This window comes from Chenopodium album, chromosome 2 (assembly GCF_948465745.1).
Source record: "Chenopodium album chromosome 2, dcCheAlbu1.1, whole genome shotgun sequence".
Classification (NCBI taxonomy): Eukaryota; Viridiplantae; Streptophyta; class Magnoliopsida; order Caryophyllales; family Amaranthaceae; genus Chenopodium; species Chenopodium album.
In genome coordinates this window covers 75,793,896-75,865,984 of record NC_137835.1, presented here as the reverse complement: position 1 = coordinate 75,865,984, position 72,089 = coordinate 75,793,896, and the positions used below count along the sequence as shown (strand labels likewise).

General features: G+C 34.9%; 5 protein-coding genes, 1 long non-coding RNA gene and 1 other non-coding gene across 10 annotated transcripts; 2 read left to right on the top strand and 5 right to left on the bottom strand.

Annotated features, from left to right (window-relative positions):
* Positions 1-5,999: 5,999 nt before the first annotated feature.
* Positions 6,000-8,183, top strand: LOC145575798 (uncharacterized). Its single transcript, XM_081633599.1, has 5 exons — positions 6,000-6,127; positions 6,191-7,099; positions 7,283-7,583; positions 7,677-7,860; positions 7,909-8,183. Exons 1-5 carry the CDS (start codon positions 6,000-6,002, stop codon positions 8,181-8,183), a joined length of 1,797 nt encoding a protein of 598 aa, XP_081489725.1.
* On the bottom strand, positions 6,384-6,490 carry LOC145607001 (small nucleolar RNA R71). The gene has a single exon (XR_014105477.1). It is a non-coding gene; the product is annotated as a small nucleolar RNA R71 (small nucleolar RNA).
* Positions 8,184-29,795: 21,612 nt separating the features above from the next.
* Positions 29,796-39,406, bottom strand: LOC145587943 (transcription factor LHW-like). 3 transcript variants are annotated; one of them, XM_081644597.1, is made up of 11 exons: positions 39,160-39,406; positions 36,186-36,588; positions 35,545-35,763; positions 33,906-33,999; positions 33,784-33,825; positions 33,264-33,323; positions 31,282-32,616; positions 31,101-31,202; positions 30,634-30,723; positions 30,401-30,523; positions 29,796-30,312 (listed from the first exon to the last, which is right to left on the bottom strand). In XM_081644597.1, exons 2-11 carry the CDS (start codon positions 36,284-36,286, stop codon positions 30,217-30,219), a joined length of 2,262 nt encoding a protein of 753 aa, XP_081500723.1. In that variant the 5' UTR covers positions 36,287-36,588; positions 39,160-39,406; the 3' UTR covers positions 29,796-30,216. The 3 variants fall into 3 exon arrangements, 1 of the variants encoding a protein (XP_081500723.1); XR_014101502.1 differs by lacking the exons at positions 29,796-30,312; positions 30,401-30,523; positions 30,634-30,723 and adding an exon at positions 30,752-30,989 and having other exon boundaries at positions 31,101-32,616; XR_014101503.1 differs by lacking the exons at positions 29,796-30,312; positions 30,401-30,523; positions 30,634-30,723 and adding an exon at positions 30,752-30,989 and having other exon boundaries at positions 31,101-32,616; positions 35,545-35,724.
* A 16,721-nt stretch (positions 39,407-56,127) lies between these two features.
* On the bottom strand, positions 56,128-57,063 carry LOC145575788 (putative serine/threonine-protein kinase WNK6). Its single transcript, XM_081633591.1, has one exon. It carries the CDS (start codon positions 57,061-57,063, stop codon positions 56,128-56,130), a length of 936 nt encoding a protein of 311 aa, XP_081489717.1.
* A 1,263-nt stretch (positions 57,064-58,326) lies between these two features.
* Positions 58,327-59,910, bottom strand: LOC145575778 (putative serine/threonine-protein kinase WNK4). Its single transcript, XM_081633589.1, has 2 exons — positions 58,719-59,910; positions 58,327-58,592 (listed from the first exon to the last, which is right to left on the bottom strand). Exons 1-2 carry the CDS (start codon positions 59,908-59,910, stop codon positions 58,327-58,329), a joined length of 1,458 nt encoding a protein of 485 aa, XP_081489715.1.
* A 1,263-nt stretch (positions 59,911-61,173) lies between these two features.
* Positions 61,174-62,097, bottom strand: LOC145575770 (serine/threonine-protein kinase WNK8-like). Its single transcript, XM_081633579.1, has one exon. It carries the CDS (start codon positions 62,095-62,097, stop codon positions 61,174-61,176), a length of 924 nt encoding a protein of 307 aa, XP_081489705.1.
* Positions 62,098-67,453: 5,356 nt separating this feature from the next.
* On the top strand, positions 67,454-71,033 carry LOC145587934 (uncharacterized). Of its 2 annotated transcripts, XR_014101501.1 has the most exons (6): positions 67,454-67,777; positions 67,994-68,049; positions 68,950-69,089; positions 69,178-69,373; positions 69,841-69,929; positions 70,729-71,033. It is a non-coding gene; the product is annotated as an uncharacterized LOC145587934 (long non-coding RNA). The 2 variants fall into 2 exon arrangements; XR_014101500.1 differs by lacking the exon at positions 69,178-69,373.
* Positions 71,034-72,089: the final 1,056 nt, after the last annotated feature.

Below are 72,089 nucleotides of genomic sequence, written 5' to 3'. Positions count from 1 at the left end.
GGGTCCCGAAACCTTTGAAATTGGCCAAAAAGCGTGTATTATAGCCTTTAATTTTGCCAATTTTTTACTTTTTTTTTTACCCGGAAACAAAAATTGCCGAGAAGCTACCTATAGACCCTAATACCCTTCGGGAGTTCAATTGGGTGGGTGAAATCATCCAATTTGCCTTTAAGCATCTAATTTACCAGTTTCTGTACACGCCACTTGTATTGCTATTACCCTTCCACAGGGCCTTTATGTAACCAAATTATGGTTGTATTATAGGAGTTTATAGGTACGAAAGCGGAAAACATGAATCATATTCATATAGCACCTAATCCCAAGATCATGCATAACACATAAAGAATTAGAATTAATACCTTTGAAGCGTGATTCCACGTGTGATCGAACAAGAACAAGGGAGACAAAGAACCTCGAACGTGATTTCTCTACTTGGTCCACAGGCACGGATTAAGACCTCCACTAATGCTAGTTAGCTGCAATTGAACCCTTCAATTGACCTTCTAAGGAGAAGAACAAGCAACGAACCACCACACGCGCCACTAGGGGTGGCCGCCATGAGTCCAAGGGGGGAGGAGAGAGAGCCGTGGGATATAGAGAGAGTGTGTGAGGGTTTTTTTTGGGATTTCTAATTGCTTGATGCATAATCAACTGTTAATTGTGTTGTACCATACAACCCTAGGCATGGACCTTATTTATAGATCTTATCTCTAAATAAGAGTCCATGACAAAGACCAAAACCTAACTCTAATCTAACTATGCTAGCCGCCCAATCCAATTCATAATTAGTTACTTGTTCATGAGCAGGCCCGTTCCTAGCCTTTTGGTGGCCTATGGGCGAAATGAAAAATTGGGGCCCTTATTATCGAGTGAAGTAAAAATATTAAAAATAAATCTTGTTTTTTAAATGATAAAAAAAAAAAAAAATTGCAAACTTACAGTAAAGAAACAAAAAACAATAAACTTAAAATTTATTATTCAAATCATCATACAAAACATTGTATACGAGCATTTCTAGATACAAAATCACTAATAATAGTGTCGACATCAATATGCTCTAACATATTTTTCTCAATACATAAAATGTCTAAAGCGTTAAGTCTTTCTTGTGACATTAATGACCTCAAAAACGTTTTCAGTAATTTTCGTCCACCGTAATACCCATTACAAGTGTTTAAATCAAAACAAAGAGTAAGAAAATAAATTAGAAAATAGAATTGAGATGTAGAATAATTGGATGGGGGATTATTTATAGGTTAATAATGTGAGGCGAGATCCATTGAAAATCAAAGAAGAACACCGTTTGATTATTGAATTAGAGCTGTTTTAGGAGATTAATGTAGTTGAAATTTACAAAAAAAAAAAAAAAAAAAAAAAAAAAAAAAAAAAAAAAAAAACTAAGGAAGAAGATATCAATTGATTTTGACTGAGAAGAGATTATTTAGGAAGGGAAGTTGAATAATCGTAATTGATAAATCTTTGGCAATTAAAATATTTTTGGGAAATTAATTAGGAATGAATATAGGAATTGGAATTGAAAACTTGAGATTTGGGAATTGGGAATATGAACTGATGGCAAACCGGAGAAAAAGCATGCGTAGGTAGTACTATCATTCCCGTTAAAAAAAAAAAGGTAGTAGTATCATTAATTAAGATATTTTCTTTTTCTTTTTTTTTAATAAATCTGGCTTTATTGTAAATTTGGGCCTCCTTCAGTTAGGCCCCGGGCGATGGCACCTATTGCCCTACCTTAGGGATGGGCCTGTTCATGAGGCCCATAAATGGGCCTCTAACTTGCTTAACACAATACCTTTGTGTGTGACCTTATAGGATCCATTCTAGTGGGCTTTGGACTATTTGACTAGCCTAAAGATCATTGATCATAGTCTAGCAACAGATAATGACGACCCAAAAGAATGAACTTTTTATCTCCATAATATTGATCCTTGATATATTTAGTAATTGCACTTATCGAAGACAGAACTCCTTCATGTATATGGGTCCAAACAACATCATCTGACCTCGGGATGCATCCCGTAAAATTTCGTGAATTTCTGACACCGGGTCCGGACACCTACTAAATTGCTCCCATTTCGTGTATTATAGCCTTCAAATTTGGCTTCCGTACATCATTTTTTCACCCGGCAAGATTATGCATCTAAGTACTTCCATGGATTCCCAAAGGGCCTTGGGAGTCATTGCATGGATGATGCCCAGAACCATCTCATTCATCCTTAAACTCCATGTCTTAAGGAAACGATGGCATATCCTTAAAATGACAAAACTAGTTGTTTGTATGCCTTATCCTTGGGTGCACATGTCTTGTGCACATGCCACACGCCCCCTTGCACCATCCCACACCCAACACTTTGGCTTTATCACTTGTCTCAATCCACTACTTAGCATTTTTTAGCATATAAGAAGCAACACTAACCTCGTTTTTCAAAATATAAGTGTTTTTAGGGAATAAGATGGGGGGGGGGGGGACGAATCGAAGCGACATAGGGCTGAATCTCAGTGAATCGTGGCAGCAAGGCCAATCTGCCACTTATAATACCCTGTCGCGTATTTAAGTCGTCTACAAAGGATTCAACCCACATCTCGGTAGGAATTGTACTTCAAGGCGGCTCTCACAGCGCATCCACCGCACGAGCTTAGTCTACGACACGTGCCCTAGGGGGCCAAAGCCTTGTTATACACCTCTCAAGTCATTTCACAAAGTCGGACTAGAGTCAAGCTCAATAGGGTCTTCTTTCCCCGCTGATTCTGCCAATTCAAGCTCGTTGTAATCCCCCATATTTTCAACTTAATTATAATTTATTTATATATTATTCTTACAAATATTTTTATGTCAATTTCATTGAATAAATCATTTTTATGAAAAGATTTAAGTAAACTAATATGTTTTTGACTAATTTACAAACAATTTTAACTTAATAGCCCAAAACCTCAAATTTTACTCCTAATCTAATTAGGAAACCCAAGGCCCAAATAAAACCCTCAAAAGCCCTCACCTATTTCTACGTACATAACAAAGAAAAAAAAAATCCTTGCTTTCCTCTACATTCACGAACAGCCCAGGAAAAAAAAAGAGGAGAAAACCCTCACTCTTTCTCTTCCCGTTTCACGTACACAGAGCAAATAAAAAAAAATTCAAACCCTGCTGCCGCACAACCACCGCCGCCAGCCGCACCTCCAGCCACCACCGTCGGACCAGCCGCGCCTCCCCCCTGCAGTTCGCCCCTTCTTCTTCCCTTTTCTTTACTTCTTTTTATTTTATTAAATTGATTTAAACTTGTTATCTTTGTTTAAATTTTATTCTAAATGATTGTTATTATGGTTTGATATTATACTTGGGTTGTAAAAGATTATGAATTTATGAGTTTTGACATGTTTAAATTATTATAGAAAATTTCAGATTTGTTTAATTAAGAAAATAAGGGTTTAAACATTGATTTTTCATGTTTTAGGGCTTGAAAACGTGCTAATCAAGTTATCTAATTATACTATGCTTAAATTTTGTTAAAGTATAATTATTTTGATCATATATATATTTTCAGATTATTAAAGTTTCAATTTTTATGAGCAAGTTATGTTAGTTTCATGTTTTTATGCTTCTAAACCTATAAAATAATTATTGTGAGTATTTTGTGATTGAAAAAGCTTTGAACTTTAAATTCTAATTTTAAAAATAATTTTCAGATTTCATACTTTTTGTTTTGAAGCCTCTAATTGCATTGAATTGATATATTCTTGGGTTTTTAACACACTAACTTGCTACATAATGATTATTTCAAGTAATCATGCCTAGGGGGTTATTTTATATACTTAAAACAAATTTTCAGATTTATTTACTTACTTTAATGTTGCTGTAATTTGATATAAAACACTATATTTTCATAATTCAAACATATAAACTTATAGTTGGGATGTTATATTATTAACTTTGACTATTGGGGACAATTTAAAGGCTTTATTTTGATGATTTAAGAGGTTTTAAAGTAGTTTAGTATTGCTGTAAATTTAATTGTTTTGGTATTGATTTATTTCTAATCGTTTGGTTTAGGAGAGGACTTTGTAGAAGGCGACTTCTAGTTTTAAAGTGGCCAACCGGATTGTTTACACAAGGTGCATACAAGTTACGAAACCTTGCTTGTAGGTGCATGTTTGAGGACGGAACGATAACTTAGTATCATGTATAGGATTGACTGGGTTAAATTGTTTGGTTATACATTGTGAATTTCAAATAATGTGCACTAGTTTAATGCAAGTATTATTTGTGCTCTAATTATGCAAGGTGCGCTTAAAGGCAAAAGTATGTGATTGGAGTAAGGATTAAATTATTACTCATTCATGATTATGCAAACAGGATGAGTAAAGGAGAAATTCAAGTCTTGTAAGACGAGGTTAAGGTTTTGGGGTGCCTTATGCACTCAAGGTGTTTATACACCGAGGTAGTAAAGGAATAACTAATAAATGTTGTTTGTCACTTATAGATCAAGAATTTAAATTGAGAATTTGCCATGTTTGATTGAATTATGTTTGGAATGTTTGTATTGTAATGTATATGAGTCATCACCAAGTCTAAACCTGTAAACCACGTAAAGTGCAAGATGGATGAGCAATAAAACTCTGGATTGGTGCACTTCTGGAGTAATGACAATCAGGGGTTGGGGTACACGGGGTATTAGCCGTGTACTTTTATCGAGGCCGTCTAATCTACGAGTCTCCTATTTCAAATATTACTTTTCTAAAACTAGGAGTTAGATGAGATCTCATACTAACTACAGTCACGGAGTCGCGCCCGTGGTCGTTGGATGTTTATTGATGTTTCCGAAAGGAGGCATGGGGTTTTTCTTTTATTGATGTTCCAAATGGGACATGGGTTGGACAACCTTGTCTATTGGTAAATCCAATGAAATAAATAAATGAGTCAGTTAATATCAATTAGTGAGATCTTAATAAATTTGATAATTGAGTCATGAATTGAGTCTGTATTTAATGATGCTTATGCTTGATTATTAGTAGCATATTAGGTATTTTCTTAATTTATTTCGCAGCTTGTATGTACTCAGCTTTGCTGATTGCGTGCTTTTGTGTGTGTCTTTCTTTGGTCATGGCCTTCGCCTTTCAATGACCCTGTGACGATCCAATTTTTACACTTGTAATATTGGGGAGCATAATAACCACAGGTTCTTACACATGCAGCATTCATCAGGGTTGCGGGATCTTGAGTAGAGAGTTGGTTGTTTGCATTTTATTTCTTTTGCGAGTTTGAATTTATTTAATTCAATTTTATTTGGCACTATTTCTTTTGGTTTGAATTTATTTGAACACGGGATTTAATCACTTACTACTTTTATTGGGTTTTGAATAAGGGCCTTAATGGTTCCAACTTGTAACACTAATTTTGATTTAATCCTTTTGTTTTGAAGTTTAATTATAACTGTTTTAATTTTTCGCTGCTAATTTCTGAGATAGCCTTAACGTTTGAACACGTGGCGGTAGCACGCCAGTAATTCTCTCGAAATTGTTCAGGTTATATACAGGTTTCTCACAGGTTTTTAAGAGAGAATTATTGGGGTGTTACACTCGTTCCCTTGGCTGTGGTTTCGCTGGATAGTAGACAGGGACAGTGGGAATCTCGTTAATCCATTCATGCGCGTCACTAATTAGATGACGAGGCATTTGGCTACCTTAAGAGAGTCATAGTTACTCCCGCCGTTTACCCGCGCTTGGTTGAATTTCTTCACTTTGATATTGGCGCTGTTGCCGGGGACTAACGATTTTATTCTAGTTATTTGTGATTTGTTTTACTAAGCATATATTTTGTTGCTTCGGCTATTGTTCTTTGTGTCTTTGATCCCCCGTTTTAGTTTCTTTGTTGCATGCAAACTCGAAGTTTAGGTTCAGATGATTTAACACCTTTTGATTCTGAGATCGAAGCTACTGCGAGAAGACGAAGTGGAAGAAGAAGGAGAAATCGAAAAAAAATAAACATGGTCGACCCAAGAACAAAATCTCTTTTGGAGTATGGTATTCCGGATACAACAACCGGATTTCTTTCGAGTATTGTTAGACCACCTGTCACCGCTCAGAGTTTTGAGTTGAAGCCCCAATTCATATAGTTCATCTCCAATGATTCTTTTGCGGTCTCATCAAATGACTTCCCTGTGACTCACATTGATAGTTTCTTGGAGAAGTGTGACACTATGAAGCTCAACGGTGTCACTGATGATGCTATTAGACTACGCCTTTTCCCTTTTTCACTAAGGGATAAGGCAAGGGAGTGGCTACGAGATGAAGGTATTGGTTCCTTTGATACGTGGGACAAGCTTGCCAAGGTCTTCTTAGTCAAATTCTTGGGGCAAGAGAAAACCGCAAAATTAAGAAACGAGCTATCCACCTTCCATCAATCCGATGATGAGTCTTTATATGAGGCATGGAGAAGGTTTAAGCGATTGCAAAGACAATTCCCTCACCATGGTATTCCAGAGTGGATGTTAATCCAAACGTTCTATAATGGTTTGACCCATGAGTTTTGCATCTACATTGATGCTGCGACTGGAGGTTCTATCATGACGAAGAACCCAACCGATGCGAAGGATTTGATTGAGAAGATGGCGGCTAATGATAATTACCATCCAAGGGGACGACATGCTATCAACCCAGGTAATAAACATGATGTTGATGCTCTAACCATGTTGACTAGTTCTGTGCAGGCACTAACTCATAAAGTCAATCAACTCCAAGCTGAGTCCCCTCGACCCTCGATGGAAACTTGTCAGATGTGTGGATTTCAAGGCTATACTGCGCGGGAGTGTCAACCCAATTATGATGGAATGACGATTGAGCAAGATAATGCTTTATATACCATGACCTCCACAAGGCCATTTGATGAAGGGTGGAGAAATCATCAAGGGTTCTCATACAAGAACACTCAAGCTATAGCAAATCCTCCACCACCACTAGCTTTTCAAGCAAGGGCACCTTTCAATCATCATCTCATGCACCAATCACCACCTCAATCTTCAAATCTTGAATCCATTATGGAGACTTTTGCTACCTCCCAACTTCAACAACAAGAGCTTATATCAAAGCAATTTGATTTACAAGCAAAGCAAAATGAATATTTTGAAAACTCGATCCAATTGCTTGTTGCTCAAAATAAGAGGATAGAAACTCATCTTTCTCAACTATCACAATAAGTGAGTCATCTATCAACTCTTCAAGATCAAGCAAAAGTCCAAACGAAACAATGCAATGCAATTTTCGTGGAAAGAGATGGATTGACTACGGGGGGATTAGAGGAGAAAGTGTGCAATCTGGAGTCGAAAACTGAAATGAGCAAGAATGAAGGTCCCAAATATGTCGCTCCACAAGCCTATGAGGATCCGATGCCTTTCCCACAAAGGTTATCAAAAGCCGTGCTCATCGATAAGCATTTTGGGAAGTATTCGGAGACTCTTAAAAAGGTATATGCTAAAATCCCTTTTTCTGATCTTGTAATTCAAATGCCTCAATTTGCAAATTTTGTGAAAGGAATTCTAGATCATAATCATAATGATAAGGAATTAGAAAATGTAGTAGTAAAGGAGAAAAGCTCTAATATATAATTTACATAAGAGCTTACCACTAAGTTGCATGACCCTGGTAGTTTTACTATTCCTTGCAAGATAAACGAAACATCTTTTGATAGGGTCTTGTGTGATTTAGGTGCTAGTGTTAATTTAATGCCTTCTTCTTCGTATGAAAAATTAGGTTTGAAAAAACCTAAACCCTCCCTCATATCTCTTCAAATGGCTGATAGAACTGTTAGACTCCCTAAAGGTGTAGTTGAAGATGTATTAGTTGGGATTGGTGAACTTGTTTTTCCTGTCGACTTTGTTGTATTGGATATGAAATAAGACCTAAAGATCCCACTTATCTTTGGTCGTCCTTTTCTTGCTACAAGTCAAGCTTTAATAGATGTTCCTAAAGGACGAGTGACCATAAGAGCTCAGGATAAACAAGTTGTGTTTAAGCTTTTTAATGACCACAATTTTACTCTTGATGGTGGTACTTGTTTGAGAATTGATGCTACTAAACCTTTGGTTGATAAGTGTGTCTCTAATAGAAATCCTATGAGAAAAAAGGACAATATTCCACCACATGATGGATTTAGTTACATGAAGGTCAATTAAGATACAAGGCTCATCAACTCTAATTTGAAAGAGTCATTTGGAGGTGTATATATTAATGAACAGTACCATGGAGTATCTTCCGTGTGTGGTGACCCAGGTTGAGCCACTAAAGAGGGGTCGAGCTAAAGACCTTAAACAAGCGCTAAATGGGAGGCAACCCATTCCGTTTTTTTTAAAAAAAAATTATTTTCCCTTTATTTATTTATTTTTAAATTTTTTTTAGTGTCTTGGGGTTATGATGCGACATTATTTTGAGGGCGGTCCCAGCTCCGCCCTTAGGTATGATCCCTCCTCTACCAGTACGGCCTAGTTTTGTTTTTCCCTTGCTTGTTGTTATTCGATATATGTTCACATTGAGGACAATGTGAAGTTTAGCTTGGGGGAGGGATTACTTTTGGCTTTGGGCAGTTACTTTGTGAATCATGATGATGAATAGCTAGTAAACTACTTCTCTGTGCCCCTATATTTGATGATTTAAAGGTTTTTGGCTTGATTTTGATTGAAAGACTTGCAATGCGGATTAAATGATCATGATCTGATTTTTTATTGTCTTGGCCTAATGGAAATCAACTTTGTGCAACTGTGTATGAATTTGGAGCTTGACTGTGTTAACTGTGAGGCTTGGGCCTTTATTATTTATTCATGTGTGTTAGTTCCTGGTGTGACATTGATCTTAGTTTTGTCTTGAGACTTTTAGTAGTGTGTCATGGTACATTGCACATGCACGATGAGGAGGACAAAGGCCATGTTCATTAGGTAGCCTCCAGATGAATTTAGAAATGTCTGTCCCCTTCTTGCTTACCCATGTTGTAGCCTTGTCCATGTTTTTCATCTAAGTCACAAAATTAACCTATCGGCCCTAATTAGTAACTTATCCCAAGTCTAGCTTGGGGGAGCCATCTATCTTGGTGTTCTCTATGGTTTGTGATGATGTTTTGGAGAAGATTAATTTAAAGCTTGAAGGTTCTTAAATTTTTTTCTATATGATCTATTTTTTTAGCTCTTATAGTTTGTTATAAAAAAAATAAAATAAAAAAAAAAAGAAAAAAGGAAAAAAAGAAAAGAAAAGAAAAAATTTCAGCTTCTTGAATGATAAATAAAAGAGCTTCAAAAATAAGAATAGTGTGATGAATTGATTATATAGGGTGAATAAAGTGGTAGTTGCTCTTAATTCAAGTTATGTTTGGAGTGTGTATTATTGTGAATTAGTTCGATGGGATTTTGATGTGTATTGTTCATTTTTTATGGCTTCTCTGAGGGACTATATTTACCTACATTTTCCAAATTTTTCCTACCCATTTTCACCCGGCCTACATTACAAACTTGAAAAAAGACCTTCTGACCTTCGTGCATAGTATTGTGTTCATGTAAAACAGTCTTTTGTCAAAATGATGGAGTATTTGTCACATTTCGAGTCGACTTTTGACTAGGTTGAGCGGCATTATCATTCTTTAAACACGCAAGTGTTGTGAGATAAGGGGGGTTATCATCATTAGTGGGGATGGAGAGAGATCGAGCTCATTTTTAGCTCGCCACATAAAATTGTGCGGAGTGACCACTAAGTGAGATATTCTAGTCATCGATTCCTTATGTGTACATGGTTGACTCTGTTTGATGGCCATTCAGGTTGATTGATAGTTTGAATGAGGTGATTGGTTGGCTAAGATGCTTGTGTGTCTGATTTCGATTTTAAGTATGATATTTTCAAATGTATTATGGGGTGAAGTATGTATATTTGGTTGTTGATAGTCATTGATTGTCTTGATTGAGGGAAAGCAAGAATTTAGCTTGGGGGAATTTGATGTACACGTTCTATACTATATTTTACCCTCATTTTATAGCTATTTTCGTATGGTTTTTGAGCTCTACGGAGCTGCTTCTCACTAATATTCTCTTCTCTAGTGTGGCTTGGTCTATTTAATTGATTTTGTAAGCACATGAAGATTTTCGGATGATTTGGACTTGTTTTGGATAGCCATGAGAGCTTATTAAGACGGAGAGAATTTTACCAGTGTCCGCCCTGGAGGGCAACATTGCCCTGGCAGCCAGGGCGAAGAAGGAAAGATGAGAAGTCACAAGAGAGGAAGTATGAAGAGTGTAGCTCTTGCCCGCCTGGACCGGGCAGCATTGCCCTGGCAGACCGGGAAGACAAAGGACTGCACAAGAGCGGCCACATGAAGAAGTGCACAAATATTAGCTGCTTCTCGCGCCCGACCGGGCAAGTTTTCGGGAACCTCATTTTCCTATTTTTTCGGGCTTTCTTATATTAGGGGTTATAAATACCCGTTGTAAACGCCGATTAAACAAACTTAGTTATTATCTTTGCAGTTTTTAAACACTATTAGAACCCTAATATTCTCTCTAGATCTAGAGTACATTTCACTTTCAAGTTTTAATCCTTGTTCATCAACAATTGGTACTTTTCTTCATTCAAGCAATAGGTATTCATCTTTATTTCTTCTTTTACTTTTAATTACTTATTAATCATGTTTTCTTCATTGATTATTGTTTTTGTTTTCGTTAATATGTGTGAGTAGTTTTCTTATTCCAAGATCTAGCGGAACCCGAATATAATTGATACATGATTTAATTCTTTAAATTCTCTAATAATAATTGTAATTGATATGCTTAATTGATTATGCTTATGCCAATACTAGATTAGGGATAATTGGTATTGTTATTAATCCTTTGTTTTAATCGCAACGGGAGTTGGGTTTTGATGGATTTGAATAAATCAATTAAGGGTTTGAAGTTCATTACGGGAGTAGTTGAATGGATGATTAGGAAGTTAGAGTAATGTGCTTAAGGTCTTTAATTTACATGATTCCACGAAAGTAGGCTTGATTGTGATTAGAAAAGCCATTGATAACTCGGGAGAGACCATTGGTATTATTCATGGATTACTTTTCCTCATTAATCAATTGAATTATGTGTTAGGGGTAGAACAACTATTGCATTAATTGTATTCGTGGTGAAGCTTGATCTTGGATGTTTTTAGCATTGATTTGTCATATTGTTTAGATTTAATCGGTTTAATTAGTTCTTTAGATATTGATTCTCACTTATTTAATTTGGTTACTTGCTTAGTAATTGCTTGAGTCTATTTAACTAGTTGAACCACAGTCTCTTGGGATCCGACCCTTGCTTGCCCGTCTACATAGTAGTGGTCTAGTTAGGTTTATTTTAATTAGGTACGCGACACGCCTATCAGACATTCAAAGCACTTGACAGAAATTACATTGCGTTAACATCCGCAGGGACCATCGCAATGCTTTGTTTTAATTAAACAGTCGGATTCCAGGTACAAGGTTACTTATACTCACATGAGGGGGACTGTCACCACAGCAGGCACCTTGTATACGGGGGTGGATTGTTTCATCTTTGAGTCTGGAAGTGGACTTATTGAGTAGTGCAATAACCCTGCATGGATTCGGTGTAGCCCTTCCAAATGTCACCTCATTTCTGTGCAACCATATTGCCCATAGCGCTGTCATGAATACGCACCTCTGATAACTACTCTGCATGAGCAAATATCTTAGCAAGTTATGTGTCCAAGTTTGTAAAGAAGGAGTTGTCTCCTCTACTTGGATTCCTAATGGGCCACAAGCCCAAACTCTTTGGATGATAGGGAAGTCCCTAAATAGGTGTTCATCTGTTTCTTCAGCTGAATTGCACACTGCACATATATAATCTACATTGATGCCTCTTTTCCTCAGATTATCTTTGAGCTGGTACATCGGTGGAGGATTTTCCACAATAGCATATTCCATCTTTCAGGGGCTTTTCTCTTCCATAGCATTGTCCATATGCTGCTTCGACAAGGAACATGCTTCTCACTCTACTTCATCAACCAATCATACCCAGATTTGGTGGAGTATTCTCCTGTGTTTCCCCCAGCCTAGATCACCTCAGCATCCCCCTAATCTTGTTGGATGGGGGTACTCATAATGTCCTTGGCTACATCAAACTCGAATAGCCTCTAGATGAGCCTACAGTTCCATTGCCCAGCAGAGTCTATGAGCTGAGCTACCTTCCTGTGCCAGAGCTTGTCTTCCTCTGTCACTGTGCCTGTGAAGCGGATTCTGCCTTTCTTCAGCCACCAGTCTTCGAGGATGTCAGTGTCTTTTCCATATGTAATACATTTCCCAAGTCACAGTCTCATTTTTGCAGCTGCCTTTGTCATGCTCCTGAAAGCCCACAAAGCAGCCCTCAGGGTCTTATTATGGTGGGCATATGAGACAGGAGAGGAGTGGTATTTACTAGTCAGCACTTCACTGACTAGAGAAACGTTGTTTCTATGGATTCTCCATGCCTGTTTGAATAAAAGAGAGTGATTTAGCATAGGAATGTTTCCGAGTGCTAAACCTCCTTGATCTTTTCCCAGCTCTAAAGTCTCCTTTTTCCTCCAATAAATAGGTTTTTTCCCTAGACCTTCCCCAAAGAATTTCAAATATGTTGATGTCAGTTTCTCTAGAATCTTGTTAGGCAGAAGGTACATAGAAATGACATGGGGTAAGATGGCTATTAGGATGGAGTTAGTTAGCACCAATTTACCAACTTGCGAGAGGGGGAGAACCTTCCCGGACATGATTTTCTGATAGACTTTCTCCACCAGAACCCTAGGCTGAATGAATTTCTACCATCTATTTTCATGGGACACCCTAGGTATGTACCCAGTTTTTGTTCCTGTTTCACACTCAGGGGTTTCCTAAGTACCCTCTGCAGTCTCTTGGGTGTGTTTGGGCTAAAGATCACATAGGATTTTTCCTTGCTGACCATTTCCCCACTAATGGTGCAAAAGTCCTCCAGATAAGATTTTGTAAGTTAAAGCTTAGTTAAGTGGTAATTTAGAGTTCTGAGAGTCGTTTGTCTATTTCTCATTTATGAGATTTGAGAGAGAAGAGAGATAACATTAGAATTCCGAGAGACAAACAATCTGTTTTTTTGTGATTGGTCTAAAATCGAATATGTAATCTATTTTTCTTCAAGATCAATAAAACTATTATTTTTACCTATTTGTGGACGTAGCCAACGCATTGTTGGTAAACCACATAAATCTATGTGTTTTTTTTCTTGTTAATTTTACATTTAATATTTATGCTTTTCTTGCATTCGTTATAACATTTTGATAGTGAATGATAATATGAATAACAAATTATTTATGAGTACTTGAAAAGATTGGGTTAGAGACTAAATGTATATTAATGATATGTCCCACGTAATGACCGGAGACCCCAAATGCTAGTTTAAAAAAAAGGGTGGAATTTACAGGAAACATGAAAGTAAAAAAGGTTTTAGTCACACACTCACACCGCTAATAACGGAATAAAAAAACATAGAACAAAAATAGGAAAGTGATTAATTTCCATTTATAGGCAAACAATCGATGTTGGTGCTGAATAGCCTATTCGGCAATCGCATATTGCGACTTAAAAGCAAAATTGATGTTACGATCCAACAAATTCACCGAATAAGAGTAAATAGCGGTGTTTGTTTATTTCAGAATTGATGGAATTGATATTGCTAACCATATCACTTTCAATATATCATGTTCCTTTTCATTTTTAATTATGGTTGCAGATGACTTTAAATTCATGTTTTTGGAGGTAATTTTTGAAAAGTAAATTGTACAAATTGAATCAGTGCCCATTTTATTGTTTATCTGGGGTATAATCGTCTTTTTAAGTACCAGTGGTGTGATACATGCATTTTTTTATGTACTATTTGAGGGGTCCATATGTAACTTCCTAAATACAAGTTGTAAACCGTAACTAAACAGCTCACCAAAAATACTGAATAAATTACCACGCTTTTTGAATATATTTACAGAAATCAATCAGTGGTTCCTGCAGGCGTCGGTACGCTGCATTGTACAACCATTTTGCATGAAAGAACATAATATAGAAAAGTGAAGAAAATATAACTATAATGAAAAGAACATACTATTAAAATGTAATGAACATATACCCTTCAGTGAAAAGAACTATTTACACCAAAAAAAAGTGAAAAGAACATATGTTCATGTTCTTTGAATATCTGTATAATGTGCTTTTATTTGTGACATAATGCTCATTGCTTATTGTTAAATGTTCTTTGAATTTTGTCTCCAAATTATAGTGGATATATATAAATAATTTTCATTACATAATATTATCATGTTCTTTATTAATATTACAGATGTTCTTTAGATTAAAAAAAAAAAAAAAAAACATAAAACTGAATATTCTTTCCAAAACGGCTGTATGTTATTTATAAAACAGTTGTATGTTCTTTACAAAACATATACATGTTCATTCCGCGTTTTTGTCTGTACCAAGCATGGTACAGTCGCCTGTACCTTAAAATTTTCATACAGAAATTGTCACCAGATTAACTAAATTAATTAATCTCACAGATGAATTTGTATTTGCCCCTTCTCATGCATTAATACGTAACAATATGAATTCGTCCCTTTTAGCTCCCCGATATCACCATTTACCCTTTTTTTTCTTAATCAAAATTGAATGTTTGAGTTGATTCTAGCAATTTTTAGCTCACGAATACAGGTTTTCAACAGGCTCCGTAGTCCGTACCTCTAGTGAAAGCGCCCCAATTTATCACGTTTCAAGTCTGAAGTGCAAAAATCGTTTAATTAAGTCTATTCCCTTTTATCTTCTTACCCTTAAACAGTTATATCCCATGGCCATAATATCCATTGGCAAACTCACATTTTTAGATCCTCGTTTACTTTATCCAACATTCCTACTTTAACTTGCATACCATCACTGTATTCTATATTCTATACTTCGTATTTTATAACCGAGTTGAATATTTAAAAGGAAAATTTGTAAATTGTAGCCATTTAAAGTTCATATTTTGCAAAATGTAGTCATTTTTTTTTTTTTTTTTTTTTTTTTTTTTTGGCAAATTGTAGCCAAAAAGTTCGTATAAATTGTAAATTGAAGCCCAATTCAACTTTTACATCGATTTACATGTCGAAAAATTTTCGGTTAAGGTTTTAGGGATATTTTAGCCCTTAAGAGTCTAAATTGAGCTCGAAATTAGCAAAACAAAATAACATAAGTGTCTCGTTTTGCGTAACAAAAAAATATCGATTTGTGGGAAACTGTAAAAATGACTCAATATAACGGAGGATTATGTAACAAAAAAATATCGATTAATGTTACCAGTAAATTAGTATTACTAATTGATGATTACCAATGATAATAAAAAATTTTGCATTCTACCGTTGAGAAAAAACAAAAGTTGGGTGTTACCAGTGAGAATTTCCCTATTTTTTTTTGCTAATTCCGAGCTCAATTCGGGCCCCTAAGAACTAAAATGGCCCTAAACCCTTAAACGAAGATTTTTTGATATGTTAACCGATGAAAAAGTTAAATTGGGTTGCATTTTGCAAATAATAATAATAATAATAATAATAATAATAATAATAATAATAATAATAATAATAATAATAATAATAATAATAATAATAAATAAATAAATAAATGGCTGCAATTTGCAAAATACGAACTTTAAATGGCTGCAATTTGCAAATTTAAAACGGACACGACAACTAATTTTATAGTACATATCAATTAATATAATATACTTCCTCCGTTCTATTAATATTTCAACAATGGACTTTTTGAACTATTCATCACTCTTGTTTGACCATATAATGATTTATACATTAAGTAAGATATAATAATGTGGAATCTTGATGGATTCGTCTCATAAAATATTTTCACAATCAATATCAACTTTTATAATTTTTACTCTTAGACAATTATAGATATTTAGTACGTAGTATATAAAATATACTTTGAGATGCTTGATTTCATCCTTGTTGCAATATTAACAGAACTGAGAAAGTACTAAAGTAATCACTACATTATTCCCAAAAGTATGTACTTGTGTCGTGTCCACAACAAAGCTATCTTGCCAAAATATTCAAAAAAAAAAAAAAAAAAACATATTATATGGTCAAACAACAGTGATGCATATATAGTGCAAAAGTCCAAATGGTTGTAAAAATATTGAAGCGAAGGAAGTACGTTATAGTTGAATTTTATATATGTTATTTTTAATAGTACTAATTTTTTTTTTTCTTATACAGACTACAATCAGTGTAATAACTGTGCATGGTACAAGACCTAATCCAGTATTTTTTTTTTTACTTAACTTGTTATTCTACAGCCTCAATTTGTTATTTTGCCAATAGGCCACCAAAATCTTAGGAACGGGCCTATGACAAATATATGAGGTAAATATAACCTGTTTTATTAAAATTAACACGAGTATGTTTTAATATGTTCACCAAAAAAAAAAAAATGAGTATGCTCTACTGCAGAGGTGTTAAAACTACATCCGACCCGACCCGATTCGATTAAAAACTAATTTGAAAAACATCTGAATTAAATTTGGAGTTGCGTGGACACAATAATTTAGCATGACTTTAAAATTTGACCAAATCCGACCATACTAAACACGATTTGAATATCCGAATTGACACTTCCGTGCTCTAGTATCAAAACACACACACGGAAAAAAAAAAAAAAAAAAAAGAAAAAAAAAGGAAAAAAAAAAAAGATTAATAAACACGTGAGCACATATTTATAAGTCAAGCTTAGGCGCAACTTGAGAGTTTAAGTTCGCTGTCCCCGCCCAAAATCACTTTCGATGAGAACGAAGTCCGTGAACTTGAAGGGGACTTGTTAGGGCTATTCGAATTGGGGTACTCCTACATGGCCCATTAAAATACACAATTATTTAGTAATACATAACAGTAAATCAAAACACGCCCTTATGGCCTGTTCTCATTGACTGAACTGAATTAAACTGAACTGAACTGAATTGAACTGAACTGAATTGAAATGAATTTTTTATAAGAGAAGGAAATTAAGAGCTGAACTGAATTGAGCTGAGCTGAATTGAACTGAATTTTAACGTATGAGAACAAACCCTTAGTACCCATGCAAATATGTAATATTGCAATGCATGAATGCTACTTTACTACTTTACATTTAAGATTGAATTTATACATTAACGGATGTGATTAGAGAAATATGTTAATTAATTTGAAATGGAAGAAATATTACTCTCTAGCTTATTTTTCGTACAATTATTATTTGGATATAGTTCCAATTAAATTCTAGAGCATGATATTGAATTAGTGATTACTTGATGGCCAACAAGTTTCAATTTCAAAAGATTGAGAACTCATATCGATACATGATGAGACATATTGCACGTATTATAATTTGATTGACATATTCCAATTGTAGAACCGCCTTGACATATTCCTAACCCATCTCATTGATTGATTTAAGAATGCATCAAATTTCTTTTAATACTATCTCCGTTAATGGTTATCTGTAACTTTAGGGTATTGTTTGTAAGATATAAAAAATTCCAAAGTTACTGATAATTATTAACGGAGGTAGTATTAAATAATTAGAGCTATTAAAAGTTAAATATTTATGCATCAACAGAGTTATAAGTAATACGGAGTAGGAAAAACTTTTGAATAAAGAGAGATTAGGTCTTAGTCTCTTAGCCAGTAAAGTAGTAATCATAGTATAGAAGGGATCCATGGAGAGGCCCACCTAATGAAGTTGAAAGGAAACATTGAATCTTGGAGGTGTTTTGTCCTTTCAACATCTCTCCTCTCGTTTTGTGTCTTTCATTCATATGAAAGTTAACTAGCTTTTGGACCCGTTCTACGCACGGGTTATGCTTAAGTTATATATTTATTTGAAACTTTACAAATTATCTTGTCACAAAAAAAAACCCTTTACAAATTATTTGAAAGAATTTATTTTATCGTCTTTTGACATATTATAATATTTTATGAATTTGTGGTAATAGACTAATAGTTGTAGAAAAAATGGCTTAAAATCATAAAATCATATCTCTATCGCATGATATATTAATCAACAATTTGTATAAAAAACTACTTTGTAAATACCAAACACTTATTATAATTTACAATTTTTACATTAAATGTGAAGACATGATATTCTTCTTTAGTCTTTACCAATATATGTCTCTTATATTGCGCTTAATATCTTCAAAATTAAAGCCCCATGACACGCAAACAATGTCATCCTATGGAATTTCCATAGTATTCTTGCCACCTCAATATTTCCCTTTTCAATCATCATCCACATTGTTGTAGAAATTTCACATAGAATTTTGAGAGATAAACTAATTTTTTAGTTTTTGAAACTTAATGAGTGTGAAAAAATCTTTATTGAAAATTTGTATTTATATAAGAAGAGGGGGAAGATAAGGGGTCAAATTAAAGAAATGAATTATGAATGTGAATAAATTGTATTGATAGATGGAATAATGAGAAGATGAGAAGGTTTAGGAAATTTAATTTGTTATTGAATTAAAATAAAGATTACAAAATATAAAAGTTATTGAGAAATAAAAGGGGAGATGAAGAGAGAATTTCTTTGAAAACATAAGGAGGGAGAATGAATAAAGAAAGGTGAGAAAGAATGATGACAAGTGTCAATTTTGGTTTGTGTTTTTAAATACTAAGTATAGATATAGATTAGTTCGTTGAACGTGATATGTTTGATTATTGCTTTGACCAATGTACAATAGAAACATCTTAATTAGAGCATGTTTTGATTGATTCAACTCAATTGAATTGAAATGAAATGATCTTATTAGAGCTAAACTTAACTAAATTGAATATTTTATAAAAGAAGGAAATTAAGATAAAAACTGAACTATGCTGAACTGAAATGAACTTATTAAATCTGAACTGAACTAAAGTGAAAATAAGCTGAAGAGAACAAACCCTTAATCTTGTTTGATTTCATTGTTAGGATTCAATTTGATTTTCAGTTTTTTGTATACTCTTTTTGTACAATTTCTTTTCATTTTTCTTTTGCACAATGTTAATGTAATTTTTTATGCATATGATTGATATGAAGCAAACAACATATTATAAGTTACAGAGTTTTTTTTTTTCTAAAGTGTATATATATTGAATTAATATTATACAATATTTTTATTTGAATTGGAATCTATAAAAAAATATAATTATCTGTTCTAGTTTATAAGTATATTATAAATTATTTACTACATATTTTTATTAATTTTAAAAACGAAAATGATACATATAAGTAATACAACCCTAAAGGTTGCATACAAAAATTTGAAAGTGTAAATATTTAGTGAAATTAAACATTAATTACACTAATCGATACATGATTTAGGCTAGTAATTGACGGTTGGTTATTAGCTTTTAGTTTGACTGACTGTTTGCATTGATTGTTTCTACTGGTTGTCTGATTATTGTTTGATTTTAAATAAGCTTGGTAAAATTAGTTATTAGTTGCTGACTATAGGTATACAAAAAGTAGAGCTGTAGAGGCGATCAAATGGCAGGTTGGGGTGGTTCCAGGGTAAAAAAATTCAACTCACTTGGTCAAGCCTAGGTTCGAGTAAAAAATACTTGCTCAAAACCCGCAAAATTGGATCAAGCTTAGCAGGTTTTTTCGAGCCCCAAGCGTTGCTCCTCTACTTAGTCCACGAGATTCGAACGAGCCGTCCACCAATACTAGATTGGTCGAGTGATTGAGGAGAACCGCGATCACCACCTTTACGGACAACCGACCACCGCACGAACCACCACCACCGCGACACACCACCGGCGCCTAGGAGGAGGAGAGAGCCGTGTGAGAGAGAGGACTTTGATAGGGTTGGGTTTCGTGTTTGCTAATTAGGGTTTGATCACACTGATCAGTTAATTCCCTTCCTTGCTGCAAACCTAGGCACCTAGTCTATTTATAATCTCATTATAATTAGACTAGGGCACGAAGCCCAAAAACTCCCTTGTCCACTCCATATGGCCGGCCACCTAGAGTGATGAGGCCCATGATGGGCCTCGTCCTCTAATGCTCGATCTAGCCCCTTTGTGTGACCTTATAAGATCCGTCCAATTGGGCTTTGGGCTATTTTACTAGTCCAAAGATCGTTAGTACCTCTAGCTATGGCAAAACGACGACCCAAAAGTATGAACTTAATTATCTCCATAATTTGATCCATTTATATATCTAGTAATTGCACACGACGAAGACATAACTCCTTCAATCTCCCACTTGTCTGAGACAAGGGTGCAATATTCAAATTCCTTAAGTCAATATATGTGTCGATTTGATAATATGATTGCATCACATGTCGAGATCATATTAATCTACAAATCGTTTCTTGAAATCTGAGTTAGAATTACAAAACCAAATGATTACTGTGTAATGCATTTGAACGCGGCCACGTATTTTCTGAATTCTCCCTCTTTAAGCGGCCATGACACATTTCCTAATTTAATAGGTAGACTCTATCCAATCTTGTGGTAACATGACTCCCACTCAACTTCTGAAATAAACGGGAAACACCCTTTATAATCTCCAGTTACGGCTAGACGTTTGAGTGTACCACAGTCACAACATCCATTGAATGAAATCAATGATCCACTCATGTCAAAGGAATCCACTAATATATACGGAAGCTCTATACTTGAACTTCAAAGTAGGTCAATAGTTCGATCATGCATCATTCATGCATATCCAAGTGATTGACCGAGCATCACTATGCCCCTATAGCCCATGAAACTGCGCTATCCAATCAATCTTACATGCTAGTTCATTTATTGAAATCATTTATGTCCACTTTAATGATCTCGAACTAGGAACTTTAAATAATATATGAATTTTGTTCACCTGTGGGGTTTCAATTCACCAGGTCATCAACCTGATGAGCCCATCAATTCATAATTATTTTGGACATTTTATTTAATTTCCAAAACCATAATTAAATAAGAGAAATAATAATTTCTATTTTAAACACAATTCTGCAAATTGATGCATTTCTCATGTAATATGTTTTCTCAAAACATATACAACTTAAATTACACAACTTGCTTCAATCCTAAGACTTTAATATGACTCTCATATCTTAGTCCATGGAAGGGGTTTAGTGATTTCTCACTCATAATAAAACTTTGCAGAACACGACCTTCCGCTGGTCAATGATCTCATAATTGAGGTGATATCTCATATCCTTTTGTTTGGATTTGTGATGTGACTCTGGCTCCTTTGTTCTTGGGCAAAGGTGACCCTTTAGTCACATGACATTTTGATCCAAACTTCCTCTATAACTATCTGACTATAGTTTAATACACATATTCTGACATTGAGTATGCAACAGTGCTCTGCTTTGAACTCTTCAAGCTCACTGTCCTTTTTATCCAGACACAAATATGCATTTAGATCACTATCTAGAATCATCTTGCCTGTTTGAAAAACTTGCATTCGTGTAACCTTTTGACAACTTGCTTAAATTACCATTCAACACAATAGCTAGAAGAATTCCTTTTAGTGCTTCTCAAGCACTCAAGGACTTTTCTTGGTAATTCTCTGTATGCTTATTATGAATTTACTTGAATTCTGCTACATATGCACAAGTCATATGCAACATCTTACATTGTACATTTCATGGCACATGTAATGGATCCTTTTGCAAAAGCATGAGGTACATTATCCATACAACTCAACTCTATTAGCTTTTGAAGGCACTGAGTTTTACTGAGTGTATTACCATGAAACATGGGAAGGTATCCTATCTTAGAGTCTTGCTTCATGAACTTTTCAAGATCCTTATCAACATAAGTCTCTCGATTCATTCCAATCATTCTTCAAGATTCACTTCATGGATCTTAATTCCCAATATGTACTCAACATCTCCTAAGTCTCTCATATAGAAACCATCTTTCTAACCATTGCTTGACTCATTCAAGCATTGATACATCATTTTATATGAGCTGTATGTCAACTACATACTAGACTAAGAAGACCAATTGCTCCTACTAAACTTCTTGTCTCTACAAGGTTCTCTTTTCGTTCTATTAAGGAAATCAAACTGTTTGATTGCCTAATCAAAACGAATGGTCCAACTCCTTAATGCTTACTTCAATCCATAAATGAATTTCTGAAGTTTGAAAAACTTTCTAGGAATTTCTGGATTTCAAACTCTTAGGATGTATCATATACATACTCACTATCAAGAACATTTCATGAAGGTGATTTTTGATCTCCATAACTAGAATAATCCGAATAGGCTTACCCAACTAATAGGTTTGACCCTATTTGTAAGACTATTATGGACTAACACATCTTTACAAACATGGAGTCCATACTGGATTTCACGGCTTTAAGCCATTTCCTGAGTTGGCATTTATCCAAAGCTTGCTTGTAGGCCATGGATTCTAACCGTTCTAATAAGAAAATTTTAGAATCCACCTTTTCTCAGAATTTCAACAAACTGTTTGTTTTGATCCCAAGTAACCTACGATAGGTATGAGCGACAATAGAATTATTCTCTTCAACTCTTTGAAGTCTTTCATTCTAGTGGGACGATAGAAGCCTCGCTAGTTGAATTAGCTTGCTTCGACACATGGTTTATCAGATTAGCTGATTTCATATGCCTTCGTCTCTGATGTAGTGTTATCCACATCCATTTGTTGCTCGTCTCGAATCTCATTGAGATCTAACTTTACTCCCACTTGGCTTTGTAGGAAGACATTCTTTCTATAAAGACACTATCGCGAGCAACAAACACTTTGTTTCTACGCGATTGTAGGAATAATACCTCTTAGTTTCCATGAGAGAACCCATGAAGAACTATTTTTCTGATTTAGGGTGCATTATGTCATCTTTGTAAACATTTTACATTGATTTCATAACCCTTAATCCTGTTTAGAAAAGATAACTTTTGGAACATTTTCAAATCATAACTCTTATGACATCTTTTCTACTGCTTTGGTTAAGTTTCCTGTTTAGTATATTCGCAATTGTTGTTGTTCTAATGCATATCCTCAAAACGATACTTGTAAATCATTAAATCTTGGATCGAACAATGGCAAGCAAAGTTTGATTCCATCTTCATAAACATACACTTCAATTGTAATGTTTCTGGATTGTGAATTAATTCAACAATTCCCTTTAGATGATCATTCCTTTTTGAGTTAAATATTTATCACAACAATCATATTGTGGTGTTAAATTGTTTATCTCAAACTGATTTTACATTTCATTTTTGGAATTTTGAACCTTTCAATGTTTCCAAGCTTTACTTCATTAAGTAATTATCGACATCTTTACTTAAATCGTTAGTAAAAGCAATGAAATAGTTAAATCTCTTTGCTAATTTTGAACTTATTGGTTCACATACATCATATGTATGAGTCTCAAAAGGTCATTTTAACTTCTTTTACCCTTTCTACTAAAAGGCAACTTGGTCATTCTAACTTATCAAGCATAACTTCTAATTCTTAAGTGATTCATAATCATATAAGAATATGAGTCCATCCATAACTTTGGATGTGCAAATGGTTAGTGTGATCTGACCTAACCTAACTTGTTATAAGTAAGTGTACTTTAAATCATCTAAATTATTTTGTGATCTACTTATATCAATGTCATAAAACAAAATTAACTCATGTCTAGCAAAATGAAAACAATTTATTATCTTGGTCATGGATCAACGCTTGTCCATGCCAAGTAAACCAAATTCAGTCTTCAAAACAAGAAAACCGAAATATTATCTCATCAAAACTGGAAATTGTTCTAAAATCGTGATGAACTAATCAAAAATTTAAAACTATGAAGCTATCTCTGGCCACTCAAATACTTCTAGTGCACCTTCAAGCTCCATTTCCAAGCTAGCTTCACTTGTTTGCAGTTCCTGCGCAACATCACTATGTTAAGCACTGCAACTTGGTATCTCATACCTAAGTGAAAGTTAAAATGTTTATAACATTATACCTGAGGTTGATGCTCCATTCTTCTTGAGGAAGTCATGGTATTTCTGGCAATTTCGCTTCCAATGCCCCTTCTTCTTGTAGTAAAAGCATTCACTTTCACTTGCAGCCTTGGGCTTTGGAGTGGGCTTAGGCTTTTCAGGAGCCTTGGCAACTTGCTTGCCCTTGCTCTTAGCACTAGCCTTTTGCCCCTTCTTTTTGAACCCCTTTCCCTTTTGAATCATAAGAACTTCCTTCTTAGGTTCCTTAGGGATTTGTTTCTCAGCACTAACCAGCATTGCATGCAATTGATTTATAGTCTTTGCAGTGGCAGTCATGTTAAAATTCATGATAAACTAGTTGAAACTTTCTGGTAGTGAATGGAGAATGATGTCTGTTGCCAAATCATCACTGTATGGGTGCCCCAGTTTCTCCATACTTTGAATTAGGCCGATCATTTTGAAAACATGATCATGAACTGTTGCTCCCTTCTCCATCCTACAATCCAGAATCTCGCGATGGAGCTCATACCTTTCAACTCTAGCTTGTTTCTTAAACAAAGCTTTGAGTTCTTGCATAATTGAGTAGGCATCCTGGTCCTCAAAACGCTTTTGAAGATCAGACTAGGTTCCATGGTAGCAATCATTAAGAAAGTGATAGGTATAGCTCTGTCATGAGCTTCCTTGTGCTTCTTGATCTCTGCCGCAGTTGGATTTTCTGGCAGAGGTCCTAGTAATGGGGTATCAATGATATCCTCTTTACCCTCAGATTTCAGAACAAGTCTTAGCATTCTTTCCCAAGTGGAAAAGTTCTCCCCTGTCAACCTATCCTTCTCAAGGAATGGTCGAAGGTTGTAAACATTGTTGTCATTGTGATTACGGCTACCCATCTATGTCAAAATAAGGCAAAGTTTAATAATTATGTTTAATTTAAAATTAAAGTACCATAAACGCATTCATTTGGTAACTTTAAAACACTTTATTCAATAATTAATTGATCCCAATTGAATTTAAGTGATTCCAAGATCCTTTATTTGTGCAATAATTGACCGGACTTTGGCCCTACCATCAACCATTACATTTTCAAGGTGAGTAAACTCTTTACTGATTACAACTCTTGTAACTCTTGGTTGAATAATTAATCATCACATGTTTAATTATTTCCCTTTGCTTCAAGGTTCTAAACTCTTTAGGTAACCTTGTTGAGCACAACCAATTAAAAGTGAAAAATTTGTTTTACCCCCACTCCCCTAAGATATAATATGACACCCAGCTTTGGCATGACCCATCATAAATATCAAAGGTTTCATCGGGTTTTTAATTGGAAAAGCAATCTCAATATTACTGGGACCTAGATTTATTATGTTGTGATTATTTAGTGAACTCTAGCGCATCATCAATCAACATAAATAAAATCTAACATGCATAATCTACTAATGCAATAAATCATGACATAGTATGGCCCCTTAGTCCTAAGAAAACTAGAAATGAAAAAGCTCCCACTTGAATCGTCATGGATCTCCATCCACCTTGCTCCTTTGGGCCTTCACTTCATGGGCTTCTTTGGACTAACACTATTTAAATAACTATTCTATTTACTTTAAATAAAAGTTACAAAAATACTTAACGGTACGCAGACCGTATTTAGATTACAAAAATACATCACGATGCGCAGATCGTATTTAAGAATCTATGGGCCATACTAGTCTATATATAGCAACATAATATCATATATTATAAAAGTGCCATATAATAAATCACTCAACATGCTTGTCTAAACTACAACATCGAATGTTCATAATAAAGTCAACGCATTTCCTAAAATATCTCATATTTTAATCATAATTAGATAATATCATATATTATTCATGACCGTTTATAAAATATCATATATTAAATTTAGTCATGAGATAGAATCAAATCATATTTTAATCTAGAAAGATAAATCATATTTAATCTTTCATGATTATCCTAACAAATTTAGGAGATTCTATTCTAATTACTAGCCAATCAAATAATTTTAAAATCAATTATATCCTAATCTAATTATGGGATAATCACATTATTTAAATCAATTATTATCCTTTTGGAATATGCTCAGAATATCCTAGTCAATCTTATCCAAAATTAACCACTTTAATTAGGATAATTACCAATTTAACAACTTTAAATATGGATAATATCAAATATAACAACTCTTGAATATTTGATTTTATCCTAAAATAAAAGATTTTATCCAAATAAAATCAATTTTATCTTTTAAAATAAAATATCATATTTTCAAAATATTTTAACTTATCCAAAATAAAACTGATTTCATCCCAAAATAATTCATAATTATCTTGAAATAATTTTAAAATAAGATAATTTTTTTTTTTAAAAAACCGCAAGCCACCACCGCCGGCCACCGTGGTTGGCTAGCCGAAGCTAGCCACGGTGGCTGGCTGCCATAACAGCAGCCACTGCCGCAAGGCAGCAGCGGGCAGCTGCTCTGGCAGCCGTGGCAGCAGCCGTGCAACACTTGCACGCTGCTGCCCACAGCCACCCCGACCGCCTGCCCTCCCTCTCGGACTGCCACCTGGTTGGCAGCCGTCGTGGCTGCGCCACCCAGCCGCGGTTGCCGACCACCTAAAACAATTTTTTTTTGTGTGTTTTAATTTAATTAAAATAACATTTATCATAATTAAATTAAATCAGTCCATAAGATTAAAATTAAATCACATTTAACTTTAAAATTAGGGTTCTTCATAAAATTAATCCCAATTTAATTCTAACTTTTAAAATTAAATTGATGATCATACACAAAACACTTTTATGCATAAATCAATCCGATTAAAATTATGAATCATAAAATAAATCGAATTAAATCAAAATCAAGCACAAAAATCATATTTTAGGGCTAGGATTTTCGAAAAATTCGAAATTTAGGGTTATGGGGTTCGAAATTTGCGAACAATTTAGGGCTAAAATTCGGTCTCTTCATGGCTATTTTGAGCATAATTAAATCATATTTAATTGATTCCAAAAGTTTAATCACATTAAATATAATAATTGAACCATAATTAAATTATTTTCTCCCTCTTAATTGATTATAAAATTAACGTAGACATCAAATAATCGTATAATCATGATCTAGCGTGTTCATGCAAGAGGCTAACTGATACCACTGTAGGAGTTTATAGGTACTACGCAGCGGAAATAATATGAATCATATTCAAATAAGTACCAATCCCAAGAATCACATGCATAACACACAAGATACATAATCATACCTTTGACGCGTGAATTCCACGAAGCTATTCGACAGGCAAATCAGGGAGAGAATAGAGCCCCAAGCGTTGCTCCTCTACTTAGTCCACGAGATTCGAACGAGCCGTCCACCAATACTAAATTGGTCGAGTGATTGAGGAGAACCGCGATCACCACCTTTACGGACAACCGACCACCGCACGAACCACCACCACCGCGACACACCACCGGCGCCTAGGAGGAGGAGAGAGCCGTGTGAGAGAGAGGACTTTGAGAGGGTTGGGTTTCGTGTTTGCTAATTAGGGTTTGATCACACTGATCAGTTAATTCCCTTCCTTGCTGCAAACCTAGGCACCTAGTCTATTTATAATCTCATTATAATTAGACTAGGGCACGAAGCCCAAAAACTCCCTTGTCCACTCCATATGGCCAGCCACCTAGAGTGATGAGGCCCATGATGGGCCTCGTCCTCTAATGCTCGATCTAGCCCCTTTGTGTGACCTTATAGGATCCGTCCAATTGGGCTTTGGGCTATTTTACTAGTCCAAAGATCGTTAGTACCTCTAGCTATGGAAAAACGACGACCCAAAAGTACGAACTTAATTATCTCCATAATTTGATCCATTTATATATCTAGTAATTGCACACGACGAAGACATAACTCCTTCACTAAGTACTTGTAAGAACATAACAATTTTATTTTTAATTTCTTTTTTAAGCTGTAGGATCTAATCTCTGATTCGGCATTGACTAACATGACATATGTCACTTGATCACCAACTTCGTATCAATTAAATTAATCACTATGTTTGGATAACCACAGTGAAGAGAAAGCTAAGGGAGGGGAAGGAAAAAAAGAGAAGGGAAAGGGAGGTGAGGGGAGGGAGAAGAAGACCTCCATTTTCCTTCCAAATCTCTTTAACAATGGAGGGATTTGATTTATTAAAAGTGGAAGGAAAATGGATCCACCCCTTTCCCTCCTTACATTAGATTTTCAAATAAGGGAGGATGCACCCCCTCCATTTCTCTCTATTCAAACATAGTGTAAAAGTTACGCTTGAGGCCCAAAAGCTACTCTTAGTAGCTTTTCAATTCTGGCAAAACTTATTTTGGTTGTTTGACCATAGCCAAATGTAATATTTTTTTTTTTTAACAATTGCCTTAATAAAAACTTCATCAGTTAGCTTTGATTTGGTTTGAAGTCCACTGATGCGTAGTAGTTTGAGTAAAAATACTCATGTGGTCCTTTGAATTCTTATGGAGCCCTAATGTAATATAGTTTGCCTGTTTGTGTTAAAAAATTTTGGTTGTTTGACCAACTCATCAAAAAGTCAAAGCTAATGAAAAGCTTGGCTAGCTAAATGCCAAACATCCCATTTATCTAGCAGTTCTAAATCAATATAGAGTCATAGACTACCAATGTAGGAAATGCATCAATTGTTTATATGTAGTACTAACTGTATATATTTCATAATCCTTTATACTACCTCCGGTCCACTTTAGTTGCAACTTTGGGGAGGTTTGCGGAGGCCGAGGCAAAATTTTCTAAACATGTTTATTGAAAGATAAGGGTATACAATTAAGTATTAAGCAAGTAAACAAAAAAAAAAATTCAACCCAATTTTAAAAAAGAAACCCACCCACCACCACCAACCCAGCCACAACCACCAAACCACCGACCCCACAACCCAACGACCCCCAACCCACCGATTCCACCAACCCACCGATTCCACCATCCACGATCCCCGAACCACCGACACCGAAACCACCAACACCTAAACACCAACCCCGAAACCCACCGATTTGAAACCCACCAACCCCAACCCACCGATTGGAAACCCCAACCAACACCGCCGACACAACCAACCCCGAAACCACCAACCGCGAAACAACCAACACCGAAACGACCACATACTATCCCCCCAACCGCCGAAACAACCAACACAGAAAAACCCACCGGCGAGCCGCAATAACCACCCACCTACCACCAAACCCACGAAGCCACACACCCACGAACACACAAACCCACAAATCTGGAAAAATAATAAGAATGGTTGAAGGAGGAGAGAGAAAAAAAATGGGGATGAGGAAGAAGATGTAGAAATTTGATGAACAATGGTGATGAGGAGGAAGAGGAAAGAGGATGAAGGTGGCTGGAATTGGTTTTGGTGGCTAAGGGATTGATTTTGGTGAAAATAGATAACTTAATTAATGTTAGGGTTTAAGCTAATTAGATAAAATCAATTTTGTAATTAAAAAAAAGGGTAAAATGGTAATTTTACCACTAAAAAGTTACTTAAAAAAGGAAAGAAATGGAAAAGTTGCAAGTAAAGTGGACCGGGCCAAAAAGAAAATAGTTGCAAGTAAAGTGGACCGGAGGTAGTAAAAATATTTGACTAAAAACTCTTTTTTTTTTTTTTCATTTTTATCTTTGAAAACAATATTTGGAAATATAATGAACAAGCCTTATATTTACTACTTGTTCAACAATCTTTCACTCAGCTCGTCCCAAATTGTTTACTAATTTTCGAGATTACTAAATATACAGATGTAAATCCCATGTCCAAACTCCAAAGTATATATCAAATGCGGCTAATACGGAGTAATACATTTGGCTTGAAATTTAGACATGCCAGACGTTTATACAATCTTGCTCCTTCCTTAAGACCGCCTTTTGTCCGGCTAACTACACCTTCAACCTAAGCGTTGACACACTAATTATCGACTACTTAACCAAAAGACGAATAACTAAACAAACAAACGACGATTATGCATCCAATTAGTGAAGCTGAGTGAAAACAATGTTGTATTAAGACCTCAAAACATAGCTTGCTAGATACAAACTTATTAACTTATTGTACATAATAACAACTTTCTTTCACGGTTGATCACGAAGTTTACGTTCTTGTAAATAACATAGATATCATTCTATCATGTTCTCTTTCATTGCCACTTCAATTCTTAGCCAACGCCGATAAGGAATACATATTTAAGGACACAGTTGGTCTGTCATCCAGTTACCATTTTGCTGTATTATTCGCATTAGAGGCCAGAATATGTCCAATTTGTTAAACCCCTTTGAAGCCTGTAACCAATATACCGCGATTGTTTAGTAAGAAAAGATTGTAATTAATTGATGCATAATATAACAGCTATAAAGTAACGTATAGTACTTCAACTATGAAGCTTGCCCATTTGTTACGACGATTTTCCATAGCCCCTTTCAAGATGGTTAGTTTTAATTTGTGCATTACTTCTGCTATCTCAAAGAAGGCTCCTTCATCATTGCAGATCATCTGTTCAACAAGTTATATAGAAAACCCAATTTAGTTTAGTCAATTTCTAATTCATACCAGTTTTTTTGGATGATTCGAAGTTCAGTAAAAGGATGATAACAAGCATTTACCTGTATCTGAAATTGACTAGGATGTTCCAAATCTTTTACAATAATAGGGCATGCTTTAAAGTCATTTCCACCTTCTAAAGAAACATTATCCTGCAGAAAGTTGAAAAATGTCATTATATTGTTGGAAATTTCATGTTCTTTGAAGGATACAGGGCCAAGAGAAGAAGCTTATATTTGCGAAATCAGCAGGATAGCAGCCTCAGCAGGTAGTTTTTTTAGCCTTGGATCAAGCATCACTCCTCCGGCCTCTTCATCCGATTCCAAATAAAAATTCCACTTGTCACGAGCAATCGTTGCTTTGAAGGATAACAAAACTTGCTAATTGTAACACATGTGAGTATGGTAGTTTCTGTACCCTGCTCAAAGTGTTACAGTAGTTTCGAAGATACATACAAATAGGATTTTCTTGAAATCAAAAGGCATGTATAGTAGTAGACTAGTAGTAGTAGTTTTAAGAGTTCATGTACCTCTTGACTTATGAATTGTTTCATTTTCTCTGCTCGTTCTGTCACACTTTTTAAGAACATCATATGCTTTGCTGTTTGGTCTAGCAGTCCATCAATGCTACTCTGAAGCAAAAAAAACTATGGTGAATTTTACAGGACAAATTAGAAAAAAGTAGTAAGTTATTTTACTAGAGCTACTGACATTTGCACCATCAGGGACTAATTTGCGCAACACCTTGAGTCGATCTTGAATAAGTTGTCTATCTCTTGGCCTCGGTCTATCATTACTCTTGGGTTTCTCCTTCTTGCCCCTGCTGTGTTTGGGCTTCTTGAGATTCTTATCGTCAAGCAACTTAGAAGCACGTTCGAGTTGATGCTTATCTGCAACTGCTGCACTTTCTAAGCTCTCCAATGAGGGGGCTGAAGTCATACCAAACATGGTTTGGTTGTCTGACATAGTGTTGCACTCTTCTGGTACTGAGATGGTATCAGGAGTCGTCTCTGCCAATGAGGTTACAGATGATTTACTAGTTTCACAGCGATTAAAACTAGTACTGTCATAGGAATTATTAACTGAAGTAGCAACCACATCTGCCAACAGATGTTCTTGTTTACCACGTTCATCAACTAGTCCACACGATTCCACTGCTGAAAAACAAAATCCGTCCTGAGAGTACACATTTTCCTTGTTTGTGCATTCTGAGTGCCTATAATCGTACTCATCATACATTATAAAATCTGGCTGAAGAATCGCTGCTTGTAGTTCACAGTCTCTAGGAAAAACGCTGAGATTTCTGCTGCTACAGAGGCCTACTCCGGATTCTACTGTCAGAGAAAATTCTAATTCTCTGATAACGGAATCAGAACATCTCTGAACACATGTTTTTGCTGAGACTCTAGCATCATCAAATTCTTCTTCATGTCTAGGAAACATCCACATTTCTGCTGCCTCTTCTGGTAGCACACAATCTCTTAGGAAATTGTCGAGATTTCTGCAGTCAGTATGATCTACTCCGAATCCAACTGCAGACGGACATCTCACTTGTTTGGGGACAGAATCAGAACATATTCCACCAGACAAGTCTTCAGAGACTCTAGCATCATGAAAATCTTCTTCATGGCAAGAAAACATCCACATTGTTGTTGCAGATGGTGTATCAATACTAAGAAGTTCGCTTGTAATTGGTTCAATATTGGTATTCAAGTATGGATAAAACATGTTCTGATCATCAATAATACAGGAAATTTCCTCAAGCTCGAGAAAATTATCCTCCATTAAAGGAACAAGTTGATCATAAGTGGCTGGGAAATCGTTTTCTATGAATTCTGCATCATGAATTATATTTGTATCCTCATATTCCATACTTTGCAGGTTGTTGTAAGTGAAAGATGATTCATTGTTGTTTTCTGGTTCAGCCATCAGAATCGACGAGCAAAGAAGATCATCAGCATAACTAGGCAACGCGATGTTTGTCATGTAGGTATGAGTGAAGAATCTATCTCTAATATCAGCACATACGGCTATACTTTCATCAACCTAATCAGTTATTAGAAACAAAAGGTATAAGCTTCATACTTTCGTACAAGTGATTGGTGAACAAGGATACTAAAATCTAAATTACAAAAAACAAGTTTGAATCAAAATCTGCCAATGAAATATCATAAATCTACCAATGAGATGCCAAACTTCATACAAGTAGCAGAGAAAGCAGCATGAGAAGTAATCTCCAGGTTGTTTTAGAATTAGTATCTAGACGAAACATGACCATTAGTCAAGTAAGCTAAGCCGATTATTTAATATCCTAAATATAGCCTTATAGGAGGTTGAGACGATGTGACAAGTAAATATGGGCTTAAAAAGGATATTACTTTGTGTATTTTTTTTGTTCATCTAGAGGTTTGTGTTGTTCGATCGGTTTCAAACACAAGTTACATGTGAAGAATGTGAACTGTAATTGAATTGCATAGCATCCCATAAAAGCCCATTTGTTTTTCAACACATGCAAAAGTACTAAAGTGATTCATATATGTATACATGCATAGTCGTATAGATACATAAGCACTATTTATTCTTCAACATATGCATTTGTACCTTTATTTAACTTATAATAGGAGCAATATTGTCCCAATATATATACCTAATGCGAATATTTTTGACATTTAACAAGGTTATTGATCAGTCACCTTTTCAAATGAGCCCAATTGCAAAACTCCATATGGTAACAAAGGTGCTAGTAAAGTTGTCTGCACAAAAATAAGCAAACAAGTGAGCAAAATGTCTCCTAGATAATTGATGCACCTTGGCAAGCAGGTTGTTAGTGTTGGCTCAAATTAGTTCAGGTCATATAGAATTGATGGGTGCCCCTCATTTGCACCCAAAAAAAAAAAAAAAAAAAAAAATGATGAGTCTTGCCACGGGAATGAATTCAGTTTAGTTCATGTCATATAAAATAGACGGGTCGTGCACTCGTGCAATGAGTATTCAAAATTTTCATTATTAGTTATTGTTGAGATTTAATTTGATATATTAGTAAAATGCTAAAATGAAATCAAATTTGTGTTAATTTTAACTTGAGTCAAAATCAGATTAACACGTTTAATTCAAGCACAATTGAATGTGAGCTTGATAATTACTCATTTACTCGTATACTCTAATGTGAGATGGATATTATAACATCATTTTTGTATGATGGAATCAACTCACCTTGATTCCTGCTGCAATGGGAAGAAGCCAATCATCAGAGTACTGCTTTAAAAAAAAAAAAAAAGCATTAGTTTAGGAAAATTAAATTTATGATGCAACTTAAAACATAAGGTCAAACTCACCCCGGCCCCTAAGTTGGAATAGAGCTGAATTGATTGAATGTCATCTGAATAGATCCAGAAATCACTCTCTGCGAATGCCACTCTTCCCACCATCCTGATTAATATAAGATTCAAGCAAATTACAATTATTGTCAAGCACGCCATTTTTTTTTTTTTTTTTTTTTTTTTTTTTTTTGACGGAGCCAATTTGTAGTTATAACTACATCAATTAAAATAAAGTCTTCACGGCGTTGAGATTGGTACGTGAGATTGGGAGTTATGGAATTAGAGAATATATGTCTTTGATAGTGTTGTGTTATAATTTGTGATTGGAAACTTAAATTATTGTGTTACTAGCTAATAGTTATTCATCATATCCTTGTTCACAAAAAGACTTGCCTGGACCTGTTCCACAATAATATTATTGTGGACCCGAGGTCTATATACACGCAACTGACATTATATTGAACATAGTGACCATTATTTTTAACATAGTAACTTTATTTTTAACATAGTAACCTTTATTAAAACTACTACAACGTTTAATAATATTGTGAACTTGAAATACAACGCTATTACCCTAATTTTAACATAGTGACCTTTATTATTCATATTGATCAGTATATAAAATATTTCATTACAAAATTAACCAGGCCTATATATTATCAAAATGATTTTTATTTCAACATAGTGACTTTTTTTTTTTATTATAGTGACCCTTTTTTTAATTGATAAAACAACCATATTTTCTCTAATGTTAGTGGTTCACAATAAATTAGTGTGAACCAGGTCCATTTAAGAATTTGTACCTTGTTCAATATGCTTGTGACATAATGGGAAAAATATTTTAACACCATTAAGGAAAATCTGTCTCAAAAGATAATTTAATGTAGATGTTTTTGTTGCGAAGGTCTTTTTTATAAAAAAAAAAAGGTGGGTCCTTTTTATCATATTTGGGCTGTGGACGTGTGGTGTTTTGACCAGATTTTAGCCATTTGACTTTTTTCGGCCCAAAAAAAATAAAAAATCACGTGCACGTGACCACTTAAAATTCGTTTTATTTTATTTTGACTTTTACCACATGCAATAAACGAAAAATTTGCTTTTACCATCTCTATAAAAAAAGTTTTATTTTACCACCATATATAAAAAAATAAAAGTTAGCTTTTAACACTTATCACGGCCAACTAACGGATTCCGTCTATAAATCCGTTAGTGGTGCCTAACATGTCCACGAGTCACCATAAAACCCAATAATATGGTAACTCGTGGACATGATAGGCCCTACTAACGGATTTATAGACGGAATCCATTAGTTGGCGGGGATTGATGGTAAATGCCAATTTTCATTTTTTTTTATGTGCTGGTAAAATAAAACTTTTTTTTAATTTTTATAGAGGTGGTAAAAGCAAATAAGTGGTTTTTTGGAGGTGGTAAAAATCAAATTTTCATTTTTAATTAGCAATTAACTACAAACCTCACTTTTAAGTTGAGTAATCACTAAAGTTGTTGCTTGGCTAACTCTATATATATAGTCTAGTTGAATAGTTGATCTCCATATTCAAACGAACAAACACCCCATGTCCCCATCATAATAATCATAAATTCATAATTATTCCATTCTTCCGAAATAAATCAAATAGTGTAAGAGAGATCATACCCCTCTCCTAGCAAATATTGACAACATGACATATCAGCAACTGCAAATTCAATAGGATATCCTACTCCCAAGGATTGTACACCATCACAAATGTTTATTGCTTCATATCCAAAACTTTGTATGTCTTCTTGACTTGATGAGTTATTAGGATTGCTTGATAGACATGGTTGCTGTAACGACCTATCGGAGTCGCAATACACATCTTCACAGGTCAATACCCTATTGAAAATAATCAAGTTTTAGTGTATACATGGTGAACAACTATGTTTATATCCAACAATCATTACAACCTATCAAACATTTAGCAAAGACTATTCCATATATTCAATCCGATACGTGTATAGTGTTAACGTCTATTGACCTTTCTAAAGGTCTCAACAATTCTACATACTACATCCGTTGTAATTTTTGAAAATTTTATATCTCACAAATAATACCCAAAACTTGCATGTGTAACAATATATAGCATATGTAACAATGCTACTTTATATCCCTTGTAAAATCATCAAATTTCCATTATATAGCAGAGTACATATTAAATTTTTGAGAAAATGACAACTTTTTTAGAACATCAAGTGATTAATTAGAGGTCGGGATTAATATAATAATATTATATGACCAAAAACGAAAGAATATCTTACTTGTAGTTTTCTACTTGTTGAAGCTTCCAAAACACAGCATAGCTCCATTGAGAACCAGTGCAGAGATTTTTAAGCAATTGCCTTAAGGCAACAGTTTCCATCAGCCAAGATTAGTCGTATTATAAAAGTTATGATTTCTTAAAACAAAATTGAACTGACCAATATATTGCAACACTTTCTAAGTTATATAATCTTCGTTAGCTACCACTGTATGAAGCTCCTCCGGCTTGTCGAACTCGAAAACTTGCCCTTCTTTTTAGCAATGGCCACATCCCAAGAAGCAACCAGCACATTGCTAAGTTTAACTCACTTTTTTCATCAAGCAATTTGCCATTTAATTTGTTGTTCATAAAAACTTTGTGTTATACGTACCACATGTAACAATCTTTACTCGCAAAATGATCTGCGCAAACAAGATCGTGACAACAATTAGCAACTAAAGGCAATTTTCCATGTACGTTCAGTTGTAAGAATTGTAAATTGTACATTGTACATTCAAGATTATTAATTAATAATTGAAAATCCTCGCATCTAAAAGGACATTATGCATGAATTGAAGAATAAGTACGTAACATGATAGTAATAAATTTTAGATGTCTTACTCTTTTTTTTTCTTAAAACAACATGAAGATGAAAATTAATGCAGTGCAATGATACTCAATAATACGCTCTTTCATTAATAATTGCAACAATCTTGTATGAAACTAGTCAATGCATAACTTTGACTTCAAATATAGATCTCATCAGCTACGCAATCAAATTATTATAGAGAATATACACCAATTAGTCTCATCTGTATGTATAAGATATACTTATATTTTTTTAGTTGACTCGTTTTATTATGGAAAATTTGTGTAGAAATACCCGGAAAATAGGGTGTTTTGTGAAAAACTACCCATTTTTTAAAAATTGTTTACAACTACCCGGAAGATTGAAAACGTTTGGGTAGCACTACCCAATAACGTTTTCCGTCCATTTTACACGTTAGTGGGGCCCACTTTTAACCTTTCCCACCCAATTTACTCCCCCCAACTACCTTTTCTCTCTCCTCTTCAATTCCTTCATAATTTTCCCTCCCTTCTCACAGAAAAATTTAGATTCAAGAATTCAAGCAAGTGAACACAAATTTAGGTAATCTTTCACAATTTTGTACTAATTAATTGTTTTTCGCATTAGTTTACAAGTTTTAGAAGAATGCAATTAAAAGAATTAGGCTTTAAATTTCTGATTCAAATTAGGGTTTATGAGTTCAATCAAATTTGGGGGTTTTTATTTTTAGGGTTTAGGAATTCATCAATTGAGTCTTTGATTTGGGTTATTTTGGGTTACAGATTGAGTTGTGAAGCATTTTTAAGTATTTTATATTACTAATTGACATGGTAATTGGTAGGATGTCGAGTTCATCATACCACTTCTCTATGCAATATCATCCAAACAAGTGCAATTGTGGCATTCCACCAAAATTGGAGACGTCGTGGACTACAAAAAACCCTGTGAGAAGATTTTTGGCTTGTAAATTCTATGATGTTGCATCTGGTAGAAGAGGATGCAAATTTTTCAAATTGATTTTACCGGAAGTCTTGGGAGAATTTGAAGGTCAATTGAAGAGAGTAAAAGAAGAGAATGAAGGAAGAGGGTGGAGTAATAATGGAGGGAAATAAAAGAGGAAAGAGAAAAGGTAGGTGGGGGGAGTAAATTGGGTGGGAAAGGTTAAAAGTGGGCCCCACTAACGTGTAAAATGGACGAAAAACGTTATTGGGCAGTGATATCCAAACGTTTTCCATCTTCCGGATAGTTGTAAACATATAAAAAAAAATGGGTAGTTCTTCACAAAATACCCTATCTTCCGGGTAGTTCTACACATATTTTCCTTTTATTATTAGTCATGTTTATCAGTGTACAAATTTAATCATTGATATATGTAACAACAGAGAATCAAAAAAATTATGAAAAGATGTTATTTTAAAAATATATATCTTAGTGAATCTAACAAGATTCCACATGTCTATATCTTTCATTATGTATAAAACACTAAATATGATCTAAGAAAAATTTGTGAATAGTGCTAAAGTTAACAATAATCTATTAACTAAAAAAACAGGGGTAGTATATTGTGTGTAATTTTTATTTTTTTTTTAGGAAAAGTATATTGTATGTAATTATTATATCATCATGTCATTTACTCCTTAGCCGGGTGAAAAAGAGGGGATAGAGAAAGAAGTTTAATATGTGGTGAGTTAATTTTACTATCTTACATCAACAATTTCATCTTCAATTCTAATACATAGTAAAAATAATAAAAACTACATTCATCAACAATTGCATTATTACTAATTATTATAGGTTGAAGTAATGCAAGTAAATATTAAAATTACATTCAGATCTCACACACAATGATCATGATTTTGCTCAATTAAAATCTTACATGATTTATATGCTGGATTTATTTTTTATTGTAAATGTCGTATTACTTTTGCCTAAGGTTGAAGTTTGCAAAAATTTTCATCAATCTTTGACTTTGATTTTAATACATCAAAATATTACAAGTATATACTTATTTGATTTAGATACAAAATCAACATTAATCTATCAATTTTTGTCATGAAACGCACACGATGTCTCTTACAACTTCTCCCTTAGTCCCTTAGCTTACATACATCAAGAACTTACCCTTTATTAAACTACATTAAAGCATAACTAATTAAGGCAAAGCGAGCTGAATAAAACTAGGAAGTACTCATCATATACAAAGTTAAACATTATTGAAAATCTTAATTAAACATGCATAGTCTATGTATGAAAGTAAAGTAAAAAAGAAAAATAAATAAATAAACTATTAACAACCAAAGAAAGCATATATAGTTTCAAATATTCATATAGTACAACTTTAAGAAATATATTTAATGTTTATATGACATAATATATGCAAATAACAAACGCTTAAACAAGGGATGGTCGAAAACAGAAATATTACCGGGCTTGGAGAAGCTAGATGTCTGAATATCAAAGACATGCATAAATGTTGTTAGTCAATAGCCCTTCATCTTCAATTTATTCCACAAAGATTTGAATTCGATTACTAGAAATTAAAAAAGAAAAATCTCGATCAATTTAGAGAAGGGAAAATTAGAGATTAGAAGATGAATAAATTGATGAAATATATTTGGTGGATTTATAAAGAGAAATAATGTTTTTTGATTTACTAATAGAGGTATCTCGGTTGCAAGTCGCCGCTTATTTGTATTAATTTTTCTGTTTTGGGGTTTAATATAATTAATAATTTGGTGTGACGTAAACTCGACAGATCTATTAAGGATTTTTAATTTAGTGATGAGCTGTGGTACACTTAATGTGTCCACTTACTTTTTGTCCTTTGTTGAATTTGTATAATTAGAGTATTGTCTTTGGTTGATTTTGTAATAGAGTATTGTATTTTTCAATATGGAAGCTGAGAAGGTATCAACCTACTACGGAGTACTATTTCATGTTTTATACTCCAAACTTAATGCTTGGCTGATTTGGTTATTCTTGTCTTAAATTATAACTAGCCTTCTGACCCGTTCCATGCACGGGTTGTTACTTAAAGTATTTTCCTTGTAATGTGTTACTTATTTGTGTTGTATGAGTCAACACTGTTTTATTGTACTTTCTATGTTTATATAATGTGGACTAATTAACTCAATTTTTTTTTTACTATTACTTTATTTTAAGTTTATGATATGAAAAGACTGCGACTTTATTTTGATATAGTTGAAACATTTAATTTCCTTATTTAAATTTGTAAGTTACGGAACGCATAAAGACATGATTTTTTTTTTATTTTTTTTGATAAAGAAGGTGGCATGTGGCATATGAGTGATTTGTGGTGACATGTGGCATATAAGTAATGTGTGGTTTGTGTTTTTAAATACTAATAAAGTATAGATAGATAGATATAGATATAGATGTTATTGAGGAGATTTGAAGGTGAAGGATTCTATTCATTTACGTATTTTCCTTATTTTCTAGTGTTTTATTTAAAATTTGATGTTTGGATTGTCGGAGTCTTAAATAAGAAAAAAAAAATTTAATAATAATAAAAACCTTATGTATGTAAGCAATGTCTCGGTTTTAAACTAACATTAGACCAGCAAATTAGAATATATACTAGTTACATGTTAATATGCAATTTTGATACACTCCGTATTATTAGATTGCAGCTAAAACACATACTTAAAAGCATAGACATTATTACTCGTATAAGGGTAAATGTTGTAACGGATGTGAGAAAGAACAAATTAATGAATGCAAAACAAATAAATAGCACACACAGATTTACGTGGTTCACCAACAAAGTGTTGGCTACGTTCACGAGCAGGTGAGAGAAAAGCTTTATTGATCTTGAGGAAATTCCAGATTACAGATTGATAATGTCAATTATCAATAATAGACTAAGCTATGAATAAACCCTAACTAGGAATATATATAGCTTCCCCAAATAAGATAGATAAGTGCATAAAACGGCCCATGAAACCCTAATAAATCGAGTGGGTTCCACCGTGCACAAACGGAGAGCTCTCGCTCACCATCGAGCGAGCTATCGCTCGGACCCCAGTCGAGCTATCGCTCATGGTTGAGCGAGCTATCGCTCGGCCCCCATCTCACCTTCGACCTTCGCGAGCTACCGAGCGAGCTATCGTTCGGCCTAGTCGAACCAATATGTCTTCGTGAGCTATAGCTCACTCGCATAGGAGCTATAGCTCCAATTTCGTCGCAACTCTATATGCTTCCGAAACTACCGAGCTACCTCTCGAGTTATAGCTCGTTGCTCCTAAACCCAAATTCAAGGCATATTTCAACAATCTCCACCTTGACTTGAATCCTCTCACAAAACCAGATAACCAGACGCATTGATCACAATGCCCAGACTCTCCCTGCAACCAGACTTGTCCCGAAAGACAACCAGACCAGATTAGTCCCGTAGGACTCCAGATTAGCCTCGTAGAGCTCCAGATTAGCCCCTAAGGGCTACTAACAGCTTCGAATAATTTGTAAGTCCATGCGGAACTATATTCGAACAAACGGCTTGACAATGCTTCTTCCTAGCACGAGCAACACCTCCCTTGGGCGGCTCAGATATATCCACCTCTCCAACAGATAGTGCAAAAGCCACCTTGTCTTCCCGACCTTTCCTTTGGGGAGAGTTCCCAAAGATTACATGCCGACCAAGAGCCAAACTAGACTGACCCGATTTCAATGGCGAAGACTGTGATGCTTTAAATTCAGACTCAGACTCAGATTGTGAGTGTTGACTGATCTTTCCCGGACGTGGACCACCACCCCCACCTAGAGTGACTCTATGCTCCACCTGTTTCTCAACACTACCATAAACAGATGATGTGACAACACCAGACTCAAAAACAGATAACGTAGACCCTTGCAAAACATACAATGTCTCCCGTTTAACACCTTTCAGAACTACCTTTGAACCCTTGTAGACATACAACCCTCCACCTTCACCTTTGAAACTGAACCCTTTTCTGTCTAGAAGACTAAGTGAAATCAAATTCCTCGTGATCTGTGGAACATGCCTAACATTGTTCAACAAACATAATTTACCATCATGTGTTCGAATTCTGATGGACCCTATACCAATTATTTTGCAGACTTTGTTGTTGGCCATAGTAACACCTCCATTAACCTGTTCGTAGTTCGTAAACCACTCCCTACGTGAACACATATGATAAGACGCCCCCGAATCTAGAACCCACACATCATATTGATGCGCACGCTCATCAGCAATCAGGACATAATCCTCTTTTGAACGGGTGTCTCCATCTGCAATATCTGCAGACTCTGAATTTTCCTGTTGTCTCATCTTCTTGGGACATTCAGATTCCAATGCCCCTTCTCCTTACAGTAATTACAGATATCATTAGGTTTAGGACCCCTAGAATATGGTTTCCTTGATTTTCTCCTCGAATTCCCCTGTCCATTACCTTCACTGGCTACTAATCCGGCAGCCTGATCATCTGTACCTGTAGCAGACGCCTTATGGCGTAACTCTCTAGTATGGAGAGTAGATCTAACCTCCTCTAAAGACACTGTCTCTTTACCAATAATACAAGACTGCACAAAATTCTCATATGACACTGGTAAAGACATTAACAAAATTAAGGCAGCATCCTCATCCTCAACCTTAACATCAATATTACGCAATTCTAACAAAATCGTATTCAATTGATCTAAGTGTTCTCTAAGGGATGTACCTTCAAACATTCGTAGACCGAACAGACGTTGCTTCAATAGCAACTTTTTGGTTAAAGACTTTGTCATGTATAGACTCTCCAATTTCAACCATAGACCCGATGCGGTTTCCTCCTTCGCGACCTCAGTGATAACATCGTCTGCCAGACATAACATGATTGTTGAATGTGCCTTCTCCTCCAGAATGGCCATCTCAGCGGTATCCGGACCCGGTGACTTCTTTGTCGATGGTGTCTCCGCGTCATCTAGACTCGATGACTTCTTTGCCAACGACGCCCATAGCCCTTGCTGCTTCAACAAAGCCCGCATCTTCATCTGCCACAGACTAAAACTATTCCTCCTCGTGAATTTATCAATTGTAACATTCATCCCAGACATCTTTCCCACTCAAATCGAACCTAAGCTCTTGATACCAATTGTTGTAACGGATGTGAGAAAGAACAAATTAATGAATGCAAAACAAATAAATAGCACACACAGATTTACGTGGTTCACCAACAATGTGTTGGCTACGTCCACGGGCAGGCGAGAGAAAAGCTTTATTGATCTTGAGGAAATTCCAGATTACAGATTGATAATGTCAATTATCCATAATAGACTAAGCTATGAATAAACCCTAACTAGGAATATATATAGCTTCCCCAAATAAGATAGATAAGTGCATAAAAACGGCCCATGAAACCCTAATAAATCGTGTGGGTTCCACCGTGCACAAACGGAGAGCTCTCGCTCACCATCGAGCGAGCTATCGCTCGGACCCCAGTTGAGCTATCGTTCATGGTCGAGCGAGCTATCGCTCGGCCCCTATCTCACCTTCGACCTTCGCGAGCTACCGAGCGAGCTATCGCTCGGCCTAGTCGAACCAATATGTCTTCGTGAGCTATAGCTCACTCGCATAGGAGCTATAGCTCCAATTTCGTCGCAACTCCATATGCTTCCGAAACTACCGAGCTACCTCTCGAACTATAGCTCGTTGCTCCTAAACCCAAATTCAAGGCATATTTCAACAGTAAAGTTATATGTAGCCCTTATGGCTAAAATAAGCATTAAACATCTTCTTTTATTATTTTTTTAATTTCGTATGTATAAATTTAAAAATACACTAGTTTTGTGCCCCGGCGATGCCCGGGTAGTTTATGGACTTTTAAGATAAAATTATACTACGTATTATAATTCAATTTGATTGAAAATAGAATTCTAAATTAACTCTTTTTGATACAAAGTCAATCTATATTTATCCAACGTGGATACTTGGCGAAAAATTAAAATGCTAAATGATGTTGTCTTGTGGCCTAATTATAAATTTATTATTTGGTATTTTATCAAAAATATAACTCTAAATTAATAATCTTATTCTAAAATTCTATCCTATAGAATTCTTACCTATTTTTTTTTTTATCTTATGAAATCTATCCAAGGTAGCGCGACACTTGACGGGTTTTTTTTTTTTTTTTTTTTTTTTTTTTTTTTTTTTTTTCAATCATATGAAGTTTATTTAAATTTACCCAAGGTGGCGCGACACTTGGCGAAAAGTAAGAATGCCAAGTGTCGCTGTCTCGTGACCTGGCTAAAAGTTTAGCTTTATATATTAGTTATATGATGTATACATCACGTACAAATCGGTGTATGTAATTAGTTTCATACACAATTATTGTATTCCGACTTTCGGAGTACTAAACCAAGACATTAACTGGCTTCAAAATTGAGACCACTCACATATTAATTCCAAGAGGCTAAAGGCTACACATACAATTGTTGTATGTGGTCCCTACATACAACTCTAATTTGTCATGTTTTGATTGGCTAGAATAATGGGCCCAAGTTCCATTTTATTCAATGACTTCTAATTTTCTCCTTTTTTCTAATGATGTGTCAAAAATTTAATGGTGTTGTAGGTAGGGATAATATACAATGGTTGTATGTGTATCAACTCTCATTGAAGAGTCTCCCACATATCAACCCAGGTTGGTATAAGTGGGCAAACACTAGGTGAAAAAAGGGATTTAGCAGCGGTTCAAACCCGGCTTAAGGCACCGGTTTGAACCGCTGCCTATGTGGGGGGTGCCAATTACACCCCTTTTTGGCTCCGGTTTTGAACCGGTGCCATAAACCGGTTTTGGCACCGGTTAACCGGTGCCTTAAATAATTTCGCGGAATATTTTTTGTTAGTGGTAGTTGTTTTAGGCACCGGTTAACCAGTGCCTTTTTGGTATTTTTTTGTTTTATTTTTTTATTTTTTTTATTTTTTTTTATAACTTTTTTCTTGCAATAATAATAAAAATAATATACAAACAAACATGAAATACGAACCAAACAAAAATAAATGGTGAAATAAGGATTCTTGAAATTGTTATATTCAACATCAAAACAATGGTAAATCACATTATATTCAACAAGTAAATTGTTATTGTACCATACAAAAAAAAAAAAAAAAAATTACAATGAATTATAATTAACTCAGAAATTGAAATTGTAAAACAATAAAAAAAAAAAAAATTTACAACATCAAAATAATATTCCAAAATCAAAATCTTGAATCCTTGTTGCTTGAATTAACACCTGCATAAATTAAAACCCAGAAATTATTAAAACTAAAAAAAAAAAAAAAAAAAAAAAAAAAAAAAAAAAAAAACGAGAAGCAAACCCAGAAAACTAATGCATGAACGAGAAAATCAATTAACCCAAAATCAAACCCAGCAAAATTAGTTGACCCCAGAATTTTGCTGGGTTTTCTGAATTAATCGATTAATCCCAGAATTCAGAAAATCGATTAACCCCAGAAAATCAATTAACCCCAGAATTCAGAAAATCGATTAAACCCAGAAAATCAATTAAACCCAGAAGCAAACCCAGCAATCGATTAAACCCAGCAAACCCAGAAAATCACTTAACCCCAAAACTTTCGAAAATCAATTAAACCCAGAAATTTCGAAAAATCAATTAAGTGCAAAAAATGACAAAATCAATTAACCCAAATAATTCCAAGATCAATTAATTCCAAGATCAAATAATTCCAAGATCAATTACGTCACTCTAAGATAGCATGCATGTCACAAGAGCGAGGCGAGCAAGAAGCACCTACTGCGAGAGGGGCGAAGCCGGGCTTAGATGTAGTTATCAGGTCAGAAGAAGAGGACAGAGAGGGGAGAGAGACAGAGAACAGAGGTCGGAAAGCTGAGAGGAGAAAGAGAGGAGAGAGGAGGAGAGGCGCTCAGTTGGAGGAGAAGGAGGAGAGGCGCTCAGTTGGAGCCTTGGAGGATAAAGAGAGGAGAGAGAAGCTAAGAGGAGAGATAAGGATGTTAGGTTTTATAAATGAACAATCCCGGTTTTTTTTTTTTTGTAGCACCGGTTCAGTGGCACCGGTTCAAACTGGTGGCCTTGTTATTTTTGGCACCGGTTTGATCTGAACCGGTGCCATTGTTCTTGGTCTAAATCCCCGCCCAATTTTAGGCCGGTTTTTGGCACCGGTTTGGTCTGAACCGGTGCCAATTGGGGGTTGCCTATTTGTATTTTTCTACCAGTGAAACCCCGTAAAAAATTAAAAATTAGAAGGGAAGTATAAGAAAATCTACACTTCCAAATTTCAAATTACTTTGTTGGAATTTGATAGCCGAGATATAAGTACAAATCTTATAATCTAACCAATTAATTAAGTAGGCAATTACTCCCTCCAAACATAGTTCTTGTTTTTGTTTTGAGGCCTCTCAAAAAGTTGTTCCCATTTTCTATATTTTCATTTTTAGACACTATGAAAATAACAAATTACCTTCATATTTTTTTTTTATTCACTCAGCTACAATATTTTCTCTAGCTATTTATACTACCCTTACCCTTACCCTTACCCTTGAGCAGTGGCGGATCCAGGATTTCAAACTAGGGGTAGCACTACGCATTAAATAACTATTAGCAAACCGTAAATAACTAGAACTCATAAAGTCATAATAAACTATTTAAATTGTTGCAGTATACTACAATCAAACGAACGAATTGGGTTAACTTTATACACTCCCTCCGTGTGTTTAATAAGAGTTACAAATTGATCAAACATGCTTGTCGAGACACTACTTTGAACATTAATTTATCTAATTATATGTTAGTATAATCATAGGAAATTTTGTAATATGAAAGTATGCATATCATTGTAACGAATCCAACAATGTATTATTCAATAACATTTGTTTTTTATATATTGGTAAATTAATCAAGTCAAAACATTAAGTGAATAGTGAAAAAAGTCAAACTGTAACACTTATTAAAACACAGAGGGAATAATGTGTTATCTAAAAATTATACCCCCTTCTTATTTTAGTAAGTGCATGCACAATTTTGACCTTTTTACTATACATATACCACTTTGACTTGTTAAAACAAAACCCCATATTTACTAATATTAGTGCCATTTAATTTGTCCATAATATATACTCCGTTTATAATTGTTATCAAATTAAAAAGTACTCTCTTAAATGCTTCATGAATTATACACTACAAAGTATGTATTAGAATTATTATCAATCAATTGGTTAAAGTTTTATACGTCATGAATGCATGATGCATTGAATATAAGAAAAAAATATATATAACATGCCATATTTTTTATATACATTTCTATGTAAATTTTCATAAACATTGTTACTTGTATAAAGCTAAATAATTTAATGATCAAGTATGAGCTTTGGAAAAAAAGATATGCACGAAAATGGGAAGAATTACTATGAATGGAGAGAGTATTGTAAATTAGAAAGCTATTTCTACATGGTAATTCATACGAAAAGGGGAAAAAAAAAAACAAAAAAAAAAACACATTAACTGAGTAGGCCTATAGGTCTCGAACTCCCAACCTATTGCAATTAAACAATTCTAACCACATTGGCCGCACCACCAGAGCAATGCACATTGTACTTAATATGTAAGCAATGAAAAATATATATACATAATTATTGCTGTAGTATTTTTAAACATTTTGCAGTTTTTTTTTTTTTTTTTTTTTTTTTAAGGGGTAGCACGTGCTACCCCTTGCTCCAACGTAGGTCCACCAGTGCCCTTGAGCATATACTTTATAGCTACAATTTTTTTTTATGTTTATATTATTTAATTTGCGGTTCACTCATATATCTTGTACATTCCACTCTTTTTATGCACTTTCTCCTTCCAGTTCTCAATTCTAGCTTGTGTTTGTGTCAAATGGAAATGAACTATATACTTGAGAATTGAGGGAGTACTATTTGGTACGATTTCAAATAAAATGTCAGAATGAGACAAACATAAGAGAATAGAGAGAGTATAAACTTAAACTATCAAGTATGCGTAATGTCAACTTGATAATAATTTTTCCTTAGATCACTAATTCACCAGATACTGCTGAAATATTCTTTATTTATATATTTATTCACTAGAAACTGTCCAAACTGATACTGATCAGTAATTCAATTAATTCTGCTAGACAATATTATTATAACAAGTTTGACTAAGTTAACCAATCATGAAATCACTTAATTATTATATAATAGGGTATTATGTGGTCACCAACCATGCACGATAGCCAGAATCACTTAATTGTATCCGTTAATTGACCACTAACGAGATGTAGTATATACCGAATCTCTAAGAATATATAGGCACGCATATAGCCTATGTCAAACAAGAATCTATAATAATGGAGCATCCAACATATCTATCGAGAGGCAAATCACGCAGCGGGTTGGATTGCTAATGTGGGGCATTTAGTTTATGATAGTATAGATATTAATAATGTTTGTAATAATTCTAGTTTGTATTCTATTCTTTCGATTGACACATTAGGAATACCTTTTGTGAGTGTGACTTCCTAATAATTTTTTATCTTACCATTAAAAAAAAAACATAGCCTATGTCAAACAAGAATCTATAATAATGGAGTATCCAACATATCTATCGAGAGGCAAATCACGCAGCGCAACGGATTAGATTGCTAATGTGGGACATTTAGTTTATGATAGTATAGATATTAATGTTTGTAATAATTCTAGTTTGTATTCTATTCTTTCGACTGACACATTAGGAATACCCTTCGTGGGAAGGGCTTCCTAATAATTTTTTATCTTACCATTTAAAAAAAAAACATAGCCTATGTCAAACAAGAATCTATAATAATATGAATAATAAATACTACCTCCGGTTCATTTTACTTGCAACAATTTTCATTTTGGGGTGGTTCAAATTACTTGCAACAAATTTTTTTCCCCTTATTTGGTAACTTTTGGCCTATAATATAAAATGACATATATGCCCTTACTTTTTTTCTTAAACACCCTTATTAAATTACAAATCTGATTTCATTAAATTAAACACCAACCTTAATTAATTAAACTTTCATCCCATTTAATATTCTCTCTCCTCTTCCAACCCCATTTTCATGGTGGCTTCATGGTGTTATGAGCGGCGGGGGGTTGCAGTGGGTCGGGTTTCGCGGTTTCAGATCGACGGGTTTCGTGGGTTTGGTTTTATGGGTTTGCTGGGTTGGTGAATCGGCAGTGCTGGGTTCGTGGTTGCAGATCGGCGGCGGGGGGTTGCAGAACGGCGGCGTCGTGGGTTTGATTCGTGGTTTCAGATCGGCGGGTTTCATGGGTATGGTTTCATTGGTTTGGTGGGTTGGTGGATCGGCAATGCTGGGTGCGTGGGGTGGTGGTGGTGGGTCGGCGGGTTGATGGGTTCGTGGGGTGGCTGGGTTCATGGGGTGCTGGGGTTCGTGGGTTACCGGATACTGCCTGGGTTCGTGGGGTGGTGGTGGTGCGTCGGCGGGTTGTTGGGTGCGTGAGGTGGTGGTGGTGCGTTCGACGGTTTGCTGGGTGTGTGAGGTGGTGGTGGTGCGTCGGGGTTTGCTGGGAGATGCTTGGTGCTTGGTGGTGTTGGTGGGCTATTTAATTTAACTAAAGTTTGAATTTTTTTTTGGGTTAGATTAACAGTTAATCACATACCCTTATTTTTCCATAATCATGTTTTCAATTTTTGCCTTGGTTTTCGAAAACTTGTACTTTGTTGCAAGTAAAATGAATTGGAGGTAGTAAATAAAGTAGAAGGTGCAAATAAGAGGATTCTTAGAGCATTGCCATCAGTGAGGAAAATTTTCCTCATGAGCAAAAATGTTGAGCAAAAATGATGAATTTGGTACTACAACAATGAGGAAAAAAAAATTTGCTCATGAGGAAGTCCAAAAATGCTCATAGGATGAGGAAATCTGATGATGAATAGTGTGTAGTGGGCCCCACAAAAATTACTAATCGCAGCTTTTTTTTTTGCTGAGCCCACCCCCAAAACGACGCGTTTTGGGAAGCTGAAAGAACAAGCTTCCATCAAAACGCGTCGTTTTGATGGTTGCTCAGGAAAAAAAAAATATAAATGCAGCTGCTGACAGGGCGCGTCAGCAGCGCCAATGAAACGCTGACACGCGTCCTGTCAGCGTTTCCCACCCAATCAGAAAATTCCTACCGTTTTAAAACGGTCACATATCTAAACGGCTATTTTCGTTTAAATATAATTAAAAAAAAAAAAAAAAATTTCACAAACGGTCTTAAAATTTTTTTCCCTACAAATAGACATCCATTTTGACATATTTTGACAAACTTTTAAAAAGCACAAATTTTTTCTTTTGCTAATTTTCTCCCAAATCTACTTACATCTAAATATTATTTTCTTATATAAATTTGAGAAAGGCTATAATTAAAAAAAAAAAAAAATCCCATAATTTTGTTTCGTTGTTTTAATTATAATTTCGGAGCAGTTTTGTTGTCAAGTAATTATTATTGTTGTTTATTTAAAAACAAAATTTTAATTTCTATTGTTAAGTTAATAAAGGGTTATTTTTTTGTGTTCCTAAGTAATTTGTTTTTTTTTAATTAGTCTAATATTTAATTAATACGTTATCATTTATTTAATTTTTTATTGTAATTCCGGAGGTTTTTTTTTTTAAAAATAAAGTAATTATTATTGTTGTTATTTTAACATACAATCTAATGGATCCCAACAACCCTAATTACTATCATCTTTCTCAACATTTTTCTGATTTAGGAGAAGATTTCATCACTAATCCCAATTTTCAACTATTCCTAGGAAGATTAGGCAACCCGTCTTTGCAAAATTCTGATCACCAACAAACACCTCCACAAATTCCTAATCAAAACAGTTACTATGAACAACAAACTCCTCCCGTTACTGTAGGGAGCAACTCTGAGTATGATGAGAGCCAAGAAGAAGTTGTTCCGGAGACACCTCAATACCCTCCACCACCTCCTAGAATACCGACCAACCAACCACTAGCTAAAGCAAGTCGCATTTGGTCAGTTGCTGAAGATGAAGCTCTAATTGGGTTATACCTGAAAATAAGTGGAGACGCGCTTGTTGGTACGAACCAAAAAGCATATCACCTTTGGCGAAAAGTATGTGACGCTTATAATGCAGCTCAAGCAGAGAAGCCGCATATACTACCGCCAAGACCTTTGAAGAGTTTAGAGACACATTGGCGAAGAATGGCAGCTGATTTGCTTCAGTGGACTAGTTGCTATGAGGAAGCGGGTAAACTTCCAGAAAGTGGAAGTGGTTACAACGAAGCTGATCGAATTAAAAATGCATCAAAGTTGTTTATATCTCCACTAATCCACAACATAATTTTGCTTTTCCCCACGCAGTGGAAATGGTTAATCAAGACCCGAAGTGGAGGACAAAGCTTAGATGGGGTCTGTCGAAAGAGGAAAGAAAGGCTTGTGGTGCTGATGACGAAGAAAATAGTAGTGGAAGTGGGAAGAGGTCTAGGGCTGAGGGTGAGAGTGACGTTCGAACTGATGGATTTTCGTCGGGAGGTCTACGACGACCTGATGGTGTTAAAAAAACGAAATCTCAGCGTAAGGGCAAAGCAGTGGCTTCCGAGAGTGCATTTCTGAGTATCGGTGAACAGATGAGGGCGTGTACTAAGGTTAGAGAACGAGAAGCAAATCTACGACAACAAAGGTTGGAACTTGATAGGGAAAAGGAAAAGAGGAAGCAAAAACAAGTTAAATTAGCAGAGAAGAAGATGAATTTTGATATGCTGCAATTGTATTTGAGTAAGACAACACCACTCACTGCTGCTGAAGAGGCGCACAAGGAAGAGTTAATTGAACTAGTTTACGGGCGAAGACTCGTGTAGGTTTTTAAGTATTGTGATTATATATTTGTAATGAGCTAAGTATGTACTGAAGTTTATTTGTTTTAAGCAATGACTAGTCGTAATCAGTTGTTTGTTTTGGGTTGCATTGAAAAGTCACTTGTCTCATTTATATCAATCCCCTTTTAATGTATTTTCAGTAGTCATTGAAAAGTAGACAAGTCTCATTGAATTGTCACTCGTGTCTTTTTGGATTGATAGTAGTCATGTGAACTTTGTGTCATTGAATTGTCACTCGTGTCAGTAATTGAATTGTCGCTCTAGTTTATGACCACACATTGAGTCCATGGTTTATAAATACCACTGAAACAATCACCCACAAACACACCAAAATATAATAAACCCTCCAAAAATTCTTTCTTATCCCACATACAAAATGTTTTCCATTAGCTCAACATCAAGCTCATCTGATTCTGATCAATATGCGGAATTTGATCAATTAGTTGATGACTTTTTCACTACTCAGCTACCAACTATGTTGCCTAACCAAACACAACCCCAACCCATAACCGAAATTGATCGTGTTCCAGAGCCTAGAGGCGATACAGATAAGAGAGATAGGGAAAAGGGGCAGGTACAGTTGTTTAATGATTATTTTGCAAGTAACTCAGTATACAACGAAAAACAGTTTCGCCGTAGATTTCGAATGCAACGACCTTTGTTTTGTAGGATTATGAACAAGGTCGTTGAAGGAGATCAATTCTTCCAACAACGTAGGAATGCAGCTGGCAGACTTGGGTTATCTCCGTTACAGAAATGCACCGCAGCAATTAGGATGTTGGCATATGGGACCGCCCCGGATGCCATGGATGAATACTTACGCATTGGTAACACTACCGCTTGGAATGCATTGCAACACTTTTGCCAAGGGGTTATCACCCATTTTGAAGCTGATTACCTTAGAAGTCCCACGGACGAAGATTTAAGGAGAGTCTTGTATCAAAATGAAATGCGTGGCTTTCCCGGTATGATAGGTAGCATTGATTGCATGCATTGGGAGTGGAAGAATTGTCCTATGGCATGGAAAGCGGAATACGCAGGCCGAAGTAAAAATGCTACCCTTATTCTGGAAGCCGTGGCAGATCAAGATTTATGGATTTGGCATGCCTTCTTTGGAATCCCTGGAGCTTGTAATGATCTTAATGTCCTCTATCGGTCTCCGGTGTTTGATGATGTTTTGCATGGCCGGGCACCTCCAATTAATTTTTCTGTGAACGGCCATGAATACAACTTGGGCTATTATTTAGCAGACGACATTTACCCTAAATGGCCTACTTTCATTCAAGGTATAACTCTACCTCAACTTCAGAAGGATAAATTATTTGCTGATAAACAAGCCGCTGCTCGGAAGGACGTTGAACGAGCGTTTGGGATACTACAGGCCAGGTTCGCCATACTACGACAACCGGCACTTGCCTTTAACGAAGACATTTTGTGCAATATTATGAAAGCTTGTATCATTATGCATAACATGATTGTCGAAGATGAACGACACAACTATACTCGGGCCGAAGTTTTGAGAAAGTACTACGAACAAGATCGGCCACAACACAACAGTGCAACAACAAGTGTCACGGTGAACAACAACGAGCCTTTTGAATTCAATGTTGGCCGACCGCCTAACGTTGATTTTGACACGTATGTTCAGAGAAGAATGACCTTACGTGATAGAGACACTCATGTTTCTTTAAAGGCGGATTTAGTGGAACACATTTGGCAAAAATATGGTTCTACTAATGAGTAAAAAAATCAAATATCGTACAATGTTCGAATTCAGTAAGCGTAATTTTAATAATGTAAGGTTATTAAATATTAAAGTTTGTAGAATAGTTTATAATAATTGTACGACAATATATTATTTTAGTATGTAGAATAGTTAACGATTGTACGTTATTTTTCGTTCTATTATTATTATCCAAAAAAATTCGGTTTTATTACTACGGAATTTTTTTTTCAGGTTTTATTTTTATGCACGTTAAATTAGAAATTTATATTTTAAATTCATTAAAATAATTTGATTACTAAACCTAAATCGTAATATTTACACTTAATTATACAAAAATCAACAAATATATGGTGATGTGTAAGAGAGAGAAATGTAAGTGGAGTATTGGAATAAGTAGGAGAGAGAAAGGTGAGGAAATTTTTTTTGATCATTGATGGGGTAAAATTTCCTCACCAATTTTCCTCATGAAATAAAGGAGAGAGAAAGTGGGTAGAGAGAGAATGAGGAAAATATTTTTTCCTCATTGTTGTGCATGCTCTTACTATTATGAAAATGGTCTTCAAGTGATATAATGTAAGATTCAACCATTGTAAAGTCTTTCGAATAATTAAGAAGAATAATTCATTGGTTATTGCGTGCAATCTAGATTTAAGCTAAGATGAAGGATTGGAGTAATTGAAGGGAAAGGAAAATGGAAGGAGATGAATTGGAATTTGGAAATAGAGTGTACATTAGGAGATAAGACAAAATGGGTGTCAGTTTTTGTAATACTACTGCAGTTTAAAATTCATTTTGTTTCGGTACCATTTTTTTAAAAAAATCATTCGTAATTCTTGTGTGTGGCTCAATTATTAATGGCGGGTTCCAGCAAAATAGAACTCAAGAAAGATTTGTAATTGGATCAAGTTGATTTCTATATTATAGTTTTTTTTTTTTTTTTTTTTTTTTTTTTTTTTTTTTTTAGGGTTTGAAAAAAAACAGAATAATTGGATGGTAATGAAGATGGCTAATTTATAATGGTAGGATTTGGTTGTTACATGTAAACCAAGATATATTGGGAGCGGATTGGGGGTAAAAGTCGGATTATTTAAAAATATTCCAAAGGTGGGATTATTTTTCGCGGACGTCCAAAAAATGTGATTATTCCCGACAATTTTTCCTTTTTAATATATAATATAGTAAAGGGGATATATTTAATTGTTTGTAGAAGAGATATATATATATATATATATATATAAAACTACCAAATTATTGTAAGAAATTACCTTATAAAAACTAAAGGGTGTGTTCTATTCGCATGATTTTCATTGATCTAAACTTACTTGAACTTATTAAACCTTATTAAAACTGATTTTAGTTGTAATTTGTACTTGGGTAACCCTATCTTATTACAACAACAAACACAAGTATGTGATAGCAGTAAAAAACGGTGAATATAGCATTCATAGTATCGATACATTCAGTAAAATTGATGTATTCTCCAAAACTCCTGATCGTTGCGCTTTTATAGGGAGCTATAATGGATTAATTTTGATGTTTTTCTTAACGCATTATAACACGATTTAGATGATGCTTTATAATCCTTGTATTCGAAAGTCCGTTGTTATTCCACCTTGTCCTTTTATATCGATGGGATATAGAATAGGTTATAGGCTTGGTTTTGCTCCGTCTAGTTAGGGTGGTGTGTATACACACCTTCGAGGCCTTAGTTTTAGGTTATAGGATAGGTCGGATGCGCACGTTCGAGGCCTTAGTTTAAAGATGGGGATACATTTTATGTTAAGGGTGGTGTGTATTGGTTTGGATATGATCCGGACAAACCTCGTGGCTTACATACTCAGCTTGGGTGGTTCAATTTTGATTCCGAGGAATTTAACTTTGTGGATTTGCCTGATGCTCGTTAAACAAACAGGGCTCGTTATTTAACTTTGTGAATTTAACTTTGCTAATAAGGGTTTTGACAAGACGGCTTAATATCAAAGAAGATCTGTAAAATTTTGTTCATGTTTTCTTGAAGAAGCTTCATGTCTTACATAATATCTAATTCACCCTTAGTTTTCATACTAATGTTAATTCACGACTTAATGTGAAGTGTTATGTTGCTTGTTCTATCGTCTTTACTTTGAACCATGATAGTTCTGTCAAAGTCATAAGAACATGAAATTGATGTAGCTTTAATTTGGTTTAAATCTATCTCACCCTTAGTTTTCATACTAATGTTAATTCACGACTTAAATCTATTGTCTTTACTTTGAACCATGACAGTTCTGTCATAGTCTCATAAGAACATGAAATTGATGTAGGTTTAATTTGGTTTAAATCTATCTCACCCTTAATTCCCAATATAAATAACAGTATAACATGACATAAATCTATAGCCCGTGCTTAATTATAGTAAAAGATGAAAGGATTGAATTTTTTTTAAAAAAAAAAGACATAAAATGAAGCTACTAATTATAAAGAAAGAAAATGAAATTGCAGTGTCTCTGCTTTTATTAAAATCTTATAACTAACACACCAATGTTCATTTGTCTAAATCACACAATTACAATGAAAATTAATCAAGAAACGAAACAATTGAATCCCAGTTGGACCTAAAACTGAGAAATCATACTTATTGACACACTAAGTATCATAACTAACATACCTAGAATTATTCAGAACATTTCAGTACTATGACATAAACTGATGAATCTAGAAATAAGCTACTGACATGCCAAGATATAACAGATTTCTGAAGCAACTATACTCTGTCTTCCTGTATGTTGCCACTTCCCTCATCTTAATCACTCCCATCAGACGTTTCGATCACCTTGCTGCCCTGCGAGTCTTTCCGCCATCAGTCGGGCATTTTCAGAAGCAGCTGCAGCTGCATTAGTGTTGAAAGAATGCTGCAGTTGAAATAGAGGCCCAGCAGATGGTACTGATGTGCTGCCAGCAGGCGCAGTCCTCGATCCAAGAAACGGGTCTTTCAGGAGATCAGTTATTGTAGTTCCAACATCAGCATGAAACACACACACCTGAATGAAGCTCTTAAGCCTTCGATCTTGTACCTTTTTCAATAGCCTCATATCCATTGTTCGCGGTGTGCTGCCTGCAGCATCCTTATTCACCATCTGTAGTGCGCACAACCCAACACAGTTTATCTCAGACCACTCCATCCTACGAGCATAATCAACATTATACTGAGGACTACTCTTGGGTGCAAGAATCTTAGCGATACTCAAATCTCCTAGCTTAATCGTGCCTGAATTTCCAACAACAAAGATGTTTTCGCACTTGAGCTCATTGTGAATAATCGGTTCATTTTGACTGTGAAGAAAATCAAGCCCTGTCAGAATCTGTTGACACCAATTCTTGATTGCTGGACTGTTTTCTTTAACCTGATGATTCTGAGTGTAATTCTTCAAATTCCCAGAATAAAGCTCAGTAATCATGTTGAACTCAACTTTGGTTTCTGCGTCAACCCAAAAATGGTAGCATTTGATTATGTTCGGATGATTAAAATTCTTCAACAACTTAGCTTCTCTAACCAAAGCACGAAGATCATTATGTTTAAGAATTTTCTTACACCAAGCAACTTCTCTGCCATTAATGTTGTCATATCCCAAATAAACTTTTTTAAGATCGTCCTCATCAATCTTCTTTCTGTACCTTGTGTAATGCCCTGTCGAATCTGTCTCCATAACCGTATAATCGTTGTCTCCTCCGCTTGAACTCGAACCCGCCATTATTAGTTAACACAACAGCAAAACAGAACTAAAGAAAGATTTGTAATGGAATTAAGCTAATGAAGTTGATTTCTATAGATGGATGGAATTTTTGTAGGATTATTAGGAGAAAAAACAGAATGTTTGAAATAATGGGTTGATGATGAAATGAATTAGAATGATAAAGGGTATTTATAATGGCATGTGTTTGGGTTGTTTCAGTTAGTTAAGTCAGTTATCAAGATCAAGATTTAGAAAATGCCCTTTCTTGATTTTTTTAATTTTTTTTTAAAAAAAAAATCTTTAATTATCCCTGTATTCAAGTAAGATTTCTTTTGATTAACATTTTAAATGACTAGTTGATAACTACCAAAAATAATCGTTTGTGGAAAATATTGAAAAATGTGACTTGTGAGTATACATACGAAATAACATATTGTATTTATAATGGTAAATATTTGGTTGTTAATTATGTACAAACCATAATATAAACAAACTGATTAATCTTCAATCTATCCACTTGTAGTTAGTTCAATCTGTTATCAAGATCAAGAATCAGAAAATGCCCTTTCTTGATTTTTTGTTTATTTTTTTTCCTTCTAATTTTATTAACTGATTAATTGGTTTGTTTAATTTTGATTTTAGAGGACGAAGTGTATACTACTAAATAATTTCCGTAGAGGTTGCATAAACATAGTCAAAGTTAGCCTCATCATCAACCAAGACCCTATCAGTAGAGAACTAGCTAGAGATGACACGATAATACCACACACTTGCAAGCTCAAGAGTTTTATTTGAGATCTCTAGTGACAGAAATTTATTGCCCATGGCCCTGTTCTTAATAAGACGCTTAATAATAAGTTATAGAGTAACGAGACGAGGGAGGATTGAATTGAAAAGTAATGAAATTAGACGCGTAATAGTAAGTTATAGAGTAACGAGATGAGAAAATTGAAAAGTAAAGAAATTGTACATAAAGACACTAATTATAAAGAAAGAAAGACAAATTGCATAGCCTAAAGTTTTATTAAAATCTTATAAGTAACACACCAATGTTGTGACACTAATTACATTTCTGTACTATTAGCCTCAACAAAGACCTTATTAGTAGAGATCATACTTATTGAAACACCTAGAATTATTCAGAAATTTCCTGTACTACGACATAAACCAAAGTCTAATTTGTACTAAAGAATCAATTAAACTGATGAGCCTTCTGATGCAACTACATTTTGAGTCTTCCTGTTGCCACTTCCCTCATTGTATCTACTCCGATCAGACGATTCACCTTGCAAGTGTTTCCTGATTTGCCAGACCCATTGCATTAGCTGTCAGTCGGGCTTCTTCATCATCAGATGTGTCGATGTTAGGCAAGACAGACATTCCCTCTTCATCAGCAGACGTATTGATGTCAGGCAAGACAGGCATTCCCTCTTCAACATCATCAGATGCATCGATGTCAGGAAACACAGGCATTCCATGCTGCTGCTGCTGCTGTTGCTGATCCTGCTGCGCGTCTTGGTTCTGTTGGACCTCTTCATCAGATGCAGCTACATTATTGTCGTCAGGCACTCCATGCTGATTCTGTTGTTGTTGCTGCCGCTGATTCTGCTGTTGTTGCTGCTGCTGATCCTGTTGCGCGTCTTGGTTGTGTGGCATTATGATTGGGGGAGCACCTGCCTGATGATACACAACAGATCTCTCAGTAGATGAAATCCGAAGAGATGAAACACTGTCAAAGATTAAAACAATGTTACTGTTACTGCCCTCATTGCTATCATATTCAGCCACAAGTTTTGCTATCAGTTGCTCTATACTCTCAGAAATCGATGCGGCCTCTACATCAGACAGTTCAAGTGGTTGTCTTAAACCCTCCACGACTCCCTGAACTGTATCATGATTGACTGTATACATAAATGTTTCCCTGAAATTCTTTATCGTAACGAACCCGAGTATCACTTCACCACCGCCCCTCATTTGTCGTCCCATCAATTGTCCTCCTAACGTGAAACTCTCACGCTCTCTGTCGATTTCCCTAGCAGACGGCAGCAGCAATACATCCCTCTGATTATCCACAGGAACACTCACATTCGGATCACTTGGTGCAAGAAACGGATCATTCAAGAGATCAGTTACAGTAGTCACAACACTTGTAGGAATCAGACACCTCCGAATGAACTTCTTAAGCTGCAGATCTTTCACTCTTTTTAGTTCAGCAGGCATTACACGCGAATCAACCAGTCTCCTGTCTACATCTTCCTTAGTCACCATCTGCAACACGGTCATCCCAAAATAGTATATCTCAGACCGCGAAATATGAAAAAGATCAGCACTAGCATCAGGAGTAAGTGGTGTTTCCCAACCCATAGACGCGGCTTCACACAGATCTCCTATCTTAACTGAACCTGTTTCTCCAACAACAATGTTTTCACACCTGATACTATGATGAATAATCGCCGGATTTCGTTGGTGAAGATAATGTAACCCTTCAAGAATCTGTCGACACCAAATCTTGATAGTTGGCAATGCAGTACTGTCCAAAATCAAGCGATTATTCCTGATAAAATCTCTCAAATTACAAGAATATAACTCAGTAATCAAGTCAACCGTGTTTGAGTTAGGATCAACCCAAAAATCGTAGCATTTGAGTATACTAGAATGGTCAGAATCCGTCAAATCATGAGCTTCATCCATCAAACCATCATAATTTTGCTCTGTTATATTCTTCTTAACCCAAGCAATAACTCTGTTATTAACCCTGTCTAACCCCTTGTAAACCACTTTTGATACGCCTTGTTCAATGGTGTTATCATACTTTGTGTATTGCCTTATCGTACCATCGTCTCCATGTGAACTCGAAGCCGCCATTACTAGTTAATAACAACAGCAAAACAGAACTAAAGTTGTGGAATCAAGTTGATTCTAATGGATGGAATTTTTTTTTGTTGTGATTGAAGGAAAAACAGAAGGAAATTCGGATGAGTTGATGATGAAATGAATTAGAATGGTAGTGTAAAAGGGTAGTAGTTAGTTAAGTTAGTTATTCGGATCTTTGATTTATCCATTTGTTGTAGTTAGTTAAGTTAGTTATCAAGATCAAGAAATAGAAAAGGCCCTTTCTTGATTTTTATTTTTTAATTATGATAAAATAGTTTTTATTAGTGCCGCTACCTTGTATTAGTTAGTATCCGTCTATACTACGAGTACTTCATATCTTTTAGTTATAGACTTTGTAAGTTTGTGTAAATAAGAATTAAAAACCTGAATTTGAGCCATATTTTCATGTAAATAAGAATTATGATCAACTAATGAAACTATACGTTTGTCATCATTTGGGGAAATTGGAATAGGGTACTTATTGAGATGTTCTTTAGAGAAACGATTGTCCGATTTGACATTAATACGGTTTGGTTTAGTTCGAGAAATGTCAAACTGTATTTTTACAATTTGGTTCGAGAAATGTCAAACCATACTTATTTTTACGATTTGATTTAGTTCGAAAAATGTCAAACTATACTTATTTTTACGATTTGACTCTAATTAGTCCTATTAACTTGACCCGGCTAGCTCAAGTTGAACACTATTTTTTTTTTTTGAAAGAAGTTAAACACTACTTTAATCAAAGAGTTCTAGTCAATTTACTCTAATTAGTCATACTAGCTTGATCTGCTTTAATTAAACACTTTATTTAAAGAATTCTGGTGACATAAATTTATGGCCCGTGCTTATAGTAGTGAAGAGATGAAAGGAATGAAAAGTAAAAGAAAATGGACATACAAGCTACTAATTATAAAGAAAGAAAGAAAAAACAAATTGCAGTGTCTGTTTTTATTAAATTCTTATGACTAACACACCAATGTTCATTTGTCTAAATCAGACAATTACAATGAAAATTAATCAAGAAACGAAACAATAAATCTCAGTTGGACCTAAATCTGAGAAATCATACTTATTGACACACTAATTATCACTAACATACCTAGAATTATTCAGAACATTTCAGTACTATGACATAAACTGATGAATCTAGAAATAAGCTACTGACATGCCAAGATATAACAGATTTCTAAAGCAACTATATTCTATAGCAAACGAACAGACATTTCATCTTAATCACTCCCATCAGACATATCACCTTGCTGCATTGCGAGTGTTACTGTCGTCGATAGCACCTTCAGACTCTGCAGCTGCACTAGTGATGGTAGCAGGCTGCAGTTGAATTGTAGACCAGGACCCAGCAGATGGTACTGATGTGCTGCCAGAAGGCGCATTCCTCGGTACAAGAAACGGGTGTTTCAGGAGTTGAGTTACTGTAGTCCCGACATCTGCAGGAAACACACACATTTCAATGAAGCTCTTAAGCCCTTTGTCTTGTACCTTTTTCCAAAGCCTCATATCCATTGTTCGCGCTGTGCTGTCTGCAGCATCCTTATACACCATCTGTAGTGCGCACAACCCAACATAGTATAACTCAGACCGCTCTATCACTCGAGTAATAATAGCATCATACTTTGGACTACTCTTGGGTGCAAGAATCGTCGTGCCAATCAAATCTCCTAGCTTAATCATGCCTGAATTTCCAACAACAAAGATGTTTTCGCGCTTGAGATCATTGAGAATAATCGGTTCATTTTGACTGTGAAGAAAATCAAGCCCTGTCAGAATCTGTTGACACCATTTCTTGATTTCAGGACTGTTTTCTTTAACCTGATGTTTCTGAATGTAATCCTTCAAATTCCCAGAATAAAGCTCAGTAATCATATTGAACTCAACTGTGGTTTCAGCGTCAACCCAATAATGGTAGCATTTGATTATATTCTGATGATTAAATTTCTTCAACAACTTAGCTTCTCTAACCAAAGTACGAAGATCATTATGTTTAAGAAATTTCCTACACCAAGCAACTTCTCTGCCATTATTGTTGTCATATCCCAAATAGACTTCTTTATTATCGCCTTCATCAATCAGCTTACTGTACCTTGTGTATCGCCCTGTAGGATCTGTCTCCATAACCGTATAATCGTTGCCTCCTCGGCTTGAACTCGAACCCGCCATTGCTAGTTAAGAATAACAGCAAAACAGAACTAAAGAAAGATTTGTAATGGAATCAAGCTAAAGAAAGATGGATGGAATTTTTAGGAGGAAAAACAGAATGTTTGAAATGATGGGTTGATGATGAAATGAATTAGAATGGTAATGTAGAAGCGTATTTATAAGGGTAAGTGTTTGGGTTGTTACTTATATACAAACCGACTAATCTTCAGTTGTAATAGTTAGTTAAGTCAGTTATCAAGATCAAGAATTAGAAAATGCCCTTTCTTGATTTTATTTTTTATTTAAAAAAATCTTTAATTAACCCTTAATCAAGAAAGATTTGTTTTGATTAACAGTTTTATTTTTAAATGACTAGAATATAACTACCAAAAAATGGTTTGTGGAAAATATTGAAAAATGTGACTTGTGACTTGTGAGTATACATACGAAATAACATCTTTATAATGGTAAGTGTTTTGGTGGGTGATTATGTCCAAACATGTAACTCAACCCGCTTCCTCCATTAACCTGTTTAACACCTCTAAGGCTCTAACCATATCAAAGAACATGCATTCCCTAGTACGTGATGAGTACAATGCAGCTGCACAAGTACAGTCATTTAAGCAAGAATTCGCGCATCTAGTTTAACTCAAGCATTTTTTAGTAAACTATCATCTTTCCTGTTATAAACTCTTCATTGCAATCTATTGTCGTTTGAACTATCTTGGTCCCTTGCTTACATTCGTATACACGAACATGTCCTAGAAAATGTGCAAATTCCATAGGCAGAGCAAGCCAGGGGAAGATCACAATGCAAGTAGTATTTAGGACTTGAAATGATGCCTCTAACTTGTCTTTGTAGGGTGACTAGTTTCCAGTGTCCTTTCTCCAATCTTCAATCTATCCAATTGTAGTTAGTTCAATCTGTTATCAAGATCAAGAATTAGAAAATGCCCTTTCTTGATTTTTTTTTTGGGAAATTCTCAATGGTAATCATCAGTTTTTTATTTTTCTCAATGGTAAACAACCAAAATTCCAATTATCTTTGGTAATCATGAATTTTTATTATATATTAATCATAGCACTAAAGATATACTATGGTTAAAATCTTTAACTAGGGTTAGTTTTTTTTTTTTTTTTTATAATTTTTTAACATTTAGATTATTTTAAAGATATATTTTTTAGAAAAAAAAAAAACACCACCCATTTTTCCCCAACCCCCCAGCCAACCTCCTTCCTCCAATCCACCCATGCCCAGCCCTACGCACCGCCGACCGCACCCAGAAACCCCAACATCGGCACCTCATCTACTCTCCCCTCGTCGCGTCACCCTCTTCCCCTTTAACCACCAATCCGTCCTCCCTACCCCCACGAAACCCTCCAAAAACCATCTCCAATCCTAGAAAATACCGTATCAGGAACCCTAGAGACGGCGAGGGAGGTCCATTAAGGGTTTTTTTAAGGTTGGGGTGATGGTTTTAGGGGGATTTGTGGGGGAGGAAGGGGGTTTCGGGGAAGGAATTAGGTGAATTGGGGGAAGGGATACGCGTCAGGGAGGTTCAGTGCGGCGCCGACGCAGTGGTGGAGGGGTTTGGGTGCGCCGGCGGCCAGGGGGTGGTTAGGGAGCGCGTGGATGAATGGTGCGTGGGTGGAGGGATTGTGCGTGGGGTGGCTGCCTAGCTGGGCTAGTGGGGATGAGTGGTGGTTTTTTTTTTTTTTTTTTTTTTAAATAATTTAATTATTAAAATTAAAAAAACTAACCCTAGTTAAAGAATTTTATCAAAATATAACATTAATGTTATAGTTAATATATATTAATAATTTATGATTACCAAAGATAATTGAAATTTTGGTTGTTTACCATTGAGAAAAATAAAAAACTGATGATTACCATTGAGAATTTCCCTTTTTTTCTTCTTCTAATTTTATCAAGTGTCTAGCTAATAGTCTAATACCTAACTAAATCCGTTTGATAGAAAACATTGAAAAAAAAGTGTTATGTATGACACGTGACATGTAATTTGTGTAAATTTCTTTATTAAATAATTAAATTCCTTTAACTTGCCCTTACTCAATAAAGTTTTTTTTTTATTTATTTAAAAGACATTTCATAAAAGTGATTAGTAACTAACAAAATTACTTAATTATGATTTTTAATTAGAATCATTAGAGAGAAAACTTTGGTTGTGCACGTCAGTATAAAGAAGTTTAAAACACTCAATTTATGACATAAATTTCCTTTAATTTAAGAAAATTTTCACTATTTAATAAAATGCTATTCATAATTCTAAAAAGCATTAGGCTCAGTGAGAAGTATAGTTGTTAAAAACTGACCCGACCTAAGAACCCGACCTGAACCGGCAATGATCTGAACCCAACCTGTACTCGAACAATGGGGTGAAACTAGTGACTCGTAACCCGACCTGAACCTGACCTGATCTTAACTGAAAACCAATTTGATTCAATACTTTATGACCTGAACCCGAACCTGCACCCGACCTGATAGTAACCGTCAATCGATTTAATCCGACCTGAAAACAATCTAAACCTGAACTAGAACCCGACCCAATTAAAACTTGTACCCGAGTCATGGAAAGTTTAATAAAATTTTATATATCTTTTATTCAGCTTATATACTGGTATAATTCTGTAAACCCTCATTCCGATTTAATAAAATCTTTTGTTCAGCTTGTATACCTTTTGTTCTCTATTACTCGTATATAGGTTTAGTAAAATCTTGATGATGCTTGATCAAATTATGGAATGCGTAATTATATAGTTTAAGTTTACCATATCGATATTTATTAGAATTGAACTTGAACCAAAACTCGACTCAACACTAACCCGAACCCAACTGTACCATCTTATTAACCCATCCAAACCCTACTCAACACAATCCGAACCTGAAATTAAACCCGATCTGATTTTAACTCGAATTGAACCCGACCTATATCCGAAAAGGTGAACGACCCGTTATAACTTGAACTGAAATTGACCCGACCTGAGCCTGAACCTGATCTGAAGCTAGATTGACCCGACATAACCTGATCCTGATTTAACCCGAAACTTGATTTGACCCGACCCAAACCCGAGTTAAATACCCGAATTGGCAGCTCTAGTGAGAAGTCTCCATCCAAGTTTAGTTAGGGAAGCTAAGTTGTCCTGACCTGTCGAACAAAGTCTTAAACCACCTTTATCTCTTAAAGGTTTCAGAATATCTCAGGAGAGTAAATGATTTGTTTTTCCGTTGAACTTCCTTATATAAAACGCCGAGCTTTTTTTTGTTAATCTCATCACAAATGGAACAAGGTAGATTCACCGTTTGCATCGAGTAATTTGCTAAGGTGGTGATGGTAGGTTTAGTGAGAGTGATGCGACCTACCAGTCATAAAAATTTCGATTTCTATCCCGTAATAGTAAAGATAATACTACCTCCGTTACATATTATTTGCAACGATTTAACATAAAGTATAGAGGAAAAATGTCATCGTTGTAAATAATATGTAACAGAGGTAGTAATTAAAATGAATAGACAAACTATGAACACAAGCTAATTTAAGAAAGCAACATACCTAGGCCACTTTAACCACTTTGTGTAACATGTAAGTAAGGCCAATGAACTTGCCAACACCAAGAGTTTATATGTACGATGGTACAAACTGGCGGCCAAATGGGTCATCTGAATCACTCGCATAGCCCACCTATCTAATAATCAGACTTTACTAAAGATTACACAATGCGACTAACTCAATCTAATTGCCGTAATACCACAATCTGGCTCAAGCTTATCATGTTACTCTAATGACTAGAAGTCTAGAATGTTGTAAAATAAAGAGATATTTTCAAGGCTGCAATGAAGTTAAAACAATAAGATTGAAAAGATGATCTTATGACAATAGAAAGAGTACAGTGTGTCGTGAAGCAAATTCACTTATTTGAAAACAAAATTACGGCGCAACCGAAGTGTACAATTGTATTCGTCGGCACGTTCCCTAAGGTTAACACACAACTTCCACACAAAGACACTTCTGGGTGGAAGGTTGAAGCCAAGTAACTTATGACCAATATAAAGTACGTGTTTAAGCAATCTTGTGTTTGAAGGTTATGTTCAAGTATGTATATTTTAGATAATTAAGTTTTTTGTAACCAAGAAAGTAAGATGAAGAGAATGAATCTAAATATGAAAAGGATAATTAAATAAGAATAAATAATATGATTTAATCACCATAAACATCTTCTTTAATGAGGGGGTTACAAAGGATCATTAAGAGATCAAGGAAGAATCCAATGGAAAAAACCCGTTGGAATTCCAAAGGATACTATCGCGCCCGATCGGGCAAGGCTTCGCCCGACCAGGCGAGCATCCAGGAACAATATGACAAATTTCAAAGTTCCTTGCGCCCGACTGGGCATGACTCGCCCGATCAGGCAAGCGAAGGTCTGTTTCAAGACTTTCACTCGCGCCCGATCGGGCGACGGGGATTCCAGCATATTCGTTATTCTTCCTCGAGCACAGCTAGCCCGATCGGGTGGATGCTCAATGCGATAACTCTTTTTCCTCCCTTTATTCCAACAATCCCCCACTAAAGGGATGGAAGAAGACAACAATGAACTGAGAAGCAACATATTGGGCATAAGAGGAGATCAATACATAACACTTAGATATTACATAAGTAATTTAAAATCTAGTGCTTAGTTAAATGAGATAATAAATTACAAGTATAAGAGTGGACAAACCTTGAAACCCTTAGACTCTTGATCAAGGAGTAGACTAACCTTGAAACTCCAAGATTTAATTCAAAAACCCCCACATCACATACCTTTAATTTCTCCAAAATTTACTTGAACTCCACGAAAAGATATGGTTTTTTTTTTTTTTTTTTTTTTTTTTTTTTTTATAGCCAAGCATATTCACCTTAGGTCTAGTGGAAGCTCTAGGAAATCTACCTAAGTTTTCCGTAGAAGATGGCTAGTCTTCACAACCACATAGGTGAATTACAAGCACTTCTCAAAAGCACTTAGCAATAGGGTTAAAACATGTTCCTCGAAAAATGCTGCATCATAGCCATTAACCCCCACAAAACCATGGATTCATTAAGAGCTTAATGCTCAACCTCACAACAATTATAAATAACGGTGATTCCAATGCTTTACACTACTACAAAACGAGTGCTTTCTCGACGCTGGGGAAGGAGCGTCAACTAGGGTACATACTATGTGTATATTCGCGACGCTTTTTAGGGTCGAAATTAATTTTCAACTCCAAAAAGCGTCGAGAGCAACTCACGTGCTCACACGTGAATAGAAAACGCACGATAGTGAGTTTAGTGAAAAAATAAACTGCTGAACATAAACACAAACCCTAACTATTCTTCTCTTTCAATCAGAGTACAAATCTACTCATGGAACCATGGATTTTAAAACTCAGATCTTTGTTCCTCTTCTAATCAATTTCGAATGAGATACTCTATATGCTATATCAGTTTCAAATTCAGATGTTCGACTCTCTTTGAATCAATTTCGTGTTTAGATCTTCGTTCGCCTGGTTCAATTTCGAAATAATTCGAAATAAGGTACATCAATTGAAAATTCATATTTTCGTCTCTTAATCAATTTAGCATTGAGGTATATCAATTTCAAATCTAGATCTTCATCTACAATTAAAATCAACTTCGTCCCTTTTACTGCAGATAACATTGAGGTACATCATTTCTTTTTTGGATTCAATTTTACTTTTTTTTAGTTTTGTAGAATTGTTTTTTAATTTTATTTTTTTTAATAATGTTAAAAAATCATGGTCATTTGTGAGTTTGATTCATGCACAATAGAGATAATAGGGTTTTTTTTTTTTTGTTTTTTTTTTTTGTGCTAATGTTTTAATTCAATTTTTAAAAATTAGCCTTTTGTTGCTTTGCAGTTGAAGCACAATAATGTTGATGGGCTTAGTGCTGTTTGAAGCTCAATTCTGTCGAGGTGACTTCATTTCTTCGATTTTTATATGTTTATTAGTTTTCTTATGTTTAATATTACTAGAATTCTATGATTTTTTTTTTTTTACATTGCTAGAAATTAATGGAGCTTGTAATTTGATAAATTAGTTGTATAGAGATAAATTGTGTGAGAAGTTGTATTAATTAGCTTATTTAATCTTGGTGGCAGTAGTTATTTGGGATAAGAAAATACCTTAAGTTCTTTGAAGAGCAATATATTAAACGATCAGGTGGTGTAGTAGAGTACTCACTACAAGTTCCTTGACTCAATTTATAAAAGTTCAATGTAGAAGATTTATATGTTCAATTAAATTGTACTTATTCATTGAATTAATATTATCTTTGATTTAATCAGCCGAATCTAGAGTGTTGGGCTAGTTAAATCAGGATTCAATGCGGCTCTGTTTCATATGGTTGGTGATTTAGTGTGGATTGATATAATAAGGGTTGCTAAATTTCTATGATCGATGAAAATTGGGATTGTGTGTTAAACCATTATCACTTCAATTGGCTATGCTAATATTTCTACTAGTGCCCGTTTGATAGTTATGCTTAATCATTTTAATGGGGTAAAGCATGTATATTTTGATTCATTTACCCCGAGAGGTGATTAGTTTGGTGGAATGTGATTTTATATGACTGATAGATGTTTATAATTCAATATGCTCACTGACCCGTCATATATTCTTTATGAATGCATGTTGGCTTTTTTTTTTTCTTTCTTTCTTTCCTTCCTGTGACCAGACATCAATTGATTGTGTCTTTGGAGTTTGGACTTTGGCTTTTGCATGTTGTAGTTGTCTTTATTTGTATGCACTTCAACTTGTAATATGTTGTGTACATACATTTGCAATTGATGTTACATTTTTGGTGTTTAATCTAGACTTCTAGGCTTCTAGCTGAGATGGACTATGTAAACATATCAAATCCTAATTTTCTTGATGGAGCAAAAGTTGTAGATGGACTACATAAACACTTCACATCAATTCTTCGAGAACTTCAGTATCTATCCTTAATCTAAAGGTACCTATCAAGACATACTTGATTAATGAGCTTATGTTTTGTTGTTATTTTATTTCCATTACATATCTGGGTTCATTTTGGCTGTCAGGATGGTGGCATTTTAAAGGACCATCAAAACACTAGCTATTCTTTCTCAAAATCCAAATGGGGCCATGACAGAACACGTACGAAAACTCGGACCTGACTATATTTCAGGATTATGAGTTTCATGTCCCTTTCCTGGTTATTTATTCATTTTGAAATCAGACTGGCATAAACGGACTGCCTAGTAAGCAGACTAAGTAGTAAGTACTAGTATCTATTATCATACATGATAATTTAGAGACATATTAGAACAAATGGGGTATTAAACTAATGGTGCATTATTTGTCCGATTAGTTTTAGAGGTTAACTTGCATGAAAACTTCTATTTATGGTTGAAATACAATTTGAAGAATAAATTTTCAGACTTTAGCTTAATTCTATTAATCTTTATTTGTTCTACAATAATCCTCATTAGTCTATTGAAGGTCAAGGTCTGGTTTAAGTAGGAGCTCAATTTTAGAGCTCCCACCACTAAATCTCGTATCTTTTCAAGTCTTAGGCCAATTGGCTTGTTTTCTTTTGTATATTCTTTCTATTTTTGTCTTGTTGCTATTTTTTTTTTTACCCACTAGGCCACTAGTCTACTGCTCTACTTCATGTACTTGTCCACTTTTTTATGCACATTACATCTTTATTAACCAAGTGCTCTGTATTATTTTTCATTTAGATTTCAAGACAACGAATACTTCAAGAGATTAGGAACGATACACGGAGAATTGCAAAGAGCTGCATAAGCCTTATTTGTGCTTAGGAATGGTACACAATTTTCTTAGTGTGGCTCACAGTTTGCTCTCTGTTTCTTTGTTTTCCTTGTTAATTTTCTGTTTTTGAGAGTGTGTTTGATATTTTAGTTATAGTTGGAGGATTTATGAGTTGTATCTTGTGTTTAGTCTGTTTATAATCTACTCTAGTGTATTTTTTTATCTAAATGTGTTTTATTATTTTTTGCTCACTAGTTTTACCGTGTTTTATCGTTTTGTTTATATATTCCTTTAGTTTTAAAACACTCTTCAAAACTATGAACTAATCATATGGCCTAAGACCTAGCTACTCAATTTACTTTTGAAAATAAATAAAGTAATTATTTGTATAATAAATTAACATATACTCGTATTGAATGTCAAAGAACAATGCCCAGATATATAATATAAATATCACCTTATCTTGCTTTGCATCAATGAAAGAGTGAGACTATATATCGTTGAATTAATACTACATTTTCGCTTCACTAATTGATTGAAATTGTTGAGCATTCTACTAATATAATCAATGAGGTTCTCTACTTTCTTTCAGAAATTTGTAGATTAATAATTCAAGATGTTAGCATATTTTTTTAAGGTATGATACTTCATATATGATTATATATATATAATGCTTGTCAAGTGATTTGTGAACATGACAATTGACTTGTAAGAATTGTTTCTTTTTTACATGTGCAATATGTTGCTTGTTCTAATTTAATTTAGTATTTGTTAAACCAAAATTGTAGCCAGCATACAAACTATGGAACTTGCTTCAACTACCCCCACTAATGCACCGTATTTGTGATGTTTAGGTTCAATGCACTGGTCTAAAATATGATTTGAACTTTGCTTTATGCCCTCCTACAAGCAGATTAAGGAGCAGCTAATTGGAGATTGAAATTTTTTTTGTGAAGAAATGAACGGAGTAGTCTGCTGGACAGCGTATTAACTCATTGATTAAGAAGAAATTCTTGAAATCAAAATGTGTTGTTACAATAATATAAATAAATTTCGTGGAAACATTGTTGTGCTAGTTTTGCTTGTATGAATATTTGAGTGTAAGGGAATATGTTATGGAGTAATTAATTTTTATCAAATAAAATGAGATTTTTGTCAATTTTGCATAAGGTTACAAAGTTGTTTACAATTACCTGCCCCAATATTTATATTGGTTAAAAAGTGCTAACAGAAGTATTAATTTTGAAAAGTTAAAAATTCTCAATGCTTGGTATTTTAGTGACATGGCTGCTAAAAAGTGTCACCAAATTTCTTGAAAATATAGACAGGAAAAGGATAAAAGGACAATAAAAAGCGTCGACAATTTTTTGATTTTAGACACATAAAAGCGTCGCAAATTTTAAGAAATTGCGCGAACCAATCAAATTTGGGACACTTAGTACAAACATTTGGACGCAAAAAAGCGTCGAGATTATCGAGGCTTTACGGTGTCTTACAAAATTCTCGACTCATTGATTTTCGACGCTTTAAAAAAGCGTCGAGAGAAAAAATTGCGACGCTTTTTGGCGTCCAAAATCAGCCTTAAAAGAGTCGCAAAAACAAGGAAATTGTAGTAGTGTTAGTGCATCCACTCAAACATTTGGATTCATTAAGAGTCAAAGACCTCAACCTCAAACGATGGATCAATCAAGTGCATCTCAAATAGCACCAATCTAAATGGTTTATTGATCTATTAAGAACTTAAAAGAGTTCAACTTCAATCAAGCATTACAACACATGTCATAGGAATAGAAAAGTAATGCTTTTCCATATGGGCTTAATGCCTATCCATCTTGACATTTCCACAACTAATTATTAAGGATTGTTACGTGTCCCAAATTTTCTTACGATAGTGCAAAATTATTTTGCTAGAATATTTTCCCAACAAGGAAAACTAGCATGTTACCAACATCAACTTAATTTGCACAAATGGCTAAAAAATATGTCACATTCACCATGATGTAAATAAAGTAACAAGACAACTCAAAAAACTTGAAATTTTAACACTTTACTCAATCAAGTCCAATCCTTGAAAATAACATAACCGCAACATCAGTGAACGCTTCATCAACCACCAATCTCCAACACTTAGCTTGCTTTCCAAAAATTTTTGAACCACTTTTCCCGGAGGCTAGTGTATTTCATGACCTTCATATCTAAAAAGATACTTAGTAAA

Bases quoted from the DNA above. Each gene is read 5' to 3' on its own strand.
- LOC145575778 (XM_081633589.1), bottom strand. From the start codon at position 59,910: ATGGCGGCTTCGAGTTCACATGGAGACGATGGTACGATAAGGCAATAC. The intron at 58,593-58,718 runs GTGCTCCCCCAA...ACAATAATGTAG, and splicing joins TGTTGTGTATCATCAGGCAG to CTGCATCTGATGAAGAGGTC.
- LOC145575770 (XM_081633579.1), bottom strand. From the start codon at position 62,097: ATGGCGGGTTCGAGTTCAAGCCGAGGAGGCAACGATTATACGGTTATG.
- LOC145575798 (XM_081633599.1), top strand. From the start codon at position 6,000: ATGGTCGACCCAAGAACAAAATCTCTTTTGGAGTATGGTATTCCGGAT. The intron at 6,128-6,190 runs GTTCATCTCCAA...TCACATTGATAG, and splicing joins TTGAAGCCCCAATTCATATA to TTTCTTGGAGAAGTGTGACA. The intron at 7,861-7,908 runs GTGAACTTGTTT...ATATGAAATAAG, and splicing joins AGATGTATTAGTTGGGATTG to ACCTAAAGATCCCACTTATC.
- LOC145575788 (XM_081633591.1), bottom strand. From the start codon at position 57,063: ATGGCGGGTTCGAGTTCAAGCGGAGGAGACAACGATTATACGGTTATG.
- LOC145587943 (XM_081644597.1), bottom strand. From the start codon at position 36,286: ATGGAAACTGTTGCCTTAAGGCAATTGCTTAAAAATCTCTGCACTGGT. The intron at 33,826-33,905 runs GTGAGTTTGACC...TTTTTAAAGCAG, and splicing joins ATTCCAACTTAGGGGCCGGG to TACTCTGATGATTGGCTTCT. The intron at 31,203-31,281 runs GTCAGTAGCTCT...TTTTTGCTTCAG, and splicing joins TAGTCCCTGATGGTGCAAAT to AGTAGCATTGATGGACTGCT.